Raw genomic sequence first — 72,089 nt, 5'->3', positions numbered from 1 at the left:
CTGACACATAAAAAAATGCTCAACATCACTCATCATCAGGGAAATACAAATCAAAACCACAATGAGATACCACCTTACACCTGTCAGAATGGCTAACATTAACAACTCAGGCAACAACAGTTGTTGGTGAGGATGCGGAGAAAGAGGATCGTAAGGAACGTAAGGGAAGGGAAACAAAAATAATATAAAAACAGGGAGGGGGACAAAACAGAAGAGACTCATAAATATGGAGAACAAACTGAGGGTTACGGGAGGGGTTGTGGGGGCGGGAAGGACTAAATGGGTAAGGGGCATTAAGGAATCTACTCCTGAAATCATTGTTTCACTATATGCTAACTAATGTGGATGTAAATTTTAAAAAATAAAAAATAGAATTTAAAAAAAAGTGCTTTTCCTTGGGGTGCCTGGGTGGGTCAATCACCTAAGTGTTGGCTTCAGTTCAGGTCATGATCTCACAGTTCATGAGTTGGAGCATCCCATTGGGCTCTCTGCTGTTAGTGCAGAGCCCACTTTGGATCCTGTCTCTCACTCTCTGCCCCTCCCCCACTGATGCGCGCGTGCATGCGCACACGCTCTCTCTCTCTCTCTCAAAAATAAACAAACATTTAAAAAGATGTTTTTCCTTCAGCCATTGAGATGGTCATCTGATATCTTTGTGGGTTTTTTTCCCTCTGTTATTTGGTAGATTGCATTAATTGAAATTGGAATATTTAACAAATTTTGCATCACTGGAATAATTCTGGTGTAATTGTGATATACTATGTTTTAAAGTTATTGCTGCATGTTACATTTTCAAATATTTAGTTAAAAACGTTTTCATCTGTGTTCACAAGAGATATTGGTCTTAGTTCTCCTTGCTTGTAATATGCTTGTCAGATTGGGTATCCAAATTTTTCTGGACTCTTAAAAAATTAGTTCAGAAATGTTCTCTAATGCTCTATTTTCTGAAATAACTTATCTAGAATTGATGTTAATCTTCCTTAGGTGTTTGATATAAAAACCAGTGAAACTCCCTGGGACCAAAGTTTTCTTTGGGGAGGAGGTTTTATATAAAAATTCTATTTAAAAAAATCAGATATAGGACTATTTGGATTTCTGATTATTGAGTCAGTTTTGATAAGTTGCATTTTTCAAAGAATTTATTTATTTCATCTAAGCTGTCAAATGTATTACCATAAAGCTTCCTACACAACTCTCTTATCTTTTAATATCTATAGGATCTGTGGTGATGTCTCCCCTTTCATTGCCAACAAAAGAATGTGTTTCTTCTCAATGTTTTCTAATGTCATATTTATTAGGATTTAAAAATTTTTGTTAATATTTTCAAAAAAGTAACTCTTACCTTTCAAAATTTTCTCTATTATTTTTTACTTTCTATTTTATAAAGTTCTGCTTTTTAAAATCATATTTCTCTCTATTATTTAGTTTGTATAATCCTATTGATATGTCTTTAAATTCAATGGGCTTTTCTTCTACAGTGTCCAATCTGCTATATGCTCATCCAGTGAATTATTCATTACTGACATTCTGCATTTTTTGACTAGATTGTTTTTTATACAATCCTCTTATTTTTCCAACTACATCACAGCTGAATCTAGAATATATTACATGCTTTGTCCAAAAGAGCTAATAGATAGCTTACATTTATTTAAACCAGAGGTAGAAATTCTGCCTGATCTCAACAATGTATATTAGATATAAAACAAACCATAGCTCTCTTCTACTATCATATCTTATATTCTGCTAAGGAAAGAGGTTGAGTGAATAACATTTTACCATATTCATGTACTTTTAGTGTTGAACATACACCAAAATACACTAAAAAGTGAAAAGCTGAATCAATTTTTTAAAAAATAATCCAAATGAAATGAAAGGATCATGCAAGGTGTTAAAATGTCCTTAGGCAGTATTTTTTTTTTTACAAACATCTGTTTCCAATATGAGACATAGTTTAGTAAATCAGTCACATTAGAACTAAGAACATTTTTTAAAGCTTTTTGTTAAAAATTCATATGTGACCCAAACACATTAACAAACACTGCAAGCCAGTCAGACCTCAACATAAAGGGTGAGTATTCTCTAAGGAGGAGATGATTGCTTTTTGATGTTTTTAGATTTAGATTTTAGATTTTAACTTTAGATGAATAATGAAATAAAAATCTATTCAGCCTGTACTTTGTGAGTGTATCTCAAACTTTAATCCTTTTAAGAGCCATTGAGAGAATTAATCATGCAGTTTCCTAGGCATGATTGAGTGGTTCTAGAGTGACCTCCAGGAACGTTCACTTTTAATTAGACTTCCAGGTTGTGTCTTCAACCACATGTCCTCAAACCACTGAGTAGGAGACAATTAATACTAGATCCCATTTCATAGTTAGAAAAGTCCCATGAGATCAACAATACCATCTTGAATTTAAAATAGACCACACTGGGGGCGCCTGGGTGGCGCAGTCGGTTAAGCGTCTGACTTCAGCCAGGTCACGATCTCGCAGTCTGTGAGTTCGAGCCCCGCATCAGGCTCTGGGCTGATGGCTCAGAGCCTGGAGCCTGTTTCCGATTCTGTGTTTCCCTCTCTCTCTGCCCCTTGCCCGTTCATGCTCTGTCTCTCTCTGTCCCAAAAATAAATAAACGTTGAAAAAAAAAATTAAAAAAAAAAATAGACCAAACTGATGTAAAGGTCATTAAAAGGTAAAAAAAAAAAAAAAAAAAAAAAAGATGTGAGCCCAATATTTTTTTAAGTTTATTTATTTATTTTGAGAGAGAGAGAGAGCAAGCAAGCATGAACAGGGGAGGGCCAGGGAGAGAGGGAGAGAGAATCCCAAGCAGGGATCAGTGCAGGACTTGAATTTACACTCAGAAACCATGAGCTCATGACCTGAGCCAAAATCAAGAGTCAGATGCTTAACCAACTGAGCCACTTAGGCACCTGAACCCAAGTCTTTTTTGTCTCTTATGACCATGGTCTTTTAGTGAAACACATACCTTGCTTTCTAGCCAAGTATAGAGTGTAGCTACACCTTCTTAATTTACCAAAAGGCTTAACCCTCAAATCAATGCAGTCATCTTACAAACTCTTATTTCCTTAAAACGCAATATTAAGAGTCCTTTAAGTCAACCTTGATAATTCTTTCTCCCTTAGTGCCTTCATCCTCTTTCATTATCAGGAGGAAATTTTGACTTTACATCTTAAATATGCCTTGAGTCCCTGCACTTCTTTCTATCTGCAATACCATTATCCTGACGCAAACTACGATCCTTTCTCTGAACAGCACTTCACTGAAATCCACTCATGTGTATTTTCAGTTTATTGTCCACATTGTAGCTGAAGTGATCATTTCAAAATGCCCATCTGATCATGTTTAAAATATTTCAATGGTTTCCCATTATTTGGGGAATAAAGAACATGTCTTAGTATGGCCAACATAACCCTACATAATTTGTTATTTACTTTTTCTCCAGCCTCATCTGTACCAGGATTTCTCTCTCTCTCCACTATAGACATTTTGGACTTTTATAGTTCTAAAATATGCCATATTCCCTTCCACCACAGGGCCTTTGCACATGCTGTTACCACAAGCTGAAATGCTCATTGCCTCATCTTTATCTAATAATCTTTCATTTTGAAGGTGTGAACTCAGTTATTACCTCCTCTTGGAGATCTGGTGGATCTCCCTGAATAAGTCAAATTACCCAATTATAAGTTTACAACTCACTATGTACCTATTGTTATTAATGTTTTCATTATTTATTTATATCTGTTATTATAAGTAGGTTGTAGACTTAATAAAAGCAGACAAAACTTAATTTTTCTCCCTATTTTCAACACTTATCCCAGTGCTAGAACACATGAGGAACTCAAATATTTTATGAATGATCACATCATTTAATCAATTATCTTAACAGTGAGCTTCTCGGAAACAAAGACAATGTAATTAAAGAAATATGGATTTGAGGGTCACCTAGGTGTCTCAGTTAAGCGTCTGACTTCAGTTCACGTCATGATCTCATGGTCTGGGAGTTCCAGCCCCACACCGGGCTCTGTGCTGACAGCTCGGAGCCTGGAGACTGCTTCAGATTCTGTGCCTCCCTCTCTCTCTGCCCCTCCCCCACTCATGCTCTGTCTCTCTCTTTCAACAATGAATAATGAAAATTCCTATTTCTCAAAGAAATTTAAATACTGCTTAGAAAGGAATATTATAAAATACCTTACTTAATTTTTTCCATAGGAAACTATAGTTAAGTCAGAATAATAGAACAACAATTATAAAGTATTTGTGCTAACAACACTTAGAATTAAAATACAATCTAATTTAAAATATACTTAAAAGATGTTAAAGCTATCTCCAAGAATAAAATTCCTACTATTTCCTAGAAAATATCATGGTGACTCAGGGGAATTAGATGAAAACCCAACAAAGTCATCTTTTTGTGATTCAGTATTGGATGGGTTATTGGAATCTGTGACCAAAATACATCTGTGAACACAAATACAAGCTCAGCCTTATTCTTTTCCTTGAGCCAGCCAAGCACTGCTTATAAATCACCCAGAGGCAGCAATAATGGGGTATGTCTTTTCTGAGGACCCACTGTTCATAATGAATTTTCCCTAGTTAGCTCTTAAAATATCCATGAAGCAGATTCTTGAATTTTTCTATTTTAAAAATAAAGTAACTCCCATTTTAGTTATTCTGAAGTTGACACACAGAATGCCAAAAAAGGTATGTATGAAAAGTACCATTTACCAAAATACCTTCCTCAGAACACGAGTGACAGGTAAAGATGTTAACTGTTATTCTTTATTAAAAAATTTAAATTTTGATCCCTGAGAAAATAAGTTGAAAACATGAACTCAGTTTCTTTATTGTGGGACTTCTGAGAAATGAGTTTGATGTTTTAATATACATTGTGATCCTCCAAAGAAGAGTTAAATGGAGCACAGAATTTCCTATATTCATTTGGCCTCTTAAAATATTAATGTAGTTCAAGAAATATTTCAAGAAACTCTCATGGCTTGTGGAGCACAGTTTGGGAAATTGTGATATTATAATGTATGTGGTTGAAAACCATATAAACAGAATGTCAGTATTTTCTCTCACCTCGAGTCTCAACTCCTTTTGGCATGTTTGGGAAAGGCGTTGGAGGGGCGGGGGTTGTTTAAATACTGAGTTTTTAAGTTGGCTGTGAATATGCCGAGTTTTATAATTTTCTAAATAATTTTCTGACTTGTTTTCCCTGTCTGAAGCTCAGGGAGATTAAAAAGACCCTAAGCTCATTGTCTAGAAGCCAATGGGCACAGAGTTAAGCAAGATGAATAAATTCTGGAGACGTGCTGTCCACTATTGTTCCTGTAGTCAACAATACTGTATTGTACACTTAAAATGTTGAGAGGGTAGATCTCATGTTGTGGTTTCTACTGTGATAAAATAAAATGAAATAATAAAATAAAATAAAATAAAATAAAATAAAATAAAATAAAATGAAATTTGTGAGCTCAAGGTGCATATAATTTGGAACAAAACAAGATTTATCAGGAGTGCTTGGGTGGCTCAGTCGCTTAGGCGTCTGACTCTTGATTTCAGCTCAGGTCATGATCTTATGGTTCATGAGATCAAGTCCTGCATCAGGCTCTGTGTGGAGCCTGCTTGGGATTCTCCCCCTTGCCCCCTACCCCTCCTCCACTTGCATGCTCTCTCTCTTTCAAAATAAATAAATAAACATTTAAAAAACCCCAAGATTTATCTGACTCCAAATACTGTGTTTTTTTCTACTAAAGTTTAGATATATTCATGTCACTGCCTTTTACTGGGATGCAATTCCACAGAATGGTTAAGAACACGGACTTTGGGTTATGACTGCTCAGGAATCCCAACACTAACAAGATGTGTAAACTTGTGATTTACATACACTAAAAATTCAGTATTTTTGGGGTGCCTGGTTGGCTCAGTCGGTTAAATGTCTAACTTTGTCTCAGGTCATGATCTCATGGTCTGGGAGTTCCAGCCCCACACCGGGCTCTGTGCTGACAGCTCAGAGCCTGGAGCCTGCTTTGGATTCCGTGTGTGTCTCTCTTTCTCTGCCACTCCCCCACTTACACTCTGTCTCTCTCTCTCTCAAAAATAAATAAACATTAAAAAAATTCAAAAACTCAATATTTTCATCTATACAAAGAGAGAAATAATAGGATCACCATGAGTATTAAACAAAATAATGAATATAAAAAGGCCCAGTGAGGGGCGCCTGGGTGGCTCAGTCAGTTAAGCGTCTGACTTCGGTTCAGGTCATGATCTCACGGTTCATGAGTTCGAGCCCCATGGCCCATGCCCCATGCCCCATGTTGGGCTCTGTGCTGACAGCTCAGAGCCAGGACCCTGTTTGGAATCTGTCACTCCCTCTCTCTCGGCCCCTCCCCTGTTCATGCTCTGTCTCTCAAAAAATAAATAAACGTTAGAAAAACATTTAAAACAACAAGGCACGGTGAGTGTCCCCAGTCACTACCACTCTCATGCATACTACCTGCGGTTGGAGAAATTGTCTTATGAAGACAGTTTTTTTTATTATTAAAAAAAATTTTTTTTTTCAACGTTTTATTTTATTTTTGGGACAGAGAGAGACAGAGCATGAACGGGGGAGGGGCAGAGAGAGAGGGAGACACAGAATCGGAAACAGCCTCCAGGCTCTGAGCCATCAGCCCAGAGCCGGACGCGGGGCTCGAACTCACGGACCGCGAGATTGTGACCTGAGCTGAAGTCGGACGCTTAACCGACTGAGCCACCCAGGTGCCCCTGAAGACAGTTTTTATACATAAACAAAACATGGAGAATTGAGATGTTTATTCCAAAAAGTCAAACAGCAAATATTTAGAAAAAAGCATGTTAAAGTATTTTATTCGCCGTTTACTGTGATTGCTGTCTCTCATTATTTGTTATCAGGGTTTTTTAACCCTGGGGGTTAAAGAAGCTTACGACCAGATAAGTCTATGGCTACTAAATCCTAAGCAAATTTTTATCGGTACATAGCTATAGGCATTGTTCCTTTGACAGAAGTTTTCAAACTTTTTCCAGATTCTTCACCCCTGAAATTTAATAATGTCTTACTTTTATTTCCATCCACATCATTTGTTTTGATATAGGTTACATGGCAAGATTTTTTGTCCTATGTAAATGAAACCATTTCTTGGAGATTTTCAACAGTGTTGAAGTTCCCAGGTCTTTTTCTATAGCCATATCAACTTTCAGGTACTACCTTTCAATAACTATTGGCAATACAGAAAAATGTAGGTGGCATTTTGCAAGTATTTGAATGTCAGGTTGATGATCAAATAGGCTGCACACTCACACACACACACACACACCTGTGAACAAAAGAGTGATTTGATAATCTCACCGTCTACTTGGTATTTGATGAAAAAAAACACACTAAAATCACAGCTTATAATGTGTAAATATAAGAAAGAACTGGTTTAAGAGGAATAGTTCTTATTAGTTAACAACATAGTAAGACTGCTTACTCTTATTGTCCATCTTCAAGAGCACTAGCAAAGTACATTAAAGAAAAAAGGTGTGATATTCATTTCAAACTCAGATATCATGCCAGGTATTGATTGTTGTTGCTTAGAAATATCTTATACACTTCCTTGTACCTCATAGTAAGACTCTCAGAAATAGTATTTAACAGACTCGTTGGCCAGCAGTGTTCTATTAGGTCGGCCAAAGGGAGGCATTCATTTGAGATCTGCATGGCAGAAGAGAAGTAAGTCATTATTTTATGGCAGCAGAAATCAGTGATCAATTCGTCCATGACAGACAGTGAATGTGGGGTTTGTTTCCTGGTTTCCTGATTCCTTTTGAGAATCTGCTACCCCAGTGCTAGTGGAAACGGAGACCATTGATGGTCACTTTGATGCTGCCCTTTGATTTCCAGAATTCCTGAAAGTGCTCTAACCATCCCTGCTCCAGACTATCAACAAAAATATGAGTCTAATACCATTTACTGAATTACATTTTTTCAAAGATATCTAGAAGGGCTTCTATTTTCTAGAACAAATTTTGATTATTATGGACAGTGTAATAAAAACAGCAATTGAAATAAGGAGAGTGAACACAGCATCCCCCTGAAGCCTAGGAACCTGGGATCTTGTTTTAATTTTCCTGTTAAAACTTGCTAGGTGACACATGATTTTACCTTCCAGGGCTCAGTTTTTCCATCCATGGTTTCAGATGATTTCAAGGGTGAACTTTTCCAGACATTTAAGGAAAAGATTTTAAAAAAAGGAATGTTTCCCATTGAAACTTAAAAGAACATTGCAAGAGATGAAAACTACAAGCGAATTTCTCTCTCCTAAACATAGGCATAAAACCCTAAACAAAATATTAGAGAATCAAATCCAGTGATATACAAATGGCTAGACCATCACAGCACAATCAGGTTCATTGCATGAAAGTGACAGTGATTTAATATTTGAAAATAAATCAAGATTATTATATTACAGAATAAAGGATAAAAAAACATACAACCATCTTAATGAATGCAAAAAACTGACAAAAGTTATAACCCGCGTGAGAGAAAAACTCTTAGACAGTAACATCCTTAGTCTGTTAAAATGTCAGTCAAGGGGCGCCTGGGTGGCGCAGTCGGTTAAGCGTCCGACTTCAGCCAGGTCACGATCTCGCGGTCCGTGAGTTCGAGCCCCGCGTCGGGCTCTGGGCTGATGGCTCAGAGCCTGGAGCCTGTTTCCGATTCTGTGTCTCCCTCTCTCTCTGCCCCTCCCCCGTTCATGCTCTGTCTCTCTCTGTCCCCCAAAAAAAAAAAAAAAAAAAAAAAAATGTCAGTCAAGTAAAAAATAAAACAAATTATGGAAAGAGCTTAAATGTCCATCAACTGACGAATGGATAAAGAAGATGTGCTTTAAATATACAATTGAATACTCCTTGGCAATGAGAAAGAATGAAATCTGGCCATTTGCTGCAACCTGGATGGAACTGGAGGGTATTACGCTAAGTGAAACAAGCCAGTCAGAGAAGGACAGGTATCATATGTTTTCACTCCTATGTGGGTCTTGAGAAACTTAGCAGAAGACCATGGGGGCGGGGTAAGCCAATCTGACAATAAATTATATTAAAAAAAAAATAGAACAACTGATGTTAAATTTTATCGCTAAATTTTAATGATTTCTTATGGAGCTTGTGAGCAAGACAAGAATCGTTATCACCATTGCATGGAACTTTGTGCTAGGAAGGCAGAGCTGACTCCATGGCACCCAGCGTAGCCCTTCTATATAGTCAGTTCTCAACCAATACCAAGAAGATGCTAAGTACTGCTATTCATACCACAAATGAGGTAAATAATGAGAAATAACTGATTTAATCTAGCTGCTGGAGGAAAGTATGTTAAGGTTGTAAGATGAGAAAATTGCTTTCCCTGATCACTTTTACTATTAAAAATAGAATCCATTGTCTTTATCGCACAGATTGAATTTTAAGTCAAAATGTTCTTTGTTTTACAGTTTTAAATAAAAACTCCAAATAACTTTTTTTAATATTTCTTTATTTTTGAGAGACAGAGAGAGACAGAGCATGAGCAGGGGAGGGGCAGAGAGAGAGGGAGACACAGAATCAGAAGCAGGCTCCGGGCTCTGAGCTGTCAGCCCAGAGCCCGACATGGGGCTCGAACTCACAAACCAGGAGATCATGACCTGAGTTGAAGTCAGACGCTTAACCGACTGAGCCACCCAGGCGCCCCAGAAAATGTTTTTTTTAAAGAGACTGCTATAAATCACATGAGTGAAGGCAAAAATGAAAAATCTGTACAATAATATACAGACCACAGTCTGGGAGAAAGGCCATCTGTATAACATTATCACTTAGCTGACACTGTCATCCAATTAATGCTATCACTCCAAAGTAGGAGCTCAAGATGGCATGGGGGTGGGAATTTTAGGCTGTGTTGGGGATTTGATTTAACAGAGCAGGACAAAGTTCAGAGGAGAAGTAGGTAAACGAAGCCTCAACTGTTAGAAATTTGTTGGTCATACCTTTGCTTTAAAGAAGTGTGCATTTGAGATGACCTGTATCCAGCCAAAAATAATATAGGAAAAGCCTTGATAGTGACACTGTTTACAAACACTAAAAATTTTAAAGATTGAAATAGATAAACCTTTGGTTTAAAAAAGCATGTTTATTTGAAAAATATAGGAACAAACTAAAGAAGGGAAAATTCATCTATAAATCTATTATTTCTGGTAACTATTGTTACCACCATGTCCTTGTGATATTTTTCAAACATATTCAGGATTACTGTGAGTTATTATAAGTAAAAAAATACAAAAGGAAGTACGTTTGGATGTGACTTCTTCCTTTTACTATGAGTTCACAAAGTGAAGAAAGGTACTCACCAGTGTAAACCGAGAAAAATCTATAGGATCAGACATCAAAGTGAAGACAATCTTTAAAATTTTTGTAACAATCTTTAATTTTTTTAAATGTTTATTCGGTTTTTTGAGAGAGAGAGAGGGACAGAGAGAGAGAGACAGAGCGTGAGTGGGGGAGGGGCAGAGAGAGAGGGAGACACAGAATCGGAACCAGGCTCCAGGCTCTGAGTTGTCAGCACAGAGCCTGATAGGAGGCGCAAACTCACAAATTGCAAAATCATGACCTGAGCCGAAGTCAGATGGACGCTTAACCGACTGAGCCACCCAGATACCCCCAAAGCGGAGACAATCTTAAGTGCAGTGAAGGAGAATGCACTTGTTGAATGGAAGTCAGTATTATTTTCTGGTGAGATTGAATATGCTTTTATTTCAGGTTCTTTTAATGTTTTAATATTCAGCTTAAATATAACCTCCTTTGGAAAGCTCCATACCTCTCTTCTTCTCCCAGGTAGAATTCCCCTTCCTTTGCACCTTTATGTTACCCTAAACAGACTTCTTTCATAAATTTTGTGATACTTCGTTGTACTTTCTCACCCTTAATGTATCAGCTTAAATACCATTCCTCAGGGAAAATGGTCAGACACCTATGATGAGGTTAAATCTTCTGTATACTCTCCTATAGCCCCCAAGACTTCGCTTACCAGCAATTACACTGGTGTATTTATGTACATAATTATCTATTTTATATCCTTTCCCAACCAGCTTATAAACTATAAGGGGAGAAACTATGTCATTACTTTTGATGGCTTTGTTCTTTTGAACTGAACATGTAGTGCCTGTCATGTAACACACATTGAAACAATATTTGAAATGGAGAAGAGACAGGGAAGGAAGGAAGGAAGGAAGGAAGGAAGGAAGGAAGGAAGGGAGGAAGGGAGAGAGAGGGGGAGGGGGAAGGAAGAAAGGGAGGGAGGGAGGGAGGCTCTAAATGGAGCTTTCCAACAAAGAAGATAGGTTGAGTGACCTGGTGGATGGGGGAGAGCCCAGAGCAAAGGGGACAAATTCTTGCAAACCATCTCTAGCTGGAAAAAATAAGCCAACAGACGAGAAAAATAAGTGGTGAACTTATCAAAGGTATGGAATAATCCTGCGTTCCTCTCCCATTCAAAAAAAAAAAAAATGCATCATAGCTGCCTCTTGAAGTCACTTACAGTGCATACATCCCTACATCCATCCCCTGCTGACTTTGGCAGTTTTTCCCCCTACACATCTCCATCTGTCTTTGTGCAAAATGCTTAGTTTTTCCTTTCAGAATAGGTCATTCATGTTTACAAAAGCTGTCCATGCTTTTTACTTTTTAATTTTAATGTCTGGGATCTAATCTGCTTACTTGCACATCACTGAGGCTAGGTTGTGGGCAGGCCAGGCCGAACAATAGCTGTTGAGATTTTTACACCCCACATGCAAAAAGGCGAGGCAGTCTGGGAAAGGAAGAAGTATGGATTTCATTTACCTAGAGGAAACAACACCGATCTTAGTGTTTCTTTTTGCTTGTAAAAGGGAGGATATAAAGGTGGTGAAAAATAGTTTTGCCAGTCTATCTTCAAATGGGTAATTGGGGCTGGTAGGAATTTTCAAACATAATATAACAAAATCAAGGAACAAAAACGTTCCTTTTCATCTGCACAGAGGCTCTGTTGAAGCTGGAAATACTTGTGGGATATTAGGAATGAAAAATGTCAGCATGCACACTGCCCAGGCTTGCCTGGTTTATGGCTCCCACCTCGTGGCCGTCGTTACTGTCCAGTAAAAGAACCTCTTTGTCCCGGGAGCATTGCTTTTCAAAGACAAGAGCCATCCCCAAGCACCCTCTCAATTTCACATATAGGTCATGGCATTCAGAGAATAATGCGAGGGATGGCCCAAGAACCAGTTCTTTCAATCTCTGGGACATGAAGTTATTTAGTACTGGTTCAGCTAAGCCTTTTTGCTCCTATGAATTTCCTTCCTGAATGGAAAGTCACTTCTCCAAGAATACCCGAGTTCTTCAGTGGCTTGAAATGCAAGGCTTGTAAACAAATAAGAAGCCAAATGGGGAAGGGGCAGGTAGGAGGGACATACAGGAGACTGGGAAAGAGAGGTATGCCATTTAAAAGCTGTAACCTAAAGCCTGTCTTAGTGGTGTGTATGTGTGTGTGGGGGTGTGGGGTGTGGGTGTGGGTGTGTGTTGTGAAATCCACAAGAGGAATGCCAATCCCATAATTCAGAGCTGAAATGATCCAGATCCTGAAATGAGCACATTTCCTGATGTTTGGGGAGGTTGAGAAACGTGGTTTATGGAGAAAGACAAGATTGACATGGGTATTCTGCCTTCTGCCAGAAATCCCCCTACATCCTCAGTCTCAAGTCAGATCCTAGAGAGGAAAGATGAGCTTCTGGCCCAGCCCTGGAATGCAGTGGTCTGTTTCTTAGAGGTAAGAGTGCTGAACTCTGGTTCTCTCAAAGCAAATCATTTTCCAGTCCAACTTAGTGGTTCACGTTTGTTAAAACTGTGGCACTGAAGGGGGACAATTGCTTCTCTTTCTGGATTTCTGCTGTGAATACCAGCCAAGCTATGTTGCTGAAGTCAGATGTAACCAGTCTTCCTGTGCATATTGTGCCTAAAACCCACTGAAAATAAGAAGAGGAGGTGACTTTTGCATGAGATCAGACATGATTGAAGTGGCTGAGGTGGCATGAACATGTGACATGTAACAGAGGATATAGTCCCTGTCAAATACAACAACTTAAAAAAAAATAAAGAGCCAATAAAGAGTGTCAGAACAAACACCCCCTAAACACAAGCACTGCACAGCACTGGGTTACGTTTTCATTCTACTACCTTAATGTCTCTGTGACTGAACTTACATGCCTTACCTTTCCAAATACAGTAAAACCTTGGTTTGCAAGCATAATTTGTTAAGGAAACATGCTTGTAATCCAAAGCACTTGTACATCAAAGTGAATTTCAAGAACCATTGGCTCAGATGTGATCATGTGACATTGGGAGTCACGTACTACTCTACTGCAAGACATCACTCATTCATCAAGTTAAAATTTATTAGAAATGTTTGTGCATCTTGCTTCCGGAACACTCACTGAACAAGTTACTCGCAATCCAAGGATTTACTGCATTCCAATCTGGGCACTGTGTCTTCACAGCTTGCTCTAACAAGCCGTAATAAAACTTGCCATTTTCTTGTACTTTATTTTCCTTTACTTATTTCTTTTTTTTTTTTTTTTTTTAATTTTTTTAACGTTTATTTATTTTTGAGACAGAGAGAGACAGAGCATGAATGGGGGAGAGTCAGAGAGAGGGAGACACAGAATCGGAAACAGGCTCCAGGCTCTGAGCTGTCAGCACAGAGCCCGACGCGGGGCTCGAACTCACAGACCGCGAGATCATGACCTGAGCCGAAGTCGGACGTTTAACCGACTGAGCCACCCAGGCGCCCCTCCTTTACTTATTTCATTACGATCACTCTTGAAACTACAATGTACTTTCATGTGTGTAGGCAAAGGATATAGATGTTGAAATAACTTAAGTCACCTTTTTTACCTCTTGCCCTAACTTTGAAAACAATTCATTCATTCATGCATACATGAATGCATGCATTGATTGACTGATGGACAGATATCGTTTCGTGAAGGAAGTGTGACTTATGTGTTTTTCAAGGTCAGGTGTTATACACCTGGGAAGTGGGGGAAACATAGGGTTATGTTAAAATGAAAACAATATTAAATGGATCCCGTCTTCTGACTGGAGGAGAGAACTAGATTGGTAGATCTAAGATAATGTAAGACATTCTGGGTTTAGGCGAATAGCCCTGCTCTCTCTCATACCGATGAATTTCCCAAGTAGAAGCTTGGGTAGATCCACTGAGGATGTAAGAAAGCAGATCATAGTTGGAGAAATGACACTATTCTTACTTTTCTTAGACCCACAGGCAGAGAGAGGGTGGTGTTTTGCTCTCAGAAATATTCTCCTTCAAAGCACTAAAGAGTATTAACTGCACGTGTCTTGTCTGTGATTGGAAGTTCTTCCATTCCTTGGAAGAAGTATGTAGAAGCCACTTTTAGGCAACAGCCTGGAACAATGAAAACTTGAGCAGGGCAAAAGGACCCACAGTGGCTACTGTGCTAACACAAACAGGCTCACTAAGCAAACCACCTCGAAATAGCCATAGGTCCTAACTGACCAACGGGCTACTTAAAATCAGGCACAGTTCCTAAGGTTAACAAAAAGTGAAAATTACATACATTCCCATACTTCCTCACTCCACACTATAACTGTAGCTCCTCACCACTGCCTCATGGCAGAGAGTCTCTCTTTGGCTGTCCTGGTGCTGTTCCCAAATTTATATCTTTGTTCTGCCTTGGGTGAATTCTTTCACTGCCTATGCAGCCAGCCCCAATCCAATCAGAACAAGCCACAAAGTAGACACGTCCATGTAAAATGAACAGCACACTGCATGGTCAATATGCATAGGTTTGAATCTTCCCATTACTAATCAGTAAGTTTTCCATATCTCATTGCCTTCTGACCTCACAGGCTATTTCTTTCCAGATACTGTCTCACTTCTCCCTCTTCTCTTGACTCTTTTCCTTCTAAACCCAAACCATCTTCTTAGATAGGCTTTCTTTTTTCTTTCTCAGCTCTGCATTTTCACCAGTGACCCCCTGGGCAGTACCTCTCCTGGCTCAGTCTGATCCATGATCTCTTCTCTTTGACCCTGTAATAATTCCATCCATATTCTTGATTTACAAGTGGCACCCAGAAAGTAAAAATCTGGGTAAAGGTAGACCAAAATATGCTCAGTATTTATAAATTTCTAAATTACTTGAAGATGAATAATAAAGACAGTACTCTTTTATATGCAACAAATGTTGTTTCACTACCATGTTCCAGGTATTATGCAAGGTCCTAGGGAAATAATATGGGACTGGTAGATACAGTTCCAATTGATGGGAAGCTTAAAGACTAATGTGTTTGATCACTAGCATTATCTGGTTACTAGCAACACTTCCCTTTTTTTTTTTTTACTAGCAACACTTTATTTAATTTTATTTGTTATTATTATTAATCTTTTTTAAGTAGGCTTCATGCCCAGTGCAGAGCCCAATGCGGGGCTTGAACTCACAACAGACTGAGATCAAGGCCGGAGCTGAGATCAAGAGTGGGAAACGTAACTGACTGAGGCACCCAGGAGCCCCACTCCTAACACTTTTAAAAGGTTTTTTGAAAAGGCCTTTACCAAGGATTGCTGCTATGTGAATGACAAGTTTAACAGTATAAAACTTACGGTAGCTTTTATTTCTTCTAGTCATTGTAGAACAATATTGTAAAACTCTTGAAAGTCTTTAGAATCTCAAACCAACACATGACTTTCTCCTTCCCTCGGCCTATCAATGACTTACATTAAAATGCTCTTAAAATGCCTAACGAAAATGTTTCTATTTACAGATAGTTTAGTAAAGTTTAATTTTAACCAAATCTAATTTTGTAAACCAAATTGAACTCTAGTTATTTTGGGCTAATAAATATATTTCTAACATCACAGCACAGCTATATTATTTACTAAACTAGCACACACACAAAAATAGAAACCTACCTAGATTTACTCTGTAAATTATTCTTTTTTTTTTTTTTACTTTGGATAATTTGTTGAAAAGAAACAAATGAAGGGGTGCCTGAGTGCCTCAGTTGGTTAAGCGGCCGACTTCAGCTCAGGTCATGAACTCACCGCCCATGAGTTCAAGCCCCGCATCCGGCTCTGTGCTGACAGCTCAGAGCCTGAGACCTGCTTCGGATTCTGTGTCTCCCTCTCTCTGCCTTTCCCCTCCTCGTACTCTGTCTCTCTCTCTCAAAAATAAATAAACATTTAAAAAAAAGAGTCCTTTGAAAAGAAACAAATGAACAAAACATAGGTTATGAGATGTTAAATGTTTAATTCCTTAACTTTAGAGGTATTCTCCAATTTTGAAAAATCTATAGTTATCATGCAGGTTTAATGGGATTAGCCTAAGATTTCTTAGGTATTCTCAGTAAACCTCTATTTTTCTGTTAGCAAAAGGTATGGGACACCCTGGTGTTAATTTGATTTTTTTTTTTATTGCTTTATCTCAAGCATGGAACAGGGAGCCATGCATGCCATTCATGTAGTAGACATATAGCAGGTGCTTAGCTCCCTCGTGCATCTTCCGGTTAAAATCAAAATTGGTCATGTTATACTTGCATATATCACAATACCATATTAAACAAATTTCATTATTATTGATACTTAAAATTTTTTTCTTTGATTTACTTTATTTTCTTTTTACCTCTGCTGCTATTTTTATTCTGAAAATGCCACTGATGAGTATTACAAGGAACCCTGTTTCATTGGCCTGGAATAAAAAATTGGAATGGGGGCATAGTTAGAGGACAAGGAGGACAAAGAAATCATTAAAAAGATAGGTATTCAGTCACCTCCACATCCATCTCCTCTGGGTCCTGTAGGAGAAAATGACAGCTTTCCTTTGACATGGGTGAATACATTAATCTCTGCCCCTGCCCCTGTTTGGAGCTTCAGTTATAGACTGGATTTTCTATTCTTTGACCTCTTCCAAACTTTCTTTTTATATTCCTACTTTGGCTCCTCTGTTCCTTCCTAAATTTCACCCTGGAGGGGTGCCTTGGTGGCTCTGTTGGTTAAGTGTCCAACTTTGGCTCAGGTCATGATCTCACTGCTTGTGGGTTTGAGCCCCACATTGGGCTCTGTGCTGACAACTCAGAGCCTGGAACCTGCTTCAGATTCTGTGTCTCCCTCTCTCTCTGTCTCTGCCCTGCTCACGTACTCTCTCTCTCTCAAATATAAATAAATATTTAAAAAAATTTAAATTTCACCCTGGAATTTGTTTCCCATTACACTGAAATATCTTCTGACTCAATGCGATTTTATAGCAATGCTAAAAGGTCAGTCATGTTCGTTCTAGAATTTGATGCTCAGTAACTATAAAATCCAATTTATCTCTCAAGAATTACGGTTCCTTAGGAAAAATCAAATTATGCCTCTGTAGTTCCTCACTTCCATATTTTTTGGAAGGAATACGTCCTATAGGAGAGATGAAAGAGGAAGACTGAATTTAAATTTCGTTCTGCCTGGAGTTAACTGGACAAAGGTTAGGTAAGTTACCTAACAGTTTCTTGCATAATTTTCTCATTAATGCTGGGGTTTTTTTTGTCTCCTAAATTAAGATTATAAGGATTTAAGGTAGTATATGGCAGTGGTATTTAAAATGTGGTCGGGGGGCACCTGGGTGCCTCAGTCAGTTAAGCATCTGACTCTTGATTTTGGCTCAGGTCATGATTTCACAGTTCATGAGTTTGAGCCCCTCATCATCAGGTTCTGCACTGATGGCATGGAGACTGCTTGGGATTCTGTCTCTCCCTCTCTCTCTGCCGCTCCCCCTGCTCCCACTCTGCCTTTCAAAATAAATAAATAAGCCTTAAAATATGGTTTTGGCATGCATATGTACCTTTAAGACACTTTCAGGAGATCCTCAAGAACAAAATCAGTTTTATAGCATTTTTAAGACATGATTTCTCTTCTAACCCTCTCATTGTCTTATAAGTATACTCAGTACAAATACTTCCTTAACTGGTTTTAGATTACACATTGCAATTAACTGTGAGGGAAATAAAACCTATAGAATTTTGATGTAGTATCAAAGAAGAACATCCACAATTATCTACATGGGCTATGAAAATTCTCTTCCCTTTTCCACTATATATCTGTGTGGGACCAGATTCTTTTCACACCCTTTAGCCAAAAGCAACACATTGTAGAAGCAGATATGAGAATCCAGCTCTCCTCTCTTAAACCATGATTAAAGAAATTTGGAAAAATGTAAAAGTGCTACCCTTTTCACTGAACCTTTTTTTTGTTGTTGCTTATTTTGGAAAGCACATTAATTATTAATTACAACAGATTATGTTCACATATAATGGATTTATTGTTATTTAAAATAAATTAATAAATAATATTCTTTAAAATCTCTTCAAATTTTTGAATACAGTAAATATCAGTAAGTATAACGCACACAAACATAAGATCTTCAGGATCTACAATTTTTTAAAAAAATGTAAGAGTCCTGAACAAAAACTTTTGAGAACTACTGATATAGGGAATGATGACATATAATTTATATCATACCCACAGACTTATTAAACAACTATGGAAAATCTGAGCTCATATTTTGCCTTGAAAAGCAAGAGGAAAGTTATTTTCCTTTCTCCCTTCCTCTATTTCTTTGCTTCTTTCTTTCTTTTTCTTTCTTTTTTTCTTTCTAAATCTTTATTTCTAAATCTTTCTAATGTCTTTATTATCAAATATCTTTTTATTTTTTCTAATATCTTCTCTAGTATCAGCTATCTTAAGAAAGTGTGCAAATGTAAACAAACATAATAAGAATTTGCTTTATTTAGATCTTTATGGTTAAAAACTCCAGTATAAGAATCCATATTTAATGACAATAGGACACTCATTTATATTTAGGAAGAAATTGGAGACAAATCAGGACACTATATATTTACCAATCTGATATATGGTATGTGATAGTAATGAGATGAAGTTGCAAAACATCTGGAGGAGGGGAGAAACGACTTACCATGGGAGGGAAAACCTCATCTGGCCAATTTGCTGGGTGGAATGACATAAAAGGCAAAAGCTTAAGGCATATTCTGTTTGCTTCTCTGCTGCGAGTGCTAACCAAGTTCTGAAATAACACCGCACATTGGCAGAAGCAGAGCTCAGAAAAGAGGGCCTCAGGGCCTCAGAGGAGGGAGATTTAAAAGTATTGGAATTACAGTAGAGGACACACCAAGGACTGTAAAGGCAGTCACTAAAGCTTGATGAGAAGTCCTGTTTGTTACAGAAACTCAGTGAAATGTAGTGAGGAATCTACTGACATTCAGAAATCATGAATATATTCTAGTTTCACTTACACATAAACACATCTGAAAATTCCTCCATCTTTACGGTTCATTTATTTAATTACTTATTTATTTAGGATTTACTTGTGCTTTCTCCCTCTAAATAGATACAGTGAACCTGGTAAGTTAAATATAGTGCAAAATAAAAAATAAAACAGGAACTCCTCCATGTCAAGGGCACAGAAGTTACCAGGATTCTATGACTCAGGTCATTTGTCTATGTATTACAATATTGGCAACAGTTAACTCTGGGCCAATGAATATATGTGTCAGGTACTTTACATGATTTGTCCCATTTTGTTGTCAATGCTGACTTAAGCATCACATTCAATCATTCCCATTTCACAGAGGAGGAAACTGAAGAAGAGAGAGCTCTTACAGCACGTTCAAGTTTGCACAGCTAGTGAATGGTGGTCTTGAGCTCTTAGTCACTATAGGACGCTGCTCCTAATGATCATGTATCTGTAGGAGCAGCTGGGATGCAGGAGCAGGTGATACCAGGGTCCTGACCTCATGGAGCTTACACTCTCCCATGCTAGCCAATTAACCAAATAACCAATTCAATGCAGACTGTTATCTGTCTCATACTCAAATTATAAATAAAAGAGAGTAAATAACTCTTTTCTAAAAATTTTCTTAAATGTTTTTTAGTTTTGAGAGAGAGAGAGAGAGAGGGAGAAAGCATGCGCAGGGGAGGGTCAGAGAGAGAGGGAGACACGGAATTCGAAACAGGCTCTAGGCTCTGAGCTGTCAGCACAGAGTCTGACACGGGGCTAGAACTCATCAACGGTGAGATCATGACCTGAGCTGAAGTCGGACGCTTAACCGACTGAGCCACCCAGGCGCCCCTAAATAACTCTTTACAGCAGTCTCTGTGTAGGTCTAGTATCCAACATCAATACCGACTAGATGACAAGGCTGTTGGAGAGTATTCCCAGAAAGAGACATCTGAATGAATCAGTACCATTTCTACAGAGAGGAAATGAGAGAAACCACTTCATTTGGACGCTAGGTAGTATAATAAAAAATGCACATCACTGCTATGAATGACCGAAAGTAGTATTCACTGAGTCCTTACTCCATGTCTAGTGGTGTGCTAAGCAGTTCATTTGTGTTTTCTCATCTGACACTCAAGATGAGATAGACAAATCCTATCATCACTCTTCCTTGCAACTCGTGCGATTTATCACAGCCAATAATTGTTTACAGCCTAGGCTATCTGAATCTGGCATCCATGTCCTTAGCCTCAGTGGTACACATTCTGTTAAGAACGCCATTTCTTCCTCTGGTCTCCTTCGCCCCTATCTCCCCCCAGCCCTCAACTCCCAGATCTCGCCATCAGATCAATACAATCTCCAGGCACGCTCACCCGGGAGGCACCCGTTCCCTCTCCTGTTCGCTGTACTTGATTCACACATGGTAGTTGTACTTCATCTTGGCTCCCTGCAACCCTCCAACTACAGGAGCTAGAATGGAAGCAAAGATAAGGGAGTCCTGGTGGCAGCAGGAGCAGTGCTATTTGTAACCAGAAGCCATACGAGCCACTTTAGCTTTGAAGGCACAAGAAAGCCTTCATTTAGATAGTAGGCAAAAAAGATCAAAGCTGAGAAGGACAAACATGTCTGTTGTCTGCGGCAGGCAGGCAGCAAGTTACCAGAAGGGAGCCCCACATCCTTTACTGCAAAGCAGATGCAGTACATCTGAGAGGTTACCATAAACCAAATAAATACTGCAGCGGAACCTTCCCTTGAAGTCTCTTGGAAACAAAAGCATGGGGCTTTCACCTGGAACAGACCGGGGCTTGCTCTCCCTGCAGCTGGCGCATGGCCTTCGGCCCCATACTGCTTATAATGTCTTAGATGAATGCCGAACATCTACTCATAAAATCACCAAAAAGCACAAAACCATTTTATATATGTCTGAGAGAACCAACGCATGATTTTATTTGAAGTATTCTCTGGGAAGTGACATACGACGACTTCTTTGCAAACCGCAAAGGTTTCAGGTTGACAGTGGACAATTCAGAGAAACGCTCGCCCTCCTGAAGCACAGCCACGGTTCTCATAAATGAACACAGGAAAAGAGAGTACTTTTTACTCTTTCCCTCCTATTGAAGAGGGAAACGTAAATGCATTGGGCATCAACTCTATGGCAGATACTATTTTAGATTTTTTTTTTAATTTCAATCCCAGTATAGTTAACATACAGTGTTATATTCGTTTTGGGTATATCATATAGTGATTCAATAATTCTATACATTATTCAGTGCTCATCACGATAAGTGTACTCAATCTCCTTTACCTCTTTCATTCATCTCCCCCACCAGCCCCCCACTCCCCTCTGGTAACCATCAGTCATATACATGATTGTATCTGATTGCTATCATAATCCTGTAAATTTGGAATTAATATAGATGGAATATATAGATGGAAGAACATATTGAGTTTTTCCTTAAGGTCATATATAGTAAATAGTAGAACTGGGGTATGAACTCCTTCCTTCAAAAACACTAGATTTTATTTTCAAAGTTACTTTGTAATGAGTTCTACCAACTAGGAAACTGAAACTCCAGTTGGGGAAATTTATGAAAATGACACAAAGGCAATTAACTTTGGGAATAAAATATTTTATCTGCTAATTTGAAGGAAAAAGACAGATTTAAGATCTTTTCTTCTTTTTGAGAGAAAGAGGGTGCAAGTGAGCAAGAGGCAGAGAGAGAGAGGAAGAAAGAGAGAGAGAGAATCTCATGAAAGGTGGGGGGAGGGGAGAGGGAGAGACAGAGAGACAGAGAGAGAGAAGCAAGGCTCAGCCGGGGCTCTTGTTCACCCAAAGTGGGACTCGTGCTCATCTGAAGCGGGGCTCGAGCTCACACCATGCAGGACTCAAACTCACCGACCATGAGATCATGATCTGAGCTGAAGTCAGATGCTTAACTGACTGAGCCACCCAGGTGCCCTAAGATCTTAATTAGGGATTTGTAACGAATACAGCACATTGAACAAAAGGACTTTAATCCTCAACTTCATTTTTAAACACAATTTTGAGTGCACACCAGCTAAACCAACTCATCCTGACTTGTCCAGGAGGTCCCAAGTAGACCTTTTGTTTTGTGCTCGATTTTCATGGTAAGTAGGAATAGTCTAATTGCTAGAGCTATAGCTCTAATCACTACAAGCAACAGAAACTAATGAAATGAAACCCAGTGGCAATCAGAGCTACTAAGGTAGTTACGTAGTGCAGTGGAGGTGATGTAAATGGCCATGTGAAGGACGAATAGATGTTAGTCAGATATAAAGGGGGTTGGGGTGGGAAAGATTCCAGGCAGAGGGAGGAGCATGTTCAAAGACAGGATGACAGGAGGGAAGGGACCTGGGTAAGTAGGAGCAATTAGGAAAAGTAAGGATTACTGAGGACAGAGCGAGGAAGAACAAAGTGCAGGGGTTTTATCCCAAGAATAAAGAGAAACCTTTATAGGGATTGGGAAGAGTGAAGGGAAGGAGTGGAGGTTAGGGCAGACATACTCCCACTCCTACAGTGAAAAGATCACTGTACTAGGAACAGAGCGGAAGCTAGAGAACATCCAGCAGGTGACGCTGTAAACCAGAGGAGAGGTGATGAGTGGCTGGGGGTTAGAGGTTGAAAAAAGAGGGTGATTATGTACATTTCTAGATAGAAAAATTGACTAGCCTTGGCAATAAATTTGACTTGAGGTGAAGTAGAGAAAATGTCAAAGACGATGCCTCTTCTTCTGGCTCCTGCAAACGGATGGATGGTAGAAACCTATGTAAAGTTTAGTTTTAATGCTTCATAGTTTCTGTTAGTGTTGTCATAGAGATGTTCTGTTGGTAATAATACCCGACAATGAGTGGATCTTTCCCCTGACAGAGGATCTCTGGTCCCCTGCTGCCACTTGTTGATGTCCCTTGATGGTGAAGAGATGGCCTAGGAAGTAGAAAGAGCTTACATGCTCAAATATCACATCACATGTGGATGATGATAAGTGTAAGGGATAATTAATTTCAAAGTCTCCTCAAACTGAAGATGAGTCAAGAGGCGGAGCCACATGAATTAAATTCTTTTAGAACTAATTCATTTTAACCCACCTTCACGACTTTATGAGTGATAGGAAATTATTCAAGAACAGGTTTTTTATAATATTACATTTCATAATACTTTTCGCAAGAAACAACAAAATGATTCTGGAAATCTCCTTGCTCATTAGATTCTGTTACAATGAGTAAAATTATCATCATCATACAGTTTCTAAATGTATTTGAGTATGGCCACCCTCTAGATTTTTCTCTCATCAAGAGTATTACCGTGAAAAAATTCAAAGCTATGTAGGGAACAGAACGGTGGTGGCCAGGGGGAGTGGGGGATGGGCAAAATAATAAAGGGATTTAAGAGGTACAAACCTCCAGTGACAAAGTGAATAAATCACAGGGATAAAAAGTACAGCATAGGGAATACAGTCCATAATATTGTAATAACATTGCATGGTGACAGATAACTACACTTGCCGTGATGAGCATATTGTGTGATGTACAGAATTCTCTATTCACAATGTTGTACACCTGAAACTAATATAACATTGTATGTCAACTATATTCCAATAATAAAATTTTCTTCAATTAAAAGCTACTTTAAAATTACTTTTGCCTCATCCCATGGTCAGACTGTCTGAAACACTTAGCTTATAATAATATCAAATAAAAATAATAAGTAATTATGCATGAATAATATACCCTAATATGTAATTATATATAGCATATTGTATGTACATTGTACACGAATATAATATAATAAAATACATAATCATATATATTAAAACAATACACATATTAATGTTTATTAATATATAATACATAGTACATAATATGTTGTATATATTATGTAACAGAATATATAATTTTATATTATGCTTATATTAAAGTAATAAGTCATATGTATATACCATACTTTAGAGTTTACAAAATCATTTCACGTATGTTTTCTCACTGAATCTTCACAGTAGTACAAATATTACTGCGCTTCTAACAGAAAAGAGGAAATTGTGGCTGGGATTAGGTGGTCATAGTGAGTTTGAGAGTACAGGGTGGGTGATGTAATAATTTCTGTAATTTCTATAATCATCATATATTTCTATTTCTATTATATATATAATTTCTATGTCTATAATCATCATATATGATACAGAATACATCACCTATGATATACTACCTAATATACAGTCCCATATATTTTCTCACTGAGTCTGCCTTAGTATGGAAGTATCAATCACTGTGCCCTTCTAAAGAGAAGAAAATGAGGTGATTTAATAATGTGCCCCAGTTCACTCAGCTAAATTACTGGGCAGATTTAGGACTGAACCAGCTTTTTAGAAACACAATTCCAGTATTCTTTCCACCACATCACAGCTGCCTTACATAATTGGCTGACTTTTGCTGTACAGTTTTTAACCAGCTCCTCAATGGCAGAATCACTTATAGGAATATGCATGACATTATCTGATTAAAAATGACTCAACTAATGACATCCAGAAGCAATCAAGAAAACCGAATGTGGCTCGCATGTCAGGTTCTGAATGGGAATATTCAGAAGTGCGGTAAGCATTTGTGGGGGACATGTCCTTGGCAAGAGCCAGACTCTCAGGGCTGAACTGCATCGTGTGCAAGGGGTTTTCGTCATTCTTTCCCTTTCGAATAATGTGAGGAGCAGCCTCGCACTCCAGGCTCACACAACCAGGGTATCTTTGCAGATGGGAAGTGAGGGAGCCAGTGTCCTGAAGTGACCATGAGGCACGGTATACTGTCCTTCCAAAGCAAGGGTCATTAAGGCTCTAATGACCTCCCAGGAGCCCACCCACCCAGAAGAACAAAGAGTCTTCTAGGTTCCCGGGACAGATGAGAGCCCAGGCATGGTGTGTGTGCAGGGGCTCCTGGGGGGTGGGGGTGGGGGCTGACATCATTTTCTGACTTCATGGTTTAAGCACAGTTAACCCCAAGAAAGCTAAGAGGTAAGTCAAAACATGGAGGGAATTCACAGGCAGTGTGGGGAGGGGAAATACAAAAATTACCCCTGCTGCTGCTTCCCCCACTATAAGTGCTCGCTCCTTACAGTACCAAAAAGAAAGAAAACAAAAAACACATACTCACACACGTATACATATATATGCATAAATGTTTATTTGTATGTTTTCCATGTATTTTCCTGACCTCTGAGAATGCAGATGATGCATTTCTTTGGAAAAAGAACTATAATCTAAAGAACTTTCACTGATGGCAGAGATTAACCTTCTAAAAGTATTTTTGGGGGGGAGATGCAGTAAAAATTATCCGTAAAAAAAGAGTAATTACATCTAATTATGACCCTGCCTCTAGTTCTGCCGACTTCAATCTATCTTCTCCTCCAGTGCGGGTATACAAACACACACACACACACACACACACACACACACACACACACGTATGCACGCACCTGTACATGAACGTACATACACCTGCACACATGAGCACATGCACACACTTTAGTTTTATTTAGGTCAAAAAGAGGAGGGGAGTCATTATAATCTGCCTGCCTAATTTGTATCTGCATTGAATTTATGTGATCTCATTTATTGCTTCACTAAGTTTGAGAGGACAGGCTTCCTAGCTACATTTTACAGATGAGGAGGTTGATTCTGAGGCAGATTAGGGACCTGCTCATGGTTTCATATGAACAGATGTTTGTCTGGCTCCAAAGCCATTGCACACGCTGCTGTTTCTCATGAAACAGCTAAGGCCCGACATTTCTCCATGGTACAAAAAGGAGGGCAGAGAATGCCTCACTTTAAAAAACTTGTTTTGAACCACAATACAGTTTTCCTTATTTCCCCTGTTTGTTTTTCCTGTCTCGTAAGAATACAGATAATGCATTTCTTTGGAAAATGGACTACGACCCAGAGAATGTTCACTGATGGGAAATAGCAAAGATTAACTTTTAAAAAAGGTTATTGAAAAGATTGAGTAAAAAAATTCTATAAGAAAGAGACATCGTGGGGAGCCTGGGTGACTCAGTGGGTTTAAGCATCCGACTTTTGCTCATCATGATCTCGTGGTTTGCCAGTTTGAGCCCCACATGGGGGCTCTGTGCTGACAGCTCAGAGCCTGGAGGAAGCCTGCTTCGGATTCTGTGTCTCCCTCTCTTTCTGCCCCTCCCCTGCTCATGTTCTGTCTCTCTCTCTCCTTCAAAAATAAATAAATATTAAAAAAACTTAAAGAAGAAAGAAAGAAAGAAAGAAAGAAAGAAAGAAAGAAAGAAAGGAAGAAAGAAAGAAGAAAGAGACATGGCATTAACTGTGGCCTCTCCTTTGGTCCTGCCTGACTCCATCCTGGAGTTTTGGAGGCACTGAGATGTGCAGTTTCAGCATCACCTGGGAACCTGTTACAAGTATAGATCATGGGTCCCCCCTAACCATGCTATATAAGAAACCCTGGAGGTGGGGTTCAGCAATCTATGTTTTAACCAGCCCTCTGGGTGATTGAGATGGCCACTGAGGTTTGAGAAGAATTGTAGTACTCAATTGTTCGAGTGATCTTTCTAAAATATATATCTATACTACCTCCCTGCTCAAAGTTTGTGTTTGGCTATCTAGCGCTTATAGAAAATTGTAAGCTCTTTAAGTGGCTTATCTTCTTTTTTATACACAAAACCCTCACGATAACCTCTTTGTGATTACAGAGCTACTTACAGGCCCTATGTCAATAGAAAGTCTAATCCTGTTTGGAATGCCATTCACTCTTGGATCTGTCAGCTAGAAAATTGTTTTGAACTTACATTGGAACATAAGCATTACTACCTCTATGAAGATTGCTCTGAATTCACTAAGCAAACAGTGCTACTAAGTGGCCTTGTTCCATATTTCCATCATATTCTTATTATTTTGGTAATTTTGCACATCCTCCTCCTCATTACTTGAGCTTTTTGAGGGGAGAGAGTATGCTTCATACATCATTATGTCACCAGAGCCTTGCACTCTCCTTAGCACATAGTAGGTGACCAACAAATAGTTGCTGCGTAAAGCATTTGATAACTGAGCCAAAGCCAAATACAACACACTAAAAATTCTACAGGGCATTTATGGTAGTGGTGACACGAAGTGGCATCTAATACAATTATTGAAGGCTTTATTGCCATCAAGTATTATGGATCCTCTGTTTTCTTTAACATTCCCCATTCGTTTCTATTCCTACTTAAACAAACAAAAACACCTCCCCTTTTTAATAATATCTTGCGTTTGTTATTCACAGACAAAGGATTTGGTGACACCCATATAGAGAGCTTATTTCTCTGAAACTCACATATTTTCCCAAATATCAAATCTCTATTTTTTACGCCCCCAAGACCTGCCCCACATGATGTTCTGTTTTCTTGTAATTTACCACCAAAGCGGAATCTTGAGGCAATTTACATGAGGAAAAGGGAGGCAGGTACTGCCTGGATCAGAGCTTCCTTTATCAGCTTTGAGTTTTAAACTCTCTACACTCTAAGCTACATGAGAAGAGTAACTTCATTTTTTTGTTTACTTCTCTGTCTTAGCAGAAGAGTGCTTAGCACATAGTATGTATCTAATAAATACTTACTAAATGAATAAGTGAATAAATGTGATACTCTTGATCTGTTTAGCATGACAAAAGTAATAATTACTGGGCGTTGTTGAACAAGGAAGGATTTTCTAATACTTCAAATTTCTTTTGAATCTAGCAAAAGGCAGGCTCACTCACCACATTACAGTGCTAGGTATAGGCAGAAGTAGATTCTGAAAAATAGGAAATGGAGAGCCCAAAGCCCACTCTTTCTAATCCAAATAAATGGTGTCAAGTAGGAGAGGAAGAGAACAGAGGGCTTCAGGTGATGAGAAGTGACTCCCAAGCTCCCTTGTGCAGGCCAAAATCTGAGAAAGGCAAAGCAGTCGGCGGTGGGGAGAAGAGCTTTAGCTCAGCCTGTTTTTGGACATTGGAAACCCAGCTCCTGGAACGCTATTCTCTCCCAACCTGGAGTGGTGCACCAGGTAGGATGATTCACTGTGATTACATAAGGGGAGAATCTGAGCTTAAATATGTACAGGCACTCACCAGGGTTGGCCGATTTAGCAAATAAAAATACAGGGCACTGGGTTGCAGTGACTTTTGCATCAATGAATGAATTTTTGCCTGTTAGTTTTGTTTGGGTTTGTTTGTTTGTTTTTGTATGAATGTCCTGTGCAATACTTGGGGGCAGGCTTGCACTAAAAAAGTTTAAATTCATGTTCTACATGGCATTCAGTGTCTTAAATGGCAACTCTGTGGCTGCCATGTTTTTATGTATTCAGGGATTCCCTTGGGCTCCCCACCCCTCCCCCCCCAACCATGAGGACATGTAAAGGACATGTAACAGCTCTCTGAGGATCTTGCCAGACCATGTCACAGCATACTGAAAGCCAAGGTGTGGCCAAGTTTCTAGGGAAGATTGATAAGTCCTGATCAAGGCAGAGAAGAAAAGACCCCAAGTTATGGCAGCCTCATTAGAAGAGAGAGACTCCCTAGGAATGGCACCAGTTGCCCCTTGGTAGTGTCATCTGGCAGGACCAATAAAAACCCAAGAATCCAAAGAACTTGTGGTTGGATGGAAGTGTGCCCCTCAGATCTCAGCTCAACATAGAATTCTCTCGTTAGTTGTAGAGCGGGCAGTCAGCTGACAGTTTCCTTGGGACTTCAGAATCACTTGCCCTTTGAGACAAGAGCACTTTCTTCTGGGTAGCTCCTTGTAATGACCAAATGTAGCAGAGGTACCCGGGCCTGGCCATTTCTGCCCAGCATAAGACCCTCCAACAGTGAACTCTCCTCGAGCGTTTGCCGTTGGATTGGCAGGGACTCTGCCGTATCCACATGCAGTCTTCCCACCCAGTCCTGCTTCCTCCCCTCTTGCCTTTCACAGGTACCACATCTGCAGCCTGAAGGCTTTCCCTGTTCAGTCTTGTTTCCTCCTTCTTTTGGTTTCCACAGGCTTTGTCTCCAAATAAACCCCTCGAACTCCTGTTATTTCAGCATCTGCCTCCCAAAGGTTCCAACTAACACAACCGTGTTAAATAAGGTGTAAATTACCCTCCCTTCCATAATCTCAGCTGTTTTCTTGAAGAGAAAGAGAGAAAGCACCAGAACTCTGATATATTGTGTATTACCTAAGCCACCCTAGCAGAAAAATAGTTTACATTTTTAAATCACAGTGAGAATACCCAGCTGCAATAAATCCACCTGGAATAAATTTATCTCTCCAAGTCATCTACTTACTAAGATGTGCGTTCACAAACTAGCTATAGAGAAATAAAGAAGTCACTTTTTCTTTGCATGTTTGATTGCAACATGGAAGAATTTACAACCCTGCCCATCTACTTCCGGTGGAATCAGACTTTTCTGATTAATGACATAGGAAAACAGAGATTAGGGAGAGGTGGAAGAAGGAGATGGGTTACAGGGAGGAAAGAGAGGTGAGCTTCACAAACATTTGAAATTTCAATGTCAGTCTGTCAGGGGAGGATGTGTTTGAGTTTCGCCCTCTGACCCTTCATTAACTTCAATGCTAGCTAGCTTCCTATCTTGGGAAAACACTGGCCAGGTTAATTTCACGATCTCAGCCTTTACTTTGTTCTGGGCAAATGACCAAAAGTTATTTCCTAGCAAGTACCTGAAAAGTGGGAGAAGGGGATGAACTTCCTGCCGGCCCTTGTGGTGTGAAGGCTTATCTTCCTCATTTACTAAATCTCACAGAAGCATAATGCCCTTCCAGGAACACTCTGCCGGAGCCAGGTTTCTATGCTCTCAGAAAGTATTAGGTTGCATCCCTCCCAGAACGAACGGGATTTATTGGAGAAAAATATACCAAAAATACTTTAGAACCTGAGTTCTTTAGCTTGCGTTTCAGAGGAATTCGTGAGTTCAGTCTAACCCATCTTTGTTCCCAAAGGCTCTTAGAGTAATTTCCTGCCTATATTAAGTCCTGTCTAAATCTCAAGCATATGATAGAACTCTTCAATACTCATACTTCCTTGGTCACAATTGTCACAGATTTATCTCTCTCTTTGAATTATTACTGTATTTATTTTCTTATCTTTTTTTTCATTCACTATATACTTCCTCATAGTTTACAAGTAGTTTTTTCTATATAAATATCTGGTCTCACCAATTAAATATTAAAGTTGTTAAGTAAAAAGATCATATATTTTTTTTTCTGTAGTAAACAGTATCTATTAAATGCTTCAAAAGTAGTTGTCAGGTAATTCTTTAAGTTCGCTTGGAACCAAAACAAGTTATTTCAGGAATATCACAGGCACAAATGATTAAATCAGGGTCAAATAATGGCATTTGAGGGGGTATATAAATATTTTCCCATTATGCTTTTATTCTTTGAATTAAAGAAGTTTAAAGCCATGAGAGACGATGGTAAATGAACTTGAGCCAACTTGGTTATGAAGAGCTACTTTGTCTCTGCTAGTGACCAACAATGAGGTTTGAATTGAGTCAGAAATATCTACTCCACCTACAGCCTTGCTATTAGTTATAATGAAATGAGGTCTCAGTCTAAATTCTGCCATAAATACAAACAAAACACACACAAAACAATGCTTAGAAAGCCAAAACAAAACTATTTACGCAACCTGTTCATTGGTTTGAGGAAGTCTTAACTCACTATCCTTTTAAATACTGTTTTCACAAATTGCAAGAAAAATTCACTTGAGGAAGACAGAGCAATATTCTAGAAGCAGACATAACAACATTCCAGAGCCAGGATTGTCACCATTACAGCTGAATCAAACAACCAGAATCCTCCAGAATCCAAGGCTGGACACAGTAATCTTTGGGGATTTAGATTAGGACATCTTTTCCAAGGGTGTAGGCTACAAACCCTCCTTGAGTTCTTTTTGTTCATGCATGTGTGGGAAGTATCTCCTAAATATTTTAGCTAATACACACACATTGAATATTTACATTTCCATAATAAGGACTCATTTTTAACATTAATCATTCTTGTCAACAATCTGCTATTTTCACCAATAAATGAGCCATTTCTGACATCCAGTATATTAATTATCAAAGTGGCAGTGATTGATCCAAATACAAGTAGCTAAACAAAGTCACCACTTCTGGAGGATAAACTTCCTGAGATCCAAATCCAGTTCTAGACTTTTCATCCCCAACCAGCACATTCATTGATGATCTCTGGATTAGGCATTCTTGATTAGGTACTAAAAGCATATGCGTTACAGGCTAAACTAAATGATATATATGTTCTCTCACATAGTATTTGTTGCCGTATTTAAACATAATTTATAAGGTTTATAGTCAAAACCCTAGGGAACATTTCTGCTAAGGCTTTTTTTTTTTAACTGGGTTATCCAGAGTCTTGGTTTCAGCTCCCCATTCCCACCTGCTAGGGAGCCACTGTGTCTTTAAAACAATGCTACTTAAAAAAAATATTTAACTTTTCTTACCAGGCTTCCACATAAGATTTCATCTGAAGAATAGAAAGAGTTGTTGTAAAAAAAATGTTGGAATGAATTAGTCTGTTACTCCTATCCTGCTCTTTCTTGATGATAAAAGTGCTACCAAGAGGGTATAGAGATAAAATTTGAGGTTTACTATGTAGTGGCAGAGATAGGCCCAGAAAAACATTTATAGTAGGAGATATGTTATATAAAAACCCAGAAATTATACTACTATTTATTTATCCAAAGGATACAAAAATGCTGATTCAAAGAGGCACATGTACCCCAATGTTTATAGCAGCACTATCAATAGCCAAATTATGGAAAAAGTACACATGTTCATTGAGTGATGAATAGATAAAGAGGATGTGGCATATATCTTACCATTTGCAACAACATGGATGGAACTAGATTCTATTATACTAAACGAAATAAGTCAGAGAAAGACAAATACCATATGATTTCAGTCATATGTGGAATTTAGGAAACAAAAGAGATCAACATAGGGGAAGGGAAGTAAAAATAAGATAAAAGCAGAGGGGAAGGCAAACCATAAGAGACCCTTAAATACAGAGAACAAACTGAGGATTGCTGGCAGGCAGGTGGGTGGGTGGATGGGCTAAATGAATGATGGGAATTAAGGAGGGCACTTGTTGGGATGAGCACTGGCTGTCATATGTAAGTGATGAATCACTGGGTTCTACTCCTAAAACCAATACTACACTGTGTGTTAACTAATTTGAATTTAAATAAATAAATTAAAAAAAGATCCTGTGACTTCAATCTGGAAAGAAAGTGGCCTGACGTTACATGTCCATGAGGAATTCAGATGTTAAAGGTGTTAAATCAGTTCATTGTATGAATTAAAATTAAAGGCAGTGATTGAACAAAAAATATAAGAACTATGATGGTTAACCCACTGGAGTCTCTATTAGGACATGCTGTCTCCCACTTCCCATTGCGTTCTTCCATAAAGCTACAAAGGATAAGAACAAACCTGACTGCATCTCAGTTATTAATTCCTTGAGTTAGTCCTCCTGCATATTTTGGTATAAGCAAAGCTATTCTGACAATATAAAAATAAAACAAACACAGGAAAAGTTATGGAGCTATTTGAATCGCTCAAATAACTCATGTATTTCTACATTTCATTTTGAGTTTATCAGAGCTTTACCAAAGTATGTTCCTTTAGGAACATATTTTTAAATATAATATAGATTTCATTTTGAGTTTATCACAAGCTTTCTCAAAGTGTGTTCCTTTAGGAACATGTTTTTAATAGATATTTTAAATAAATACATATTTTTAAATAAATATGTTCCTAAAGGAACATACTTTGAGAAAGCTTGTGATAAACTCAAATGAAATCTAGAAATAAAAAAGTTATTTGAGTGATCTGGAAAACAGTGTGGAGGTTCCTCAAAAAGTTAAAAATAGAACTACCCTATGACCCAGCAATAGCACTACTAGGAATTAATCCAAAGGATACAGGAGTGCTGATTCATAGGGGTGCATGTACCCCAATGTTTATAGCCGTACTATCAACAATAGCCAAATTATGGAAAAAGCCCAAATGTCCATTGACTGATAAACGGATAAAGAAGATGTGGTTTATATATACAATGGAATACTACTTGGCAATGAGAAAGAATGAAATCCTGCCATTTGCAACAACATGGATGGAACTGGAGGGTATTATACTAAGTGAAATATGTCATTCAGAGTAAGACAGACATCATATGTTTTCACTCGTTTGTGGAACTTGAGAAACTTAACAGAAGACCATGGGGGAAGGGAAGGGAAAAAATAGTTTCAAACAGAGAGGAAGGCAAAACATAAGAGACACTTAAATACAGAGAACAAACTGAGGGTTGATGGGGGGGCGGGGGAGAGGGGAAAATGGGTGATGGGCATTGAGGAGGGTACTTGTTGGGATGAGCACTGGGTGTTGTATGTAAGCGATGAATCACAGGAATCTACCCCCGAAGCCAGGTGCACACTGTATACACTGTATGTTAGTTAACTTGACAATAAATTATATTAAAAATAACAAAAATATAAATAAAAAGTAAATAAAATATCTGCAACCTAAAAACAAACAAAAAAATTATGTTCCTAAAAAATTATTGTAATTGACTCCTTTACAAGGATTATAATATTTTTGTATGGCTGTGTGATGTTGGTACATTTTAGCAACCCTTAAATCAGCATATTTTAATGTTGCCAAATTGGATTTTAAAAGAGTACTTAGTGTAGATATTTTTGAGACCCTAACACATAACTGACTGTATAGTTTTACATTTCCACCTCTGATGAAATGTATGCACAAGGGAGGCAGTGAAAGTAGGAAAGGTCATGGGAATAGTGTGGATCTATCTCATCACCAAATTATATCCATGTCTTAAAGAGCCTTGTTCCAAAGTGGATTGGGTTTCCTCTGAGCTTCAAAGAAAGAATAAACAAACAGAAATGCTTTTTTTTCAAAGAGAAGGAAAATAATTGCCAAGCTGGACGCATTTAATTGTAGCAAAATAACACAAATTAATTTACCTCAAGTTAAACGCATATTTTACTGATTAAAAAAAACAATAAAACCTGGGAAACTGCCCAAAGTTTCCCTCCAAAGAAAGTATTCAACTCAAGTCTAAACTGTGCAAATACGCCCTGTCATTATCACCAGTTGGGAACCATGGACAATTCTTAATGCCAAAGTATGAGAAGCCATGTTAGCATCATACACCACCTATGTTGTTCCAAACTATTGAACAAATTCAAAAAGACCAATTTACAAAAATGTAGTACATACAGTGGTTATTTTTATTGCCATCTCTCCCTTTAGATATTTCTCTGAGCTCAAAGCTGCCATGTTTTTTGGATGTAGCCGAAGAGTTAAGGAACAGACAAGTCACAGCTCACCTTGTCAGAGATACATCTTTTGCTTCCCAAATCTTGGTTTACCAAACCATTGTCTCCTAGAAGTACAGTTGATTTGAATGGCTTTACCAACTTAAAAACATTTAATATAATTTCAGGGCCCTCAAAATCTGCTTTAGCTACTACTCTATTCCAGTGGGGGAATATCTTATGTACCACTTTGCCCTCTTCTGTTAAGTTCCATCCCATCATTACGATAGTTAGTCCTCTATAAGAACAAATAAAGATTCTAGCTCTCAATTCCCAGAGGTAAATATATGGGCCATACATTATGAAGCCTGCCTGTAGTTATAAATAAGAACATAAAGTCTACAAAACCCCAAACTCACCTGATTTTACTAAGCTGTCCACATAATTAAACTCAGATATTATTATTATTATTATTAATATTAATATTTACTAGGTTAGATAAACTATCCTACCTTTGGCTTCATGTAGTCTTCATTGACCTGGAATGAACAAAAAATAAATAAATTGTTCTGGTGACTTACATAAAAATATGACTTGTTAAATAAACCTTTTAATTTGTCTAAATCTTGACTTTTTTCTTTGTATGCTCTCTTTTGTGAAAAGATAATATAATATGCTTTTAGGACTTGACAGTCTCCATCTTTTACAGAAAAAGACTCTGAAGATCAGAAAGGTTAAATGAATTATCTGAGGTTATACTCTTAATTAGTGGAACATCCAAGGTCAGGATTTAGGTCTGCTGATTCTCAGGCTAAGATACTTTCTATAAATCCAGATACTAAACTATACTTTATATTCCTAATTACTTCAATTTTCTATCTCATAAATACTCTCAAAGACATGACCACATTCAACAACAGTATTGCTACACAGAGGGAAAAGACGTTTTCTTGTATACTAAAGATCTTTTATCCCCACAACTGAAATAATTGTCAAGCTAAAAACATGACCATGGCAGAATGGCAGAAGGAAAGACGAGCTAAAACCCGACTGCATCAGATTAGGTCTACAGAAGTGAAGAATGAGGCATATGTGCATTTAATGAATAAGTTTTTTTTTCTTATCCTCAAGTTCCAAGTTAACGTATTCTAATGACTGGAAGTGTGGGAATCTTGGGAGGGGATGGAATAGTGGAGAGAACGGACAGCTCATTTCCAAATTACATCCTCCTCTTGCGTGCAAATGAGTGACTCCAGTCAATAAAGAATAGCCATCTGCAGTCACTGCTTTGTACAATAAGGTCCCCCACCCCCTACAATGGAAATTGCAATGTCTATTTCAAGCATTTCATCCTTCTGTTTTGCTAAATTTTCCCTCCTATGTTTATATGGTTACTTAATGGATGGCAGGGTCTCTTCCAAGGACACATCCATAACCAGAGACATTCTAAGAGATATTGCTGACTGCATCTTAATCCTTCTTCTTTGGCCTAACAAAGGAAAGGAGACTAGGCAGGGCCCAACTTGCTTTTTAAAGTGTGGTTTCATAAAATTGGCCTTTCCATAACAATGTGAGCTGTTCATTCAGCCTATAAAAATGCCTCCTATTAGACAGCTGTTTTGTTTTTGCTGAGCTTTGGAATTGGGGGCATGGTATTTACACTGTGTCCTATTATAAGCTAAATAGGCTCACACCCTGGAAACAGTTACTGCTTAATGAAAATAATATGCTATAACCAAGATTATATTAACATCTGACAAGAAGACCTCCCTTGTACTAAAATGTGTCTGTTCTAATAAAAGTATATGCAGATTTAAAGCTATTTCTCTGGTTTTACTCATGGGAATTATGTATAACATGACTTTTCTTTATATGTTTTATCTGAATTCAAAAGGAAAGCTTCTGATGATCTTTGAAAATGTTTCCTAGTTTGGTAAGATGCACAGTCCTGAGACTTTAGTAGCAGACAGACCCAAGAGGATCTGAGTTGTGCCATTAAGTTGCTATACCACCTTGTAAAAACCGCGTAACTTCCATAAGGTTCGATTTTCTCATTTTATAAGTGGAATAAATATATACATAGCACATGGTATCCTCATGGAATTCCAAGACAATATCAAGTACCTAGTTCTATACTAGAAAAAGAGCAGGTATTCACTCAACATGGAATCATGGTTATCAGCATAGGCTTGGGAGTTAGTCTGAGTTCCTACCTTTGCTCCAGCACTTTCGTGGCTATGTCTTTGCTCTTGTAAATTTGGCATAATAATAATAGCCATTGGAATGATTTATTTAGAAAGATGAAATAAGATAATATACATGTGGCACTTAGCATAAAATCTGATAGATAATAAACATTCCATTCCTTAATTCAACAGGTATTTTCCAAGCACCAGATTTTTTTTTGTAGAGCTGAAGAGTCAACCATGAGACAAATGGTCAAAAAACACAGCCTTGTGAGCTAAATTTTCCAGAAAGAAAATACAACAAACAAAATAAATAAGATCACTCTTATTTTTTTTAACGTGAAAAAAATGCCAAGGAGATTTACAAAGAGCCGGGAGATGAGAACAGGGTTGAAATTTTAGGTAGTTAGGAAGCACTCACTAAAAAGATATAATCTGAGTAAAGACCTAAATGTTAACAGTTATTACTGTTACTATTATTTTTTCCTATCTTTCTTACTCAGTAATCTCTGATAGAATTGAATCAGAAATTAAACGAGAAAAAGGAAACCATTCAAGATGGAAGGCATTTAATTTAGGAAATTAGGTGCTTACAAAAGCATTGAAAGATATGAAGAAGTGAAATTTAGGTGAAACTACTGTTTTCCTTCAAGAAATTAGGATGTTGAAATTGCTGGAGGCCACTGCCAATGATCTCATCTACCTGTGGCATTAAAATGGTAATTCTTAGGGGTTTTCATTAAAGCCACTGGTTAAACCTCATATTTGTCTATCACCAAAGCTGATGCACCTGCCTGTCTCTGGGGAAGGAGTTACATTAATTTATATTTATTTTCTGCCTTCAAAATCTCACATAAATGCATCTCATTAAAGGATTTAAACCAGAATACTGATGGTAATGGATTCTGGGAAATGAAATTCCTAGATTTCTAGCTTATGATAACAAAGGACGGCATACAATGGGGTCTGGGTAAGTGTCTATCAAAAAGTAAGAAAAGGGAAGCCTGGATGGCTCAGTTGGTTAAGCATGTAACTCTTGATTTTGGCCAGGTCACTGATCTCGAGTTTGTGAGTTCAAGCCCTGCAACGGGCAGTGTGGAGTCTGCTTGGGATTCTCTCTCTCCCTTTCTCTCTGCCCCTTCCCACTCTCACTCTCTTGCTCTCTCAAAATAAATAAACTTAAAAAAAATAAAAGAAAAAAAGATGGAGAAGCAAGGCTATTTACTATATATCAGGTATGCTACATTCTTTATATTCATTTACTCCCCTGCAAAACTATTATTAGTGGTATGTTATCTCCCCCATCTCAGAGATGAAGAAACTGGAGCTTGGATCAATTCAGTATTTTCTCCGAAGTCACACACCAATTAAGTTGCAGAGCTGTGATTTATGTGATTTATTCCTCCTAAGATTCCAGAACCTTCCTTCTTAACCACTCTGCTCTTATTTACCTGTTTTTATCCCTGGAGAAAAGGATAGAGAGTGAGGCTAATTATGTAATGATCTAGAGAATATCATAACTGGCTTTATTTGTAACTGACCTTGTCAGAAAGGAGTGATGGAAATGGTAATTTAAAAGGGACAAGAGGTAGTTCTGAGGCAGAATTCCGTAAATATTGCTCAGGAGAAGAATGAAGAGATGAGCCAGAACATCTCGTAGTTCTATTTCCACAAATATTTTCAACCATTCTATTTTCAGGCAAGACCTCTTGTCCAGAGTAAGGTCTGCAGAGAATTAGAGTATAAGTTCTAGAAGGACTCTTAGAAAGCAATTTACCCCAGAGAGGGAAATGAGACCACCAAGACCATCAACATGGAGAGATTTGTTCAAATTTACACACAGGCAGACTTGGGAGTAAAAAACTTTCTCTTCTAGACCATGTTTTAGTCTGTTGTTTTAATTATTTAATATCTATGATTTTTTGTGGGTCTGGTGGTTAAAACAGTTAAGTAGAAATCTTGTTTGCTATTCTTGGCTCATCTGCAAACTTGCTGGCAGCTATGTCATGTCTCATTCACTTCATCCAAGGTTTCCAGAAACTCCATGTTACCATATGTGGAATAGGAGTCTCATTAATCTTCATTCAAAGTATTAAAAGGATTGGACTGTGAGTTAATTTGTATAAAGCACTTTGAGATTTTTGGATAAAACCCATTGTATAAGTAAAGAAGGGGGACTATGTACCCTTTCTGAATCATCAACCAATATTTTGAAGAATGACAGATTCTAAATTCTATAAGGAATGCAAATGTTCCTCTTTGAAAACTTACAGCCAATTTTGGAACGATTTCAATATCCATGAAATTTCAAAAGTAATCATAAAGTGAGCTTGCCTCCAAAATCTTCCTGTGTAAAAGTAGAAGCATTTTTAAATTACTTCTGGGATATTTCTATCCTGAGGAAACAGCTGGCCATACTCTCCATTTAACTACACATTCCCACGCCATCTTTCGAAACTAAATACTTAAATTTACTTCAACCATATTGTATTAATATTTATTATTCAAAGAAGAAGAACAAATAACCACTGATTATTTTTTATTCTTTAAGAAGCACTATGTTCTTTATGATTTATACGTGGGACTCAATTTGTGTGTTTTGTTTTGTTTATCAATCTTTGTCCATCAAATATATTTATTCTGTCAGAGTAAACTCCATGTTATTCACTGTACTTTAGAATTAAACATTTTATTTCAGTTAGAGGATACCATTATCTCATCCCCAGTAGAAAGAAATAACTATTTATTCTCCTTTCTCTCCTATTCAGAGGCCCAGAAACAAATTATTTTATACAATGTGAAATTTATCAAATGCCCATACTGAGAAGCACAGTAATTCTTAATTAACTAATCTGTTCCCCTCACCAGGCTGTATCATCAGAAATATCCAAAGAATTAAAATGACCTAATCTTTTTTGAGAGAGAGAGAGAGCGTGAGTGGGGTAGAGGGAGAGAGAGAAGGAGGGAGGGGGAGAGGGGGAGAGGGGGAGAGGGAGAGAGAGAGAGAGAGAGAGAGAGAGAGAGAGAGAGAGAGAGAGTCAGTCCCAAATAGGCTCCACGCTCAGTGCAGAGCCCAGTGAGGAGCTTGATCCCACAACTCTGGGGTCATGACCTGAGCTGAAATCAAGAGTTGGATGCTCAACTGACAGAGTCACCCAGGTGCCCCCCAAATGACCTAATTTTTAAAAATAGTAACTGAAAAGAAGACAAGGATACTTTTGTTGTCAAGCACAAATGGCATTTGCCACCTTCTTTCCAAACAACTTAGAGTATTTAGCTTATCATAATTAAATCTGTCCAAAAAACACCTGTGAATCAACTGATGGAGATTCTATAGTGTATTGGGCTATTTGGTTCTCAACATCCTGCCATCCGGGTCCTATTTCCACCGTACCACTCAAACTGAGTTTGACAAAACTATCAACAGCCTCTTGAACACTAATGTCTTCTCGAAATGAACTTTTTCCTTGGAGTTTCTCTGGATTTTCTCCTAGGCCTTCAATTTATATATTCTCCTTGGGTGATTCCATATATTCCTTTTATATATTCCATGACTTCAGTCATGTTTATGTTTTGAACCATATGTTTATAGTCCAGATATCTGTGCTGAGTATCAGATCTTTATACTCAATTTCATATTAGGTATCTCCATTTGGATATCTGATCAAACTCTCAATACCTAACATTCCCAAAATTGAACTCATATTCCTACCCCCCACAAACTGTATTTTCATCTGTTTTCTGAATTTCAATGAGTGCCATCCATCAATCTTTCAGTTTCTTAAGCTATAACCCTCAGAGTCTTTATGAATGTCTTTTTCTCCTTTCCTCAACACCTACAATCAATTACCAAGTCCTCATGATTCTGCTTTTAAATCCTTTTAAAATAATCCATGATATATACTACCTCTGTTGTTTAGACCACAATCATCTCTTTTTTGGATTATTACAAAGGAATTCCAAGTGGACTTTCTGTGTTAAATTTTATCTTTCTCCAACTCATTTTTTATGCTGGACTAAAATTACATTATGGACATATTATTTTCTTCCCTCTCTCTTATATTCCTAGCATCTAGCTCTTTGCCAAGGCATATAATAGGAATTCATTAGTGTGTGATCGAACATAGAAAGGAAGGGAGAAAGAAAGGAAAAGAAGAAAAAAAATGACAATTAGAATTCATGTTTTTTTGTTTTTGTTTTTGTTTTAAAGACAAGCTATGTTCTTTCATCTTTAAAGTCCCCCCAAAAGAAAACAATTATTTCTGAAATGAGTAGATATGAAGCAGAGCAAAGCTAAACTACGTATGAGACACCCAACAGTAGGGAGGGAAACAGGAAGGCGGGATTGCAAAGAAAGGGAAAATAAATTTTCCATTCCACCTCACTTGGCCTTTCTCTATGCCAACAGATACCATTACCCTGAGTGGTACTGAACACTTCCAGCCCGAACAGAAAATCATTTTCAGTGTTGCCTATGTCATAGGAAAAAGAGTGACTGTTACTCCAAAAAACATTACAAGAATGAAAAAAAAAACCCAAAACCCCACAACGAAACCATTAACTAAACCAGTAATTTCTACTGATATAAAACTGCTGCTCTGAACCTTTTATTTCTTGACCTTTAAAGTTTAGCTGGTCTAAATTGTGGCATTTCAGTGGCAAGGAAGGTGCCCAGTTCTAGGTTTTCACACTCAAATAAGCCAGGGAAACCTTCAAAGAAATTGTGATGAAGTTGGTGAACTGAGTGAGTTCACCTGACTAAGTGAATAGAAAACCTATCATCACCTCCACGGAGGGTTGGCTGAACAGGGCTTGCAGAGTAATACATCAGGCTGCAGTGTTAAGTTCCCATGAATGGAGAAACATCATTTGCTATTTTTTTTTCAAACATGGCAAGCACGAAGGAAGGAAAGAAGGAAGAAAGGAAGGAAGGAGGGAGGGAGGGAGGGAGGAAGGAATGAAGGAAGGAGGGGGGGAGGGAGGGAGGGAGGAAGGAATGAAGGAAGGGGAGGAGGGAGGGAGGAAGGAAGGAAGGAAGGAAGGAAGGAAGGAAGGAAGGAAGGAAGGAAGGAAGAAATCTTCCTTGAGATTTGATTGCAAAGCAATGCCCACTGTCTTTTAGTGTCTTACTTTTCCTGCTGCAGTTCTTGTCCCAGGGCAGGAGGACCAGATGTGCAGTGATTCACAAGCAATGTGAGGTGACAGTTCCTCCTTGTCTGGAAATACTAAACACATTTCAAAGACGCATTTTCAATTGTGCCAAACCCATTTGAAACCACCCTTTTAAAAAATGACATCTTTTCTTCTTGTTAAAAATGTTTTCCCCTTAGACTCAATGTACCTCAAACTGAGCTCTCTGGGTATTTGAAACTGAAAGCATTTTTTTAAAAGCAATTTTGTAATTAATGAGAGAAAAGAACAATTTTTTCAATTCTGGGAAAGTCAACCCAACTTACTCCAATATTTTATAGCCTGTTACGTCCATAATTTTCTCTTTTGTGTCTCTCCACATATATTTGAGGATGCTTTTACAGATGAGCACTAAGTATCCTTTTTAAAAAATTACTTTAATTTTCCTGATTATATGCTCTATGCAGAATATTAAAAAATACTCAAACAGAAATGACTCATTATCCCATTAGTTAGAAATAACTTCATTCTTAGTATTTTCTTCACATGTTTTAATAAAGCTCGCCCTCGTTGTTGCACCCCGAGTAATTTAAATACCACGGAAATAGGTTCAAAAACATTATTATTTATCCACACTAAGTTATGTGGATTTTTAGGTATTTTTCAATTTTTTTCAGTATTATACATTTTACAATCACATATTTCTGTACATTTCTCATGCACAGCATCACAGATAAGAAATTACTGTATCGAAAAATATATATTACATATATATTTTGAGGCATTTGATTCCTATTTTGAAATAGCCTTTTAAAAGACGGTAGAAAAGTTTACTTTCTCATGTGCAATATTTAAGGACAATCTCTCTCACTACAATTTTAAGAGCATTGGGCATTATTTGTTTTAGCTTTCAAATCTGATGAACAAAATGGAATATCCTTATTCTTCTACTCGGCATTTTTGATGACCAGGATTGTTGAAATTTTATAGTCATTTTTCTCAATGTCCACCAACTTGCATATGCTCACGGGTGTGTCCCTTATATGGTAATTTTATTTATCTTTCTGGGTCTGTCCCTAGGGTTTATATTTCTATGAATGTAATCATGATGTCTGATTTGGTTGAGAACTCCACCCTGGGTTTGAACTTAGGCTCAGCTGTTCTAGAAAAATGCTTGACCAAGATTTCCCAATACCACTCAGTAGAACCAGATCTACTTAGGCTTCTCTGATCTCAGATATGAGTAGCATTAATTCTGAATATGTTCTAAAAATCTATCCTTGTGTTATATAAAACCATTGAAGGGGGAAGCCTGAGTTTCTTAAGTAATTATTCCCCAAGGAGATGGCAGCCAATGCCGAGAGAGAGGATGAGATCACTCTTATTTATTATCTGGCCTTTTGGATCAGCTCACTCTGTTCCTTTAAGGGGCAACAGAATAATGAACTGGAGCATCCTGAAAGACTTCAGTTTATAACCATATGTCCTCGTGTTTATTACTAAGTATGAGATCAGAAGGCCATATGGACTGACTTGGGGATGATATTTTAAGAAATTATGAAAATGATTCATAGGAAGTACAATGGATAAACACAAAGACATGAAAACTGGGGTCATTAATAATTTGATAATGTTTTGGACACAGCTATAGTTGACAGTACACACTGAGGTACACAGAAGAAGCAGAAAGTGTTTGAAAATAGCAAAAGACATGGTTTTGGCAAAGAAACAAATGCCAACCGCAAAAACCCCACAGCTTTCCAGATTCCCCCAAAGAACCAGTTGTCCTCATTCAATACCACGGGGCTAGAAAGAGTAATTATTAGCATTGCCACCTCTTGCCAGTGCTATTCTAACACCTCTACCATACACTTGTAACACCTCATAATCCAGCTTTGGCAAATGTCTAGCCCTTTTCCAGCTGCAGGAACCCTGCCGGACCCTTCCCTTCTCTAAAAGATTTTCACATTCCACCTCCGCCACCACAGGAGCAAGAGATTAAAACACAACAGCCACTCTTTCCAACAACACTTTTGAGCTCTGTATTCTGGACTGTTCTCCGACCTCCACCCTGACCCACCAAACCATTCTCAATGGTAAATTGATAGTAAATGGTAAGTGCCCATCATTTATTTCTATTATATAAGCATATTAGTTTCCGTGAATTAGCATATACAATGCACCATGCAATATGATAAGCATTTTTCAGAAAGTATAAATATATTCTCACAACCCATAAATTAGATTCTATTATTATAACTATGATTACTAGCTATCATTTATTTACACACCTGCTTTGTTCTAGGAACTGAGATGAATGTGTTCTAATAATAATAACACTTATAAACTTCTCAATAACTCTACATGATATTAAAGCCATTTCATAAATAATGAAATTGAGATTCAAAGATGTTAATTTAATTGTATGTGAAGCACTTACTGCAATGGTTGACATCAAGAAAATGCCCAGTAATAGCACCCATTCTACCATTAGCATTATATATTTTATTATTAATATTAATTTTGATGCCATGGGACATGGTCCTTCCTTTGGAAGGCATACCATAGACAAAAAAAGTTAGTACCTTTGTGATCATCTTATTAATAATGCTAATAATATTAATGCTAATAATATTAAATAGTATCAATAAATGATAGTAATAATACCAATATTATTACTATGTGTATGCAAAATATTAGATAGTACATTAATAATATATACTATATTAATACTATATGGTATAATGAAAATACTACTACTGTTAAAATATTATAAAATGATACTAATACTCTTAAAAAAACAGCTTAGCTTTATTGAGTACCTACAGTGCCGAACAGTGAACTACAACCTTATTGGGATGTACCTTACTTTAATCTTAAACAATTCTGTGCATTGAATTCTTGTGTTGCTTCCTGACTTTCAGATGAAGAAATCAAGGGTAAGAGAGATGAATTAACTTGTCCAAAGTTGCACAGCTTGTACAATAAGGGACAGAATCTGAATTTAGACCATCTGACTCAAAAGCTCTAGTTCTTTTTTTTTTTTTAATTTTTTTTTCAACGTTTATTTATTTTTGGGACAGAGAGAGACAAAGCATGAACGGGGGAGGGGCAGAGAGAGAGGGAGACACAGAATCAGAAACAGGCTCCAGGCTCTGAGCCATCAGCCCAGAGCCCGACGCGGGGCTCGAACTCATAGACCGCAAGATCGTGACCTGGCTGAAGTCGGACGCTTAACCGACTGCACCACCCAGGCGCCCCAAAAGCTCTAGTTCTTAATCGTTGCACATTTGAGACTTAAAAGGCAACTTATAAATCACTTTGTCTTTAACTCCTTATCTTACCTATGAAAAAATGAAGGAAATAAAGTGCCCATGATCACACAGCACTTACTGGCCTAGCCGAAACTTGGTATAATAGCCTTATTGTTGGCTTACTATGTACGCCACTGTGCAAACATTATCTTCTTTAAAGCCCCAATATCCATGTAAATTAGGTACCAATGTAATCCCCTATTTACCTTAAAGGAAACTGAAACTCAGAGAGGTTAAGCTACTTGTTCAAGTCGAAGGCCACAAGAGAAACTGGGCTCTGGACACAGGCAGCTGGGCTTCTGAACCTTTGTCCTTAACCACTATTAACTTCCTGAGTCAGTCATCTCTCAATCCAACATCCTTTCCAGGTCACCATGATGGTTTCTATTTCTTCCCCAAGAGCAATAGTGTTCTGGAGTTCTATCAGACCAACTTTAAAGAGACAGTTGCTAAATTTTCAGGATTTTTGTGAGCTGGTGGTCAAACACAGTCATTACTAAAAATTGAATTTTATAAGCTTCCAGTCAAATAAATTATACTAAAAATAAAGGCTATCCTTTTGTACCTTGATGATCCATTTTATTTATAATACTATTAATATTAATGGTAAGAATATTTAAAAAAAATTTTTTTTTCAATGTTTATTTATTTTTGGGACAGAGAGAGACAGAGCATGAATGGGGGAGGGGCAGAGAGAGAGGGAGACACAGAATCGGAAACAGGCTCCAGGCTCTGAGCCATCAGTCCAGAGCCTGACGCGGGGCTCGAACTCCCGGACCGCGAGATCGTGACCTGGCTGAAGTCGGACGCTTAACCGACTGCGCCACCCAGGCGCCCCAAATGGTAAGAATATTAATAAGATTAATAAATACTGATAAATAACAAAAATACTACTACTGTTAATATGATATACTTTATTTTACTATATTATATAACTACACTTCCAACTCCTAACTGCTTTACTACATTTTACTATTACCTAGGCTCTTCACATTATATGTCTATTCTATCTGCATGTGGGAGTACTATATAATGGTATGCTAGCACACATCTTTTCACAACTCTGCCTTTAGTGATTTCACATAGGTAGCTTAAAACTGGCCATGGTAGGGCTGTTTACACCACAGAAATGGGCAAATGCTTCAAACAGGTGTATTTATTTCCCCCACATAGTCCGTTGTTAAACATTTCCCGGTAGCACTGCCAAAGGTCATGAGTATTCAAAGAGAAGTCACAAAGTATGTTTCCTAAATCATTTAGGTTACATGAGGAGCCCTCAAATTTGCTACACTCATTCAAAAGATATAATGTGGATTGTCTTGGTGGCACTACTGATATCATGTGAGTACAAACGAAAAGTCTCTGGGGAACTTCAGTGGATGTTCAAGCTAAGAGGCTTATACGTAGCTCCGTGAAATAAGTCTCTCTACCTCTATCTCGCATCCTGTAAGTAACTGAGTATGAGACAAAGGGTGGAAGGAAGATAATATTCTAAATTTATATAATATCCTACATTGTGGACCATCTGACCAACCATCAGTTTCGAGTGGTAGACCCTACCCTGAAGAGGAACAAAACAGTGAAAGAGGACGCTAAGCTCACAGGCCAGAGGAAAAATCCAGTTAAATGTGAGAGAGGTGCACAGCCTAAGAGGCGCGAACCAGTCCATGTGATCTCAGACTACCTGGCTTAGTAGTGTGATGCTTGGTAATTCTGCCTTGTGGGTCACTGGTTGAACCTGGCTTCCGCTGTGAGTAGTTGAAAGCTGCTGGCAGCAGCAGGTGATTTAATACTCGGAATGAAACGAAGCAGTCAGCTCCGCTCAGGTCTGCACGGACTCCTGTTTCTTTCCACAGCAGTTGGCAGTCATTAGCACCCTTTTTGACAGTCTCTGCAGAAAGGCCAAGATCATAGTACTCCCAGAGACTAAAATCACATCTCACCTTGGTGGTCCCTCCAGCTCAGAACTATAGAGGTGAGAAATCTTGTTCTGCCATTTGGTCTCATTAGAGATCTTTCATTCCCAGCAATATGCTTCTTTCTCGAGGAGCTTGGAGTCAAGAGTTCAAAGGGGCACTAGAAGGAAACAAAACATATTTGTAAAGCCTCTTTGCTCTGTCATTTTTCTTTCGCAACATTTCTAAGGACATGGTCTTAAATCAAATTCTGTGGGGGACATTTTCAGTAGAGGAAAATTTTGAACAGCTGAATTTTGTTTGAATTTGTCAGATTTATTTTGAAATCGTTAAGTTGGAAAGACAATAAATTATGGTGTGGAATTTTGGGAGACCTCATCATGGTAGAAAAGTATAGCTGAGCAAAGTGACCTCTCCCAACTATTTTAAATATTTAGATCTCTGGAGAAAAGACCAGGTGGTGACACAGAATCAGAGACTGAGAACTGCAAAGGACAATAGTGCAAGGGGCTGAGAGGCTTGCACCTTAGTCTGCACTCTGTCATTTACAAGCATTGTGAACTTCAGAAAAATATGCATGTTGAGCTAGATGGACTTCCATCTCTAATATCCTATGGTGCAGATTTTTTAAGCAGATAAAATACATTTCTATACAAATTTTACCAGTGAAATATCTACATGTGTTAATATATGTAAAGCACTTGGCACAAGGTCTGGAATATAACAAGCGCTATGTACAAAGATCCTTCTTTGTAGGGGCACCTGTTTGGCTCAGTCGGTTAAGCATCTGACTATTGATTTCGGCTCAGGTCATGATCTCATGGTTTGGGAGTTTGAGCCTGGTTTCGGGCTCTGCAGTGACAGAGTACAGCCTGCTTGGGATTCTCTCTCTCCCTTTCTCTCTGCCCCTCTCTGCTTTCTCTCTCTCTCTCTCTCTCTCTCTCTCTCTCTCTCTCTCTCTCAAAAATAAATAAAAATAAGCATCTTAAAAAAGATGCTTCTTTGTAAAATCATTCTTTGTATGAAAAGAAAATTGGGTAGATGCTGCCTTTTTCTTCTTCTTCTTAGAAAGTAACGGTGCATATTTGCTTATTAAAGACTCAGAGCATTCTTGAGGAAATAAATCTATTCATTTGGCATAATTTAGCATTCTCAAACTTATTTGGTGATAAAACCTCATTAGTCCATAGTATCTACATAGCCCTCCAACTGAACTACACAGACCCTCTTTTCCAATTCTATAGGAATTAAGTCTTGCTCTCAGCCCACCGCCTCAGGCAAACATTAGGTGCTAGACCCTGTGCTAAGATATTTACAGTAACTATCCCATTTAATCCTTAAAACTCTGGAAGTCGGTGATTTCACGACATCTTCGCCAATGAGCAAGGGGAAGCTCATAGATGTTTAGTAACTCATATAAAGTTACATAACCAGGATTGAACTGTCAGTTTTCAGGACCTCTAAGACAGTCTGAGTGACGATAAGAAAATGAGAGAATGAGTAAATGCTTCCTGACTTGGGCTGGAGTGAGGGCTGAGCTTGGACATGGTGTCCACTGAGAGGAACTTTGAACCTCCTGAATGATCTCAGAAGGTGGAGCTAAGGAATTGAGACAAGGGAGGGGAAGCCAGGCTACAGAACCCCCGTGTCACAGTCAGAACCAGTTAGGGAGGGCGTATATATGAGCAGGAACTGGACATACCACCACTTTCCTACATCCCTTCCTGTCTTCACATATGTGTTCTATGCATGTTTGCCCAAAGTAGAAGTATCAATTCCAGTAGGTGTTAACCAAAAGGCACTATAATATATTTAGCTAATGAGACACGTGATATAATCAGAATACCACCCATATCAGCAAAGTCTGGGCCCTGTGTGGTCTTAACCGATTAGGTCTTGCTGATATGGACTTCTTAGCACAGGTGTTGATAAGCTCTGCCTATGACCCCTGGTTTGCCTCCAAAATATAGAAACTTCTGTGACAGTAATATGGGGTGACTGGGGGGACCTCAGCCCTGAAGTCAATGACAACTTCCAATTTCTTAGCTGGAGTCAGATTCACAGTTTTAAAAGAATTTGGAGGCTGTTTATAAATACCAAAGGCCACTTATTCATGGTGAATCCAATCACATAATATAATGAACTTTCCAGTTGTTAACAACAAAGGAGGAAGTGGTAAGTTTAATTGCTGGATTTCATTTAGCAGATAAAGTTGGAGACTTCCAAATAATCCTCAGGTATAACCATTAGTTACTGTGTAAGAAAATAAACCCAGTTTCTCCAGATATTATGATTGTTCAAGAGTAATTAGAAAAATATACTGCTTTCCAAATATATTGTCAATTACTTTTAAATTTTATAACAATTTTCTTCAGGGGAAGAAAGCCATTTGTGGGCTTTATCTGGCTCATCAGCTAATAGATAGCAACTTTTACTATATTTGATTTTCTTTATTTGTGTGTGTGAAGTTTAGTCACCCAGAAAGAATCTTTTGTGGTCATTATACGGTCTTAAGAGAACTCAACAAGTATTTTTAATGATGAAATTGTAAATCCTGGTAACTTGTGGGATAAAGACGTGAGCAGAACCAGTCAAGGAACACCACCCGAAGTTTTATTTATAAAACTTATTCACGCCTAGGCACATTACATGTTACACTTGGCCGATGTATTTAACATTTTATATACTTCATCTGTACATTGGGAATCTTGGTTTATAAGATACATGAGTATATTTTGATATAAAATTGTATGCTATTTGAGATTTGTACACAGATTGAAAGAAAAATGGTGTGGATTGTATGCTATGGGAGACATTTGGGTAAAATTACTTCATGCTGAGAGTTTCCTCACCAAATACAGATTTGGCAAAGTATAAAATGTACAAGGGTCAATGGGGATTTAACTCTTATTTCTAGTTCTTTACCTTTTTGAATATAGCAGGAATACTTTTTTCTTCTAATTTTAAGCATTTGAATTTTTTAGTTATATAAGTAATACACGAATGAGGGCATCTAAAGCATCTAAAGTAAAATTATTAGTCTCCACGGAAATAAGCCCACATCCCTGAAAGCCATTACTAAGAATTTTGTTTCATCCCATAGGGTTTTGTTTGTTTTGTTTTTTGTTTTTTGCTTTGCTTATTCAAATATATATAAGTACTTATGTAGGGATTGTTGCTTTGTTTTTCTTACAAATAAAGAATTGCATTAAATATTCTCTTATATTTTCCTATATTCATTTTACCTGACACCCTTCCTACTTTTGTATGCACTGACTTCTATATACATTTGGTCTACTACATTCTTTTTGATAGGTGCAATGGTATTCCATAATTTGGATCATCTGAATTTATTCCATAACTTGTTTCTATTCCATAATTTGGAAGCACTAAATTATTTGACCATTTTCCTATTTATAGACATTCATATTGTTTCCAACTTCTTAAAATCAAAAACATGCTGCAATTACTTTTAGGATTCGATAAGCTGATTCTGAAGCCCATGTGTTACAAAAATATTTAAGAATTGTCTGAAAGTCTTAAAACTTAGCGGGTAAGTTTTGGATTTGCCAGCAATTACTATTAAGTTAATCACTTGGAAGAAAATAAATAAAGCTCCGGCTGTGTGCCCCTAGACAAATATAAATTTCACACAAAACTTTCAGTGATTAAATAAATGTATTAAAAGAAAAAATAAGGTGGGAATGTATAACTTTGAAGGGAAGGGAAGCTTGGTAAGGAATATGGAAACAAAAAGATATAAAGGAAAAATAAAACACCAGGTGAAGTCATAAAGCAATAAAACAACAACAACAAAAGCCTTTGAATAGGATCAGGCAACTTAATCAAATTAAAAGAACAATTACAGACTGGAAGAAAATATTTGCTGCACACAAAAGTGGTTAATCTTCTTAAGATACAAGTAGTTCTTCAAATTAGTAAGAACAATGGATAGCACAAGGAGAAATGATATTCAGGGAAATGAAAATAAAAACAACAATGAAATAAAACGTTTTGCCCTTCAGATTGTCAAAAATGTAAGATCATGTTAATGCCCAGTGCTCATGAGATTATAAGGAAAACAGTACTCTCATATATTATTTCTCAAAAGCAGTGAAGAGTCTGGAAATTTCTGTAAATTTTGGGAAATAAATCTGGCTATATTATTGTAAACTGTAAGTGTGCATATCATTTGTTCTAGCACCCCATTTCCGGGAAATTATTTTTCAGAAAATACAAGTGTATAATGATTCTTTTCAAACAGGAATTTGGTTTATTGTTTCCTTGACAAAATAAACAAGCATTCAAATAAACTAGGGTTCCTGCGCATAACTAAGATTTCCTTTTGATATTCCAGTTTCTCTGGAGAAACTGTCAACAAAATGGGCTTTTGCTCTCCTTACTCAATTATAGGAGAAAAAAATGTCAACAAAATGGGCTTTTGCTCTCCTTACTCAATAGAAATGCTGGTAAGAAAGAGGGGGAAAGCTAAGCAAAGAAAAATGGTAACGTGAGGGACTTGAGCAGGAAGCTAAGGCTTTGCAATGCAGCAAGGATCACTGACTGAAGTAAGTTGTAAACAAATGAGTAGAATAATCCTGTGTCCACCAGTTTGCAACTGCATGGAGAATAGAGAGGTGTATGCATTAGGCAAGGTGCTAACAAAATATTACAATGGGTTAGTTGGAAAAGCAGTCACAGTGCAAATATAAGCAAATCTCAGAGTCAACTCCTAAGCAGTTTAATTTCTTAGTTAACTCCTTGAGAGATACAACAGAAGTCAATACAATTTTTGGCCCTACTATGTACAACCAGAAAAATAAAGTCACAATGGTCAACCACATAGCCTTTCAGGGATTCCATGTATTAATTCAATCTGTACTGGGTTACAGGGAAAGGATAACTAACCACACACACACACACACACACACACACACACACACACACATGTACACACTTCAAGAAATCAAAATACCTAATGATTATTGAACAAAGAAATAGCACTATATGTATTGTAGCATTTGTCTGAATGAGGTTGATCAAATATGAGCAACTACTATTTTTTCATGCATTTTGTTAGACATTAAGACAAAAAGATGAAGAGAGATACAGCACATTTTATCACAAGAGAATTAATGCCTTTTATCATAAGAGAATTGTAACAAATAGGTTCCTATATCTACAACTGCCGATGTCTTACAAAGGAGAAATGAGAAGTTGGGATTCAGAATGGTAAGCGAAGGTCTAAAAGTAAATCTGCCCCCTTATCCTTATTATATTATCCCTAATATGTCTGATTCAGCACTTCTTCAGACTAGATTCTCCTTAGAGATATAAGACATTGTCCCTTTGTCAAGAGATCCACTTTCTACACTTTTCTTCAGTCTTTTACTTGTTTTACTGGCCACAAGTAATGGGAACAAAACGTCTACTCTTTGCTAAGTGCTTACTGGAGGCCAGGGACTGTGCCAAGCATTTTATAGAAGTGAATTCCTCTAGTTTTCACCACTGTGAGGTTTATATTTTCCATATTTTATAGAGTAAGAAAACTCAGAGGTTCAAAGTTATTCATAGCCTGGGAAGGATCTTACCATTATCACATGGCAGAGACGGTCCTCAGACCCACGTGTGGTGAACTACAAAGCCTATGATGTGCTTAAGTAGGTTGTTAGTCTACTGCCTCAAGACAGAACATTTTGGAATATAGACTATTACAATTTTACTTTAGGACTCACTTCTCTACATCATGACATCTTGGCCTTTCCCCTGCCCCCACACCCCGCCTTATGACCAGGCCTATAGATTAGGATTAGTTTGCAAGGGTATTTAACTAAGGAGTTAATGAACTCAATATTTTCCACTGCTCTTTGCTTTTAGAGCATCTAATGTCAAAAATGCTGTTATAGGCTCAGAAAGGTAAAATAAAACTGAACATATTTAGAAGTTGGTAAATTACAGGTCCTTTGTTAAGGAATGATTTGATTTGCCTGTTTCCGCAAAAGAAAGTCTAAAGACACACAATGCCTAGACTGGTTTTGATGTGTATTAGATGGATTTCTCCTGAGAAGTCTAGATAATCTCTGATATTTATATAGTGGCAATCATATCCCTGGCACTTAGCAATGGCCAGAGAGAGATTAGATAAAAGACCCTTAAGAGATTAGTGTAATATAACCCAGACTTTGATGCATCTGTTCTCTGTTGGCCTTCGAAGTCAGGCCCCACATTCCATTTTTCACAGTAAATCCAAGGTATAATTTTAGGATCCTTTACTATGATTATTTTTTCTAGTCAGTCGTTTTTAATACTATTTATTGTCTTGGTGCTTGGATCTTCCTTGACATAAAATTTTTAAATATTTAATTCTATTTAATAATTCAGTATCATAATATGAAGTCTCTTTAATTATGTACCAAACTATGATCAATATTGAGATGGACCTCTGTCTTAGTCACTTACTTAAAGAAAAAAAAAGATTAATTAATTTCATCTTCTTATCCTTAGACTCTATTCACATTTTTCCAGAACACTCCATTTCTCTTCAACCCACTTCGTTTCTCTTCAATCCACAGTAATTGGGGTAAAAGAGATGCTTGGTGATTGGCTGAAAGTGTTGGGATAAAAAAGCAAGCTTTCTACAACCCTTTGATTATTTTTTCAGACTGCCAAATGTTCCTTTTTAAAGACTGTTACATTTCTTAAAAGCCCCAGAGTGATTGCTTATCCTAATCCTAATGTATATCTAAGCATATTGGCCTCTTGGCCCAGTTTCTGAGTTTGAAATTGAATGCATATTGAACCCCACCAGGTCCCTTACTCTCCTACTCCTTCAAAACAGACACACACGTGCATTAACACACATGCACGCAAGGGTTTTTTGTTTTTGTTTTTTTGTCAGTATATGTTCCTTAAGGTTCAAAGCATCCCATTAAAATACCAACACACTTTCTTAACCACTACCACCCTTCCTGGTATCAAAAGAATATACTCCTTCCAAAGGCTTTTCTCACAAAGTTACTTTAATATATATATTATATATTATATTATATTTTAATATATATTATATATTATTGTATTATAGTATATGTATATACATATATATACTAGTTTACAACCAGTTTCTCCTACACAATGTTTTTTAGTTTTATGCCCAGTTCATTATAATCTCAATCCATGTCGCATTTCCTATCTGAAGCAATGTCTTTATAATTTTTTTAAGTTTATTTATTTATTTTGAGGGAGAGAGAGAGCAAGCAGGGGAAGAACACAGAGAGAGGGAGAGAATGAATCCCAAGCAGGCTCTTCGCTGATGTGGGGCTTGATCCCACCAACTGTGAGAGCATGACCTGAGCAGAAATCAAGAGTCAGATGCTTAACTGACTGAGCTAACCAGACACCCCTGAAACAATGTCTTTGATTAAATATTTGACATGAGTTTTGGCATCTAATAATATTATAATCATAACTCTCAAATGGCTTATTTTTTGACATGGCCCACACTTCTTTATTTTCATTGTAACTATTACTAACTAACATCAGTGCGAAAAAGTAAAGTTACTAAGAGGAACATGAAATAACTAATAGGAGATTATTCTGAAAATTCTCTTTCTCTTTTTTTCTCTTTTGACAGAGAAAGAAGGCAAAAAGCCAAACTGCCTCCTCTGAGGTTTGAACTCAGGACCTTCAGATTATGAAACTGACAGGCTGCCTACTGCACTAAGGAGGCTAGCTAGAAGCTACTTTATCTGTGTACATCTCTCTGCTGACACACAAACGACAACATCAGCATTTTCCTTTGAAGACTGAAACTGGTAGAACACTGGAATCATCAAGTGTTATGGTCTTCAAAGTACATTTCAATGATGGCTCAAATTGTCTTTCAAAATCAAAGTTTCTTTGATTATGTACAGGGAATTTTCTTGTATAGAGATGCAATACACCAAGGGAAAGTCAACCAGTGTTTTTATATGACCTTTCTCTATATTAAGCTTCCTATCCTTAAAGATCCAGGAAAGGACTGAGACCATAGAAAATTTTGGGGAAAGGATGGGTGCAAAATGTAGTTTATTGTCCTGACATTTATCATTATTTAATTATACAGAATATAGCTTCATTTTCTTCTTTATCCAGAGACAAATGATAGCATTCTCTTGAAGACTAGTAGTTAACCTGCTAACATGGTCTTAGTTGAACAACTATGCCTTGCCAACTAGGTTGCATAAGGTAATTTCTGTAGACTTCTAAAGCTACCAGTAGTTTGAGATGATTTTTTCCTGTACATTTTCCCTTCTTTCCTTACTGACTACTTAGGATGAAAAGGGACTAGCAGTGGACTACCAGTCCTAGCAGGGACTACCTGTACTAGCAGGTGGAAGAATCACTAGGTGCAAATCAAGGAAGTTGGAACAAAGAAATTCAGGCTGGCTGACCTGGGTCGAATGAGTTTCTCTTCAACTTCTCTGTAGGGCCATATGTGCATTAGATGGAAGCTCTATGTGAAGTTAACTTCATGGACAAAGGACATTGATTTAAAGGAGACCCTATATTAGTTATTTAATTTGCATACCTACACGTCTTCAAGATTCCTCTTTTACTTTACAAAATAGAGCATTAATTGTTAGCCTTTTAACCAACAGCTGCCTGAATCTTAAAGTTATTGGTTTCATATTGCCCAGTGGCAAATACTCAGCATTGTCTTTTTAAGAGTTCTGAATATCAAGTTAATTTGGCAATACGTTGTCCTATCAAAGCCTATGTTGTCCAGAGAGTAGGTAAGACTTAATTATTTTGTTTGCTGAGAGAAGAAAAAAGTATATGACCATATAATTTTATAGAACTTGCATCTGCTCTAGAATGCCAAAGACAAAACACCAGAAATGGATCACAGAGAGGAAAAAGAGGTTCAGTACAGGAACATGATTGAGGATGGACACTCTACTAGGCAGAAGAACAAAACTATGTTCGGGTAGTTCTTATTTTGGATAATAACTTATTTAGTAAACTGTGTGTTTCAGATAACAATCATAGCTATGACACCATCAAGAATTTCTGGGTTTTTTGGCGGACACTGGACAAGTTGATTGGTCAAGTTGATTGGTCAAGTTGCTCAGGTTTTGTCTACTGAACTAGAGTGTAAGCTCCTGTAGGTCAGGACTTATAGTAATTTTTTTCTGTGCGATTCTTTTAGAAGCTACTTAAAAGATGCTATCTGCCTGACAGACATGTAAAATGTCCCTGCCCTCACTCAAGTCCCTAGACACACTCTGATTAGGGGCAGAGGGCAAATTGGACATCAAAGAGTTGCCAAAGGCTTTTCTGCCTTGGAAGGCTGAAGAGCTCTTGATTCTTTGATCTCTGCTTCCATCCCCTCCCCCACTCTGCCCCCACATGTACCTCAGGGTCAGTCTTCCTTGGCCCCACCCTGTGTGTCTGCTGTCCTCAGTGTCTCTCACAGAAAACCCCTGACATCCTGGTCTACATTAAGGAATAAAACTCAACAAGAGTGCAAACAATCAACCTTCTAATCCAGACAAGCTGCTATCTTAGCCTTTGGCTCCCTTATCTGAATAGAAAAAACACTTGGTGAACTGTCTCAAATCTCAGAAAAAAAAATCAAGAGCATTTTTCCCCCTCTTCATTTAATATATAGCTCAGATTCTATTGCTGGTATTATCTTTGGCTCACCTGCCAAACAACCAAGAGGGAAAAGTTCTGGGGAACTACATCTGAAGTTTATATGCCTCCAACTATGTGATTCTTGAAAATCAAATTTTAAACATTAAAATGTAAGTCTATTGTCAATGACTCTGTCCTGTAAGTGCAGCATTTCATTAACTGCAATGTAGAAGCAAATGATGGTTTCTTTTGAGATCAAACTGATAAGGTTGTAGTCAAAAAGTATCTAAATGTCAGAATCTCTAACACCCTCAAACATGCAATAAGAACAGTTGGAAATAAACATCCCTTCCAACAAGAAAGGTTTGGTTCAATATGAAATAACTGTCTTGACTGTATGAGATGTTTTAGAATCTACTTTAATGAAAGAGAATAGAGAGCTTTGATGTTTTAGATTTTGAAAGCCCAGAGGAAGAGAACTAACCCTCATGACTTTCTGGGGACTCTACTCTGTATGGGAAGGTCATTCAGGTCCTGGATTCAGCAGATGGTGTCTATACTGGGTTGATCCCTTAAGTCTAGGCTGGCATATCACATCACTCAAGTCTATTCTGCTAAATACTAGTTGAATAACCTGATCATCAATACACTTCCCTAAAGATTGGTCATTGATTAGCTTAATTTTCATTCTACTGATATGCACTTCTATGTACCAAGTTTTATGATTTTTGTACTGGTAGGTGTAAGGAATACTAGAGAAAAATTGAAAAATTTACTACCAACTTATATTTACAACCAAAGTTGTATCCTATGGTTTCTTTCTATTACTATATGAGAATTAAAAGATCTGTAGAAGGCTCAGGGTGTTATATGTAAGTGATGACTCACTAAATTCTACTCCTGGAAATATTAATATATTATATGTTAACTAACTTGGATTAAAAAAGAAGATTCATAGAAGGCTTATCATGTAAGACAATCAGTTCTTCCTCCTAAGGAGAAATTGAAAAGTCTTCACTGGAGTTTTAAAAACCCACACCTAATTTCTAGGCAGGGAGATGTTTTAAATCAGATAAAATCACACAGTATATTCATCTCTAAGTGACTGTAAAACTCTTTCCTTTGTCCCTTCATAACTATTCTGGCCCCATTCAGTCATTAGATGTAGATGTTCCCCAAAGTTCTACATTTGGTCTTCAGATAGAGATATTCTTTTTTCTCGTCCACTCACACCCCATCTATTATTGCCTCAACGCAAACAGCTTCTGGCATCTCTCATTCTCAGATCTCTATGTCTAGCTGTCGAGCTCTCTTACCTCATCAGTTTGTCCCTCAAACAGCACCTCCACCCAATGCCTACCCTTACTACCCTGTTGAAAATGACAACTATTTCCTGCCACTGCACAAATCCCATTACCATGTTCAATTTTTCTGTAACATTGAAATATAACAAGGACTTATGTCTTAAGAAACATTCCTGGCACACAGAAGCCCCTCAAAAATATTCTTTGAATATGGGAACAAAGCAACTCCAACACCTGAATCAACTATTTTTAAGTGTCTTACTTTCTCATTAGGCTCAAAGTTTGGGTTCCATATATGATTTCTTTTTCCTTTTTCCCCATTAGCTCTTGTGAGTCAATAGGTGTTGACCATGCTTCATTAATGATGACTCTCATCCTTCTTGTGAATTCTATTCCCACTGCCAGAAGCCTAGGTAAAATTCCCAGTTTTTCTTTCCTGTTTGAACACAACAGACCTGTAAATGGTTTCCTTTCTCTTTTATAACTCATTTTATACATTGCTGCCTTCCTAAAACATAGCCTTGACTATGTGGTAGCAGTTCATAGATTCCTTCAGCAAATATTGAGCAAGAGCAAATATCTTCTAGGCAAGGACTAAAAAGACAAAATGTCTCTTTATTTGTAGAGTTTATTTTCCCAGCTCATTACCCTTCAGTAACTCCTAATTGTCTACAAAGCAAAGTCTGGCTATTATGTTGACATGAAGACTCTCCACATCTGATCTCATCAAGCATTGCCATTATAACCCTCTATGCATTCATGCGCCAGTCAAATCGCACCATACATGATCAATCTTGTTCCATATCTCTGAGTTCCCTGTTAATCCATGTGTAATAAGTTCCAATCCCTCTCTCCTATAAGAATCCTACACAGATCTGATTCTGCCATCTCCATGAAGTCTTCTCTAATTAATTTGGAAATTATTTTTTTCTTCTGGTCTATTTTTGCCTCTTTAAAGACACATATTATATACTACTTTGTATGCTATTTATTAGTCTATGTGTCTTACCTACCACAGTAGAATAGAATGTCCTTTAGGCCAGAAACCCTGCCTCAGACTTCTTGAACTTCCCACAGCACCTGGTGTAATGCCTTGTACTTAAGCGCTTAATATGTTCATTGAATAGAAAAAGCAAGATATCTCTTATTTCTTCCACTCTAGATTATACTCAATTTAAACAATATTGGTGATAACTATTCACCTTCAAGTAAATATCACAATATCCCTATCCAGATATCCTGACAAATTCTATTAGGTGGTTAAGAATCCAAGTTTGTAAGTCAAAAGATTTCAGCTTTATTCTGGCTTTATTACTTATTGTGTACTTTAAACAGTTATTTTTATCTCTATGTGTCCCATTTTCCTCATTAGTAAAGATGGGCAAACCTTTAATACCCAACTCCTGGACTTATTTAATACTTAAATGAGATCATGAATATATGACAATTAGCATGACATCTGACACTTATTTTATGATAGCTATTATTATTATTATTACTGTACAAAGTGTCATCTCTTTACTCTTCATCCCCCTCCTTCCTTCATTGTTCTTCCTCCTGATTCCATGATTGTGTGAGGGTATGCCACATATTCCATTCTTTCCAGATACAGTCTGTTTATGAGTTATTTATTTTGGCAAATTTATTTTGTCTACTCAAATTCACTATATGATATTTGAGAGTAAGGCAATACATACATTTATATGTGAACATATATAATATGAATATAATTTATATTACATATGCTACATGTTATATAAATGTTTTTTGAAATAATATATATCTTAAATTGTCCATGATATCTAGCACAATGCTATATAGTCATAGTAGGAAGTATGCATGAAACTTAACAGTATGGGATGTTAGTTACAAAGAACTGGGTTTAAATACTGTCTGTCATTTTTATTTTTTAAAAAAATTTTTTTTCAATGTTTATTTTATTATTTTTGAGACAGAGAGAGACAGAGCATGAACAGGGGAGGGGCAGAGAGAGAGGGAGACACAGAATCAGAAGCAGGCTCCAGGCTCTGAGCCATCAGCCCAGAGCCCGACGCGGGGCTCGAACTCACGGACTGTGCGATCGTGACCTGAGCTGAAGTCAGAGGCTTAACCGACTGAGCCACCCAGGCGCCCCATGTCTGTCATTTTTAAAAAATAAGTAATTTTGGGCAAGCTAGGTAATTTTTTTTGACACTCACACTTTTTTCATATGGACAATGGAGTAATAAAGCTTAAATTGCTAGATAGAGGCTATGATTAAAGTGCAAGATACATATAAGCATTTAACACAAAGTCTGAATCCCAGTAGACACTTCACAAATAGAAGTTGTGATCATCACTGTTATTACTATTACCAGTTAATTAATTCCTAGATACACTGGCATGAAGCAGGGATTAATCCACGAAACCACAAGTCCCATTTTCAGTAAACACAACTGAACTTGTATGCTATATATAAAATTTCCTTAGATACATATTTACTTATTTCTTTCTCTTAATTTTTTCAGTATGTCCATGAGGTTTTCTATTTGCTTTGTAATGAGAATAAAAGCAAAAATTGAAAAAAGAAGAAACTTGTTATCTTGTGCCTGGCTTTAATTTAAAGATCATTTTGTCAAAGTTAAGTGTTCAGAAGGACAAAGCAATTTTTTCCCCATCAATAGAGTGCAGTAAATCTGTACTGAAAAGTGAAACCTTTTAAATGAGCATTTCTCAAAGCTCCCTAAAGTTCATTATTGTTTAAGAATCTTTTTACTATGTTGACTAAGAACCTTTAAGACAGGACTTAGAGACTCTTTAATGCCCAGATCTTATTATGTGAAACAACAGTAACATCTTAGCCTCTAAAATGCCACATAGGTGGTTTTTCACTGTTGAATTGAATGAATGATGTCTCCTTGCCTTGTAAATGTCTGAAGCAGACCAATCAGGATATAGAAGAAAACTGATGTCTTTAATCGTCAAGGGTTGGTTCATCTGTAATGCAGTGATGAATTTGCTCTGTTCAAGAATTCTGATTTTTGCCTCACATCCCTGGCTGCTTCATCACAGAGGGGACAAGAAATGCTTTGCAAGCCTGAAAAACTGGTGAGAGGCCAGTTCAGGTAGCCCCCAGTAAAGCCCTTGTGATTCTCAACCTTTAGACAATAAGACATAGAAAGTGTCAGCTAAACAGAGACAGAGCTTCACATATCTCTTGGTTGGCAAGTGTAAAAGTATCCTGGATTGAGATATATTTTAAATTGTGTCATATTTCCTTTCATGTTATACTATTGGTCACAAACTTTGAAAGTGCCCCTGAGTGCTAATTTCCTAACTCTTCCATAACTCATTAAAAAATGGTTTGGATCCTTTTACATATCAGATAACTAGGTAGAATGTTACCATAATACCTCTACAATTACACTTGTATCATGAAAATATTGCTGATTCTGATCAGTTAAGAAGAGCTTGGATTGAAATCCAACTCCACATTCTACTAGGTACATTATCATGATCAATGGATTTGCCCTATGTGGGTTCTATTTTCCTTTTTTCTTGGTGAACCACCAGATCCATAACATTACAAGGCAGCATTAGATTGAGAGAGGTCAAAAAAGACAATAGAACCAAGATGGAGTTGCTTATAGTAAATCCTATGTAACTAAACTGAGACTTAATTATAGTTTCTGCTTTCCCATAAATGGAACCTTAAACCAGTCAGTGGGGAATCACCTGATCAGCACTATTAAGCAATCTCTCTAATAGACTCTGCATCCCCTAAAGGAAGGTAACTCCAATAACCCACTTTTTTTGCCTTGTATAATTTCCTTGTTCTCGCTCCCTTCTGCCTATAAAAGTCTCATTTTGTGTAGTTCCTTGGAGGTCCTTTCTATCTGCTAGATTGGATGATGCTAAGTTTGCATCAATTTTTGCCTGACTAAACTCAAAATTTTCAATATGTCTCACTTTATCTTTTAACTGTGATAAATAAGAAACATAAGAAATATTAAGAGTTTAGGTGAAAGAAGGAATCCTGTTAGCTGGTACACTCTGGGGAGGTTTCAAAAAAAGGGGGTAATTTGAGTTGGGCTTGATGAGATGTATATAAATATATTTTGATCACTGGAAAGGAAAAGACAGGACTTCCTTTTCAGAAGTAATAGTGTTGCTCAGTTGACATTAATTCAGTCTGGCTATTCAGTCTGGCTAAAGACATGAATTAGTAAGAGATTGGAAAGGCACTTGAACCTTTGAATAATAGGCCAAAAGTAGTAGAGTTTTATTCATGAAGAATATAAATTTTGAACTCAGATATATCTCAGTTTGGGTCCTGGCTTTGCCAATTTCCAGGGACTGGAATCTGTACAATTCATTTGGTCACTATGAACCTCAGTTTCCCAAACTGTAGAATAAAGATAATAATAACTTCCAAGAATGCTGATGGAATTGGAAAATATAAAAACATAGTATTTTAGCACATTATGTGCTAGATATACTGGTTATTTGATATGGGCCCTCCACTATACCACCCTCCATATCCATTATCAGCCTTTCTCTGCCTTGCTCTGTGACCATGAAAGCTGGCTTCTGTGGACTGCATCACCTGTGGTCCCACACCCTCTGACTCCAGGTTGGGCTTGGCCAATGGAAGGCACTGGCAGGAGATTTGAAAATGGGAAGAGGTACAAGCCATGGCATGTTTTTCCCCACTTCCTCCCTGCTCAGGCAGTGACTGTGTCCTTTCATGACAACAGCTCTTATAAGGTCAGAAGCTTTTCCATGACTCCAGATATCACCAGGCTTTCATAACATAATTTCTTTCCCTGCTCAGGCAGCTTCTTTTGATGTCAGTCCCAGTTGCCCCAACATTCCTCATTGTTTCCCTAATGTTGTCCAGATTTTAAAAGAAGTCATCTCATTACAGCCCCTTATTCTGTTTCTTACTGGGACTCTGAAATACACTGGCTATATCTTAATTCCATTCTTATTATTTTATAGCAATGAAAGCCACTAGACCATGGACACAGCATGATAGGAGCCATGCTTTAGGATGTTTAAAGCTGGTATATAGGATGGACTCTGAGGAGAGAAGAAGAGGGAGGCCAAAAGTAATTTTAACATAAAAAAACAGAATTCCAGCTGATCATTTTTAAAGGTCAGAGAAAGGGTGGTGACATATTGTGACTTATAAGAAGTATGTATATATGGTCATTCAGATGGCCAAATTATACATATATTTTATGTTTTTTAATGTTTATTTTTGAGAGAAAGAGAGAGACACAATGGGTGGAGGAGGGGCAGAGAGAGAGGGAGACACAAATCTGAAGCAGGCTCCAAGCTTTTAGTTGTCAGCACAGAGCCTGCCTGACACGGGGCTCAAACTCACGAACTGTGAGATCGTGACCTGAGCCAAAGTCGGGTGCCCAAGCGAGTGAGTCACCCAAATGCCCCCCAAATTATATTTCTCACATATATTTGGTCTCCATCCACAATTCCTGGCTCACAGCTCCCAAAACCTTTGGAATTTCCTGAGCCATAAGAGCAACGGGAGCATCTTTTTTTATACTACTTGGTCTCTTGTTCTCAGAGACCTGAGAACACTCAGTGTCCTGCGAACACTTCAGGGCCATGAAAGTGAAATTGGTGTTTTGTTATTCAAAACAAACCCTCCCTACCATAATTGGGTTTACGTTATTTTGGAAAGCACCTAACTGAAAGGGACTGGTTGCCAGGGGAACCAACCAGGAATACAGGGTTGAAATTTTCAGTCCCACCTCCTGATTTCTGGAAATGGGAGAAGGGCTAGAGGTTGAATCAATCACCAACAGCCAATGAGTTAATCCATCATGGCTGTGTACTAAAACCTCCATAAAAAAAAAACAAAAAGGAAGGGGTTTAAAGAGCCTCAATGTTCAGGAATCAGAATGCTTCCACATGCTGCCATGCTGGGTCCCAAGCTCCACAAGTACAGGAGCTCCTTTGTTCTGGACTTTATACTCTGTATCTCTTCATCTATCTGTTGACTCACATCCATTATATCCATTGTAATAAACCAATAATCTAGTGAGTATATGAGTTTCTTGAGTAATGTGAATCATTCTAAGAAATTCATCAAATCCAAGGGGGGGTTATTGGAACTTCCAATTTGTGGACGATCTGTCAGAACCACAGGTAACAACCTGAGATTGTGACTGGAGTTCAAGGTGGACAGAAGTTGGAGGACAGAGCCTTTTACCAGTGAGATCTAACGCTATGCTCAAGTAGATAGTGTCAGAACTTAGCTGGATTGAGTTGAATCCTTGAACACCTCACTGGAGACTGAGAATTGCTTGTTGGTGTGCAGAAACCTACACCACACACACACACACACACACACACACACACACACAAGTTGGGATTGGGTACAGTAACCTAAAACAGGTGTGACCACAAAAATGCAGAATAAGTGATGAGTGGTCATCATTGCCAAATATGGTGAACAGAGAAGGGAAAGAACAATGAATTCAAAGATAACTTGTAGGTATATTAGCTCTTTTACCAAATATTTGATTTTTACCTAAATATTTACCAACTAAATCAAACCTAAAGAGTTTTTAACTACTCATCAGAATTTTAATTTGTGCCAGCATTTAGAAGATCACAGTCTTCACTGAGTAGATCCAAGGGAGAAAGAAGGAAACCAAAAAAGTAAGGACAGTCTGGTAAACTTGGAGAATATCCAGCAATTACAAGGCTGATAATAATCCAAGGTATAATCCCAACTCCTGGTATCAAACACCTATTAAATTCTCATTGTTATATTAGCAATTTTATGAAGTATGTTGTGTATTTGTATATGCATTTAAGCCTTCAAAATGACACTAGGATTTACAATTCTGTTTGCCATTGTTAAAGTGAAGAAACAAAGGATAATGAAAGTTAAGGTGTGTGCATGAATGTGCATATGTGTGTGTAAGTGTGTTTATGTTCTTTCTTTTACATGTGTGTGTGTATATATTTCTAGTTTTTCTTCTGATTATAAATGATTTGCTCAAGTCAGAAAATTTTGAAGCCACAGAAAAGCACAAAGAAAAAAATTAAAGTTAGCCAGAATCTCACTCTGAATAGTTCGGCAAATTTGTCTGCCTTCTTGGGTCTAAAGATATATACAACCCCTGTTTAAAAAAAAAAAAATATATATATATATATATACACACACACATATATACATACATACACATTGCATAATACACATATTGACATATAGTATATATATCATATACATATACTCACAGAGTTAAAATTATACCGTAACAAAAGTTTTGTCATCCTTTCTTACTATTATTTACCATCATAGCCCCGGTTACTTTTTTTAACTTATAAATTTTATTCTGTGCTAGGCATTGACTTTGGCACTGGTGTGATTCTTATCACACAGTCCAGAAATGGTATATCTGAGAACTAGAAATATGCTTATGATCATAAATCCCATATTCTCACATGTTTCAAGTGTTTTCAGTCTGATGCCTTCCATTCATACTCCTTAAACTAGTACAAACTTCATGCCAGTAGGTTGAACTGTGGACTTTTTGTTGACCAAAGAGGTCTCGACATTATTTAATATTTGGTAATGGTTATTATGGTCCCCTCCACCACCCCAGACATCCTGCCACTCTAAATATATGATTGTCACTAATCACAAACTTCAGAGGAATTCTATCGCTTTCCCCAGCAGCTTGCTACCATTTAGTCCTCACCTGGAGGCCCAAGCCTATCTGTTTTTGAAACTGTTCCAAGAGAAAAAAAGAAAAAGAAAAAAGCAAGGGGCATCTGGGGTCTTTCCCCTTCTGACTATTTGCTGCTTAGGATTGACACTCCCAGATTTCATATCCAATGATGAAGTAATCAGAGATGGCTAGGGACATTGAATATGAGTTCTGGGACCAGCCCATGCCTGCTGCCTCAAATTCAACTAACAATTTTTTTTCTCTTCTATGGCATTCAGAGTCTGGATCTTCCTCCAAAGGCATTATTATAGGGGTGCCTGGGTGGCTCACTCAGTTAAGCGTCCGACTCTTGATCTCAGTTCAGGTCTTGATCTCAAGGTCATGAGTTCAAGCCTTGAGTTGGGCTCCACGCTGAGCGTGGAGCCTACTTAAAAACAAAACAAAACAAAACAAAACTTCAAAGGCATTATTATAGGAATACATGGTAGTACAGTCAGGCTTTCTTTTATAATTACAATCACATATCTCTAATAGACATATAGAGGAGGGGAAGTACTTGCATTGCTGGTAAGTCTGGGTAAGACTGGGAGAACAGGGGAAATGAGGCTTTAAGGAAAGATGAACGAATAGAAAATAAAATGCTGGGTAGCTGTGTCGTGTCAACGTCATTTCTTTCAAACAAGAGAAGACATTTAAAGCACAGCGCCTGGAGAATAGTAAGTACATGGTAAGAGTCATCTATAAATTCTCTCCAACTGATAGCTATTTCTACAAATGTGAACCCATTTTTGTTAGTGTCAACATAGCACAACATTAAATAAAATATAAAACATTGGAAAAGAAATACCATTCATAATCACACCACCTGCAATTTGAAAATGATTTCTGATTTGTTCACAAATCATTTTTTTCAAAAAATATGCATTCACTTTTGCATAATCTAAAAAATGTACATGTGTAACGTTCCCATCCTCTTAAATGCCTATTTTAAGCCACAAATATTGACTGTGGTGGGACAGGTGACTGGGTCAGTTAATAACATACCTTAGAGTCCAAAATACACCCTAAAGGACCACAGAAGGGCATGCACTGGGCAGAGAATTTGACCGACCTGTTTATTTGTTTAACTTTACCATAAGAACATCAGGTTATAGACATGTGTCTAAGACTAAGAATATCTTCCCACATTCTAAAAATATCCCTGCCAATGAGTCCTCCTCTCGTACTCAGAGTCAAAATAGGAGTAAAGAATCCTTTCACCTGAGTTGAATCTTGATCCTAGGTGAAACTGTAAAGAACAGGCAAGCAAGGAATAGCTGTAAAAATAGGGTCACAACCTTGACTCAGAACCTTATTTTAGACAAAATCTTAACATATTTTTCTTTTTTCAACAAACGTGCTTAGCAACACACATGTAAAAGTATGTAAATTAAATTTAAGAATAAGGTTAAGAATAAGATGAATTTACCTTTAATTACTAGATGACTGGAGTCTTTGGCTCTTTGTATATCACTTAAAAATAGGAATTGGCATGTTGCCAATATGATGCCATATAGCATAATGGCCAACTTCATTCTAATATATGCTCTGCCTCTTGTATGCCATGTGACTTTAGGCAAGTTGCTTAATCTCATTCTGCTTAGGTTTGTTGATCTGTAAAGTGGGATAATAGTATTACCTGGCTCATAGGAAGGTGTGGATTAACTAAAGTAACACATGCATTATAAATATATTATATGCATATAAAGAGAGAATATATAGGTGTGTATACACATATATGTATGTAAAACTTTAAAAGTGTGTGGCACAAGATCAGCACTATATAAATATTAGGATGTATTTTATTGCCATTTTTATAATTATTGTTCCCTTCACTTAGCAATGTCCTTTCATTCATCCTTGTATCCTGTGAACTATAAAATAAAAGAAAGTGTCAGTACCATCCAGGAGTTCCCCAGTTATTTTCAGCATCAATCCCCATTTTTACATTGGGTCATTGACCCCTTTACAAGCCTTTCCCCCCCCATATCCCAGCTTCAGGGTGATGGTCCCATTGGCTACCAATAGCTGTTTTTTTTTCCTGGCTAGCAGAAAGCCAGTACTGATCACATAGCTATTCTCTCTCATACTCAGAGACAGTACCTCTCCCCGCCCAAGAGCTGAACAAATCATGATCATTGTAATTCAATCATGGCTCATTCAGTTGATTAGATTTGTAATTAGTTTGGTGAATGCCATGTGGCCCAACTCTGGCCAATAAAAACTAAGAGGAAGCTTGATGGCAAGGGGAAGGGGTGAGGGTGAAGGGTGTTAGAATGTGGGGAGGAGAGGGTTTAAAGATTTTCCTCCATAACAAAAAGGATGTGTGGGAGACAATGTCTCTCTTCTACACTGTCTTCTGCTGTGAGGCCTAGAACTTATACAATGTAGAAGTTTTCTTTTTTTCAAGTTTGTCTCCTCTGTTCTACTATAAGTTCTTCGAAACCAGGAAGAGTCACATAATTATCTTGATAACACCACCCAATGTTCCTCCACCACACTCCCAAATCTAATGGTCGATGCACAAATCACCCAAACCTACTTCTTTGAAGCATTCGCTGATCCCCAATACCATTAATTACTTCTTCCTCCATGTTCCTTATATATTCTGTTCAACTTGAGCAATAGAACACCAGAGCAGATCAGGTGCTGGCTCTAGAATCAAACTGCATGGGTTTAAATATGTACTCAGCCAATTTTCTCTTCCCCTTGTACCTTGGTTTCCTAATCTGCAAAATGGGGATATATGTAGTGACTATCTTTTAGGGCTCACGTGAGAATTAAATGAATCCATTATTGTAAAACATTTTGAATAGTGCTTGAAATATAACTAAATTTGAGATATAACAATTTTATTATTATATTTATGTTATTTTAATGCAATGAGCTGTTTATACATCTGTTTTCCCCACTGGATTGTGAGGGTAGCTTTAACTGGGATCCTATTTTCAATTTTTCCATTGGCTAGCAGATTGCTTAGCACATAGTAGTTGCTCTGTTAATGTTTCCTTAAGTGAAGAAGGAAGGCAGGAAGGCAGGAAGGCAGGAAGGAGGAAAGAAAGAAAGAAAGAAAGAAAGAAAGCAAGAAAGAAAGAAAGAAAGAAGGAAAGAGGGAGAATAAAGTATTTGGTACTTTGTGGGGTTTCCCCCCCTTGGGCTAGGGGAGAAGTTACTAACCTATAGAGTGAATCTAGTTACCTATTTCTACCCATTGTCCATAATTCAAAATCTATCTTAAGCATCCCAAAGCCACCTACTAAGAAAGCTGAGCTATGAAGGCCTATCATTTCTACACTGTACAAATGATGCTTTCAGCTGGACAGTGCCATCATGACACAATGAACTCTATATTAGGGGTGTGCAAAGCCTGCAGACATAGAAAGCCAACTGAGGCCTCTGACAACATCTCTACTGTGTGGTCACGCAGCCTGGCTGGAGCCCCAGAGGAACTGATTATATTCCACAGAGCATAGAACTCCCCCTGCCATGACAGGCTGCACAAAATGATCATATTCATGAGGTCCACACAATATTACTTGTTTGAATGTCTGAGAGCTCACCCCACACCTGGATGCTTAAACATTGGGTTTATGGCCTCTTAGATGCTTCATAATAGAAGTTTGAAGATCAGCCAGATTCCTCTCACAGGAAGTGGTCATTGGACAAGTTCCTCAAAACATCAAAACAATGAGAATAGATTAAACTTGGTAGATTACAGTAAGTGACCTTTCCTTTTGCCATTGTTGAAAATTATTTGGGAAGAGCTGAAATCAGATTCTGGAGTTGTAGCTTCATTCAGGGATGTGAACAAGCTCAGATGTGGTCTCTGACTTAAGTTAAAAACTTCATCCTTTGTTGTTCTGATACTGGTGGAAATGACAGATTCTTATTTGTGCAAAGTGTAATTTCTTTGCACAAATCAGAGAGAACAGTTGTATCCTCAAAGAGGCAACTCAGATTTTTGTAGCATATCTATGGTCATATTATCCTACTTTGTTCTGTCCACATTCTTTCTGCAATCCTGGCCCTACCTAGCTAATTCCAACCTTCCCCAGTGACAATCAGCTCCCTCTTTGATATTCAGTAGGAGCCAAAGTCTCCTTCATCCTCTTTCATAGCTTCCTGTTCTATTCCTACAATATACTCAACATAATCTGTAATTACAATTTGTAATCTGGATGTCTGAAGTCTGTCTCTCTCAGTAGTGCTCTGGGGACCCTCTCTACATAAAGATCCCAGGAAGACTTATTAAAATGCAGACTCCTGGGGAGCTCCAGGGTGGCCCAGTCAGTTAAGCATCTGACTCTTGATTTCAGCTCTGGTAAGTCATGATCTCACGGTTTGTGGGATTGAGCCCCATGTCGAGCTCTACGCTATTAGTTCGAGATTCCGTGCTAGGGATTCTCTCTCCCTCTCTCTCTCTTGCCCCTCCCCTGCTCACTCTCTCTCTCTCTCTCTAAAAATAAATAAACATTTAAAAAAATGCAGACCCCTGGGCCCCATCCCAGAATTTTACAGGAAGTTGTCCCCAGCTATTTTTAATTTTTTTTCTTAAATTTTTTTTTCAACGTTTTTTATTTATTTTTGGGACAGAGAGAGACAGAGCATGAACGGGGGAGGGGCAGAGAGAGAGGGAGACACAGAATCAGAAACAGGCTCCAGGCTCCGAGCCATCAGCCCAGAGCTTGATGCGGGGCTCGAACTCACAGACCACGAGATCGTGACCTGGCTGAAGTCGGACGCTTAACCGACTGCGCCACCCAGGCGCCCCCCCCCCAGCTATTTTTTAGACACGAAAGTTTGAGAGCTATTTCACAAAAGTTTGTGCTTTCTGAGGGTAGAGGTCATGTCAATTGTCCTGAGTTCTGATAACTCCAGTATAGGACTTAGTGCCTGGCAATTAACAGACCCATAAGAAATCCTTTTTACATGAATGAAAATTAAAATCTGAGTATCAAAAGGACAGTGATTAGTTTATCCCATTGTTCTAAATGTCTTTTAGACAAAGGGTTTAACTATACTTCAATTCCACAATTATGTAAGCTTGAGAATAGAGTTGTGTTGGATAGACTTTATCATATGTAAAAAGGCCTTAAAATCTTCCAGGTGGGAACTCCTGCATTTCAGCCAAGAAGTTGATACATTGGGGAAAAAATGGATTTTGCAACCCTCTAGACTTGACTGGCACTTACTAGCTATGCGGCTTTTGCCAATGCGTTTCAGTTTCTTCATCTGTAAAGCAATAGCTATGGTAAAATGTGATTGTGTGCACACAAATAAGAAGATATAAACATAGAACTTGCACTACGTTTGGCCTTAATGGACTGTCAGTGAACGACGGCCATTGTCTGCCTGATATCCAACAAATTGTTCAAACAAATTGTTTTAAATACAACCAAGGAACACGTTGGCCAGCGGTGAGCACCCCCTGCCCTTTGTCATCATTCTGAGTAATGTTTAGGGAGCATAGCAGTTCTTAACTGGAATATTAAAGGATAATGAATACAGCCCTGAAGTTGAATTTGCAGAATGGGTTTTCTTGATCATTACTATTTCGGGACAATGAGTGGCCTAGCACCATTCAACGTGTTGGAGATCTGACTTGGAAACAGGCAGGGCTGGGAAGATCCAATGACAGAGATAGTTTCTCAGTGGAGATTATGACTTCTGGCTACATTGTGATGACGTATACTTGAACACAATAAGATAACTCATTAAAAAAAAGGAACTAACAGGTATATTCAGGACTGTTGCAAACTAAAATTGTATCTGTATTTTCAAGGGGCCACAAATATAGATAATATCCAGCCACAGCAAAGGAATAGAAAAGAAAAAGTCTTTTCCTTCTCCCTCACTGAACTCTTTGGAGAAGGCATTCTAACTGTTGTAGCTCTTTTACTGGGGGGAAAAAAAAAATGAGACTTGAAAGGCTTAAGAAAGCTTTGGCAAGTCCATCTTTTCCAGCTGTGTTAACAAACTTCTGTAAAGCAGATGGGTGGCTGGCTAAAACACTCAGAACTGCAAACTCTCTTAATCGATTGACACTTCCCAGTGCTATGAAATCCTTAATAAAATTAACCCTCCCGTCACTGCTCCAGGAACGTCTGGGGTTTGTTATGTCTTTTTCAGTTTTTCTCCAACTATTAAAAGGAAATTCATTTTAATAGCCCTTACC

The 72,089-nt window shown here is 37.7% G+C and overlaps 1 non-coding gene across 1 annotated transcript; it reads right to left on the bottom strand.

Annotated features, from left to right (window-relative positions):
• Nucleotides 1-54,921: 54,921 nt before the first annotated feature.
• Nucleotides 54,922-54,994, bottom strand: TRNAM-CAU (transfer RNA methionine (anticodon CAU)). Its single transcript has one exon. It is a non-coding gene; the product is annotated as a tRNA-Met (tRNA).
• Nucleotides 54,995-72,089: the final 17,095 nt, after the last annotated feature.

Source organism: Prionailurus viverrinus, chromosome F2, assembly GCF_022837055.1.
Source record: "Prionailurus viverrinus isolate Anna chromosome F2, UM_Priviv_1.0, whole genome shotgun sequence".
In the NCBI taxonomy this organism is placed as follows: Eukaryota; Metazoa; Chordata; class Mammalia; order Carnivora; family Felidae; genus Prionailurus; species Prionailurus viverrinus.
The sequence above is the reverse complement of the archived record's forward strand: the minus strand, read 5'-3'. Positions and strand labels throughout refer to the sequence as shown.